The sequence below is a fragment of the Mobula birostris genome, chromosome 28 (assembly GCF_030028105.1).
Source record: "Mobula birostris isolate sMobBir1 chromosome 28, sMobBir1.hap1, whole genome shotgun sequence".
NCBI lineage: Eukaryota > Metazoa > Chordata > Chondrichthyes > Myliobatiformes > Myliobatidae > Mobula > Mobula birostris.
Window position 1 is genome coordinate 2517070 of NC_092397.1, and position 72089 is coordinate 2589158.

General features: G+C 45.3%; 1 protein-coding gene across 1 annotated transcript; it reads right to left on the minus strand.

The window, feature by feature from the left end:
• Positions 1-18200: 18200 nt before the first annotated feature.
• Positions 18201-44870, minus strand: LOC140188915 (probable G-protein coupled receptor 139). Its single transcript, XM_072245568.1, has 3 exons — positions 44787-44870; positions 22418-22553; positions 18201-19102 (listed from the first exon to the last, which is right to left on the minus strand). Exons 1-3 carry the CDS (start codon positions 44868-44870, stop codon positions 18201-18203), a joined length of 1122 nt encoding a protein of 373 aa, XP_072101669.1.
• Between the last annotated feature and the right edge of the window lie 27219 nt (positions 44871-72089).

Below are 72089 nucleotides of genomic sequence, written 5' to 3' on the forward strand. Positions count from 1 at the left end.
ACGTCCTTGCTTTTATATTCCAGTCCTCTCGAAATGAATGGCAACATTGCATTTGACTGTTTCCATTGACACAACCTACAAATTAACCTTTCAGCCAATCCTGAACGAGGCTCGCGCGTTCCTTTGCAGCTCCGTTTTTATTTTGTTTGTGAAAAGTCTGCCCATGAATAAAATAGTTTACGCTTTTATTTCGTAATCCAAAGTGCATGTCAGGCACTTCTAGACTTCCAGACAATGTCATCTAACACTAATTTTCCATTCTCCTAATCTCTCTAAGACCTGCTGATGGCCGCACTAGATCCTCAATACGAGCAGCTCGTCCATCTATCTTCGTATATTCCTCAATGCCGGTACAAAAACATCTATTACGTAACGTAAGAAGAAATAGTTCTCAGGCAGACCGTTGTGAAAACCCTCTAATCCCCACAATCAAATCAGGAAAGGCTCTCTTTATTCACCTCGTTACCTCCGGCGAATCATCCAATGTTGAATAAATACTTGGATATTTTCCACAATACTGTGGGCACTTAACTTGTGAAATGGCCTCATATGTGGCACCATGTCAAAGGCTTTCTGATAACGGAAGCTTACAATATCCACCCATTCTCTTTTGTCTATCCAATTGTTTGGCTAGGCACGATTTTGCCTTAAGGAAGCCATGTTGATATAGGCATATTTAATCGAGTACCTGAAAGTACCGAAAAGTCACATCGTTTGCTATAAACTTCAACATCTTTCCAGCTACTGCCGTCAGAGTAACTGGCCGAGAATTTTCTTTATTCTGCCTCTCTCCCTTCTTGTAGAGTGGAGTGATATTTACAATCTTTTTATTCCTCTGAGACCGTACCTGAATATTTCGCTTCTTGAAAGATCACAACTAATATGTCCAGAATGTCTGAAATGATGACATTGAGAACGCCATGGAATCATTGCTGAAGCAGGTGAATGTGGTTCAGTCTCGCAGAGCATTCTGACGTTCTCCTGCAGCAATACTACGGGAGTGGGATGGCTGTGCGTGATATGGTGTCTTACGTGTCCTTTCCATTGACCGCTATTTTATCTACACTGTTGATGTCACACTCTGTCAGGGGCTGGATGCATTGCTTCGGCAGTGAGTTTTAAGCTTCAACCGTAGGAAGTCAAGCTGGAACAAGTTACCGTGGGTTGTGGGTGCATGGAATGAATTGCCAGGGATGGTGGTGGAGGCTAAAATATTAGGGGTATTTAAGACCCTCTTGGACAGGAACGTGGATGAAAGAAAAATACAGCTTTACGGGGTAGTGTGGGTTTAGAATGTTTTTTAAGGAATATATGAGTCGACAAAACATCGAGGGTCGAAGGTCCTGTACTGTGCTGTAGTATACTAGTGTCTAGTGTCTAGATTAAAAGCAAAAGAGGACAGATATTATAACCTAAATGAATGGAAAAGTAAAGGATTGGAACTCTTCTAAAACCAACAGAAGAGAGCTAAAGAGCCATAAGCAAAGAAAATATGAAATGTGAACGGAAGCGAGCCGATCACGTAAAAACGAGGATACAAAAAAGGTTTTTCAGATGTAATCAGGGGTAAAAGAGAGACGAGACTGGATATCGTTGCAGAATGACGCTGGTGAGGTCGTGATGAGTGACAAAGAAACGGTAGACGAATTTAATCAGTATTTTGCGTCAGCCTTCACTATCGAACACATTAGCAGAATGCCGGAGTGTCAGGGGTGCAGGAGTGAGTTTACCTGTTATTCTTAAGGAGAAGATGCTCGGGAAGCTGACGTCACTTGGACCAGAACGATAACACTCCAGGATGCTGAACGAGCTAACCGAAGAGATTTTGCAGTGATCAACTATGATCTTCCAAGAATCATTGGATTCTGAAATGGCACCTGAGGACTGGAAAACTGCAAATGGCACTCTAAGACTTTAAGTAGAAATGGAGGGAGAAGAAAGAAATTCAAGGTCAGTTTGCCTGTCTTCAGTAGTTGGAAGGATGTTGGAGTCCATTATAAAGGGTTAGGTTTCAGGGTACTTAGAGGCACATGAAAATTGGGTCAAAGTCAGCATGATTTTATAAAGCGAAAATCCGGCCTGACAAATCGGCTGGAATGCTTTGAGGGAGTGTCTGACTTTAGATCAAAGGAGTATTCAGCTTGGAAAAGGCGTTGCTTCTGGTTAGGTTGTCCGGGTAAATTGCTGTTAAGTTTACCTTTTTTTTTCCTTCTCTGTCAGGGGCACTTACTGTAGTTTAAGTAACCGGTGCGTGTTCTTCAAATCGAATATTGGAGTCCTGGGAGACCCGCAGTCCCCCAGGGAACTTCACCTGCGTGAAGTTCAGCACGCCGCAGCTCCATGAAGACTGTGTTAGGGATCAGGATCAGCAACTAGATGACATTCGACTTTTATGGGAGAGTGAAGAGATCATCGATCGGAGTCACAGGGAAGTAGTAACCCCTAAGGTGCAGGCGGCGTGCAGCTGGGTAATTGATCGGAGTACGAATGGGAAGGTGAATAAGCATCTAGCGTAGAGAACCCTCCCTTCCGTAATAAGTATACTGGTTCAGATATCGTTGTGGGGGATGCCTTCCCAGGGGAATGCCACGGAGACCAGGATACTGGCACTGAGTATGTCTCCGTGGTGCAGAAGCGAAAGATGTGTGAGGCCTCACTCCGAGCATTGTGAACAGTTATCGGCTCCTTATCGGACAAACGATGTGCTGGCTTGGGAGAGGGTTCGGAGGGGGGGGGTCACAAGGATGATTCCAGTAATGGAAAGTCTATCATATGAGGACACGCAGGAATTTAGAAGGATGAGAGTGAAAACCTTTTCAGAGTTGAAAGGCCTAGACTGAGTAGATGTGGCAAGGATGTTTCCCAAGTGTGGGAAACTTGAATAATAATAGGGCACAGTATCAGACAGAGGAGCCTCCATATAAAACAGAGATATGCAAAACTTCCTTCAGCCAGGGAGTGGTAATTTTCTGGAATTTGTTACCACAGCCAGCTGTGGAGGCCAGTTCGCTGAGTATATTTGAGGCGGAAACTGATATGTTCTCGTTTAGCCACAGAATCAAAGTTTAAGGGGAGAACACTTGTGAGTGGTTCTGAGGGGGGGGGGGGGGGCGGGAGAGACATCAGCGGTGACGGCGCGCACTCAAAGGACCGAATGGTTTAATTCTACTCTAATGTCGTATGGTCTTATGGTCTTATAAAAACAACTGACCCTCAAGAACAGATGGATGGCGGACGACACAAACACGAGGAAATCTGCAGATGCTGGAAATTCAAGCAACACACATCAAAGTTGCTGGTGAACGCAGCAGGCCAGGCAGCATCTCTAAGAAGAGGTACAGTCGACGTTTCAGGATTGAGACCCTTCGTCAGGACTAACTGAAGGAAGAGTTAGTAACAGATTTGAAAGTGGGAAGGGGAGGGGGAGATCCAAAATGATAGGAGAAGACAGGAGGGGGAGGGATGGAGCCAAGAGCTGGACAGGTGATTGGCAAAAGGGGATATGAGAAGATCATGGGACAGGAGGCCCAGGGAGAAAGACAAGGTGGGGGGGAAACCCAGAGGATGGGCAAGTGGTATAGTCAGAGGGACAGAGGGAGAAAAAGGAGAGTGAGAGAAAGAATGTGTGTATAAAAATAAATAACGGGGGTACGAGGGGGAGGTGGGGCATTAGCGGAAGTTAGAGAAGTCGATGTTCATGCCATCAGGTTGGAGGCTACCCAGACAGAATATAAGGTGTTGTTCCTCCAACCTGAGTGTGGCTTCATCTTTACAGTAGAGGAGGCCGTGGATAGACATATCAGAATGGGAATGGGACGTGGAATTAAAATGTGTGGCCACTGGGAGATCCTGCTTTCTGTGGCGGACACAGCCCACCCCTTTGTCTTTCAAATTACTGGTTTTTCCACTGAAGCTACAAACATTCTTCAAATCCTTCCCCATCTTTCATTCTGTAGTCCTGATGAAGGGCTCCGGCCTGAAACGTCGACTCATCGTTTCTAACTGATGCTGCCCGACCTGCAGAGTTCATCCGGCGTACTGAAAGCAATGTTATTTTGATGTTACCGTTCGATGCTGGCATTCAGTGAAAATAATCTAAAACAATTGTGACGTAAAACAGTGGCAGATGATGATAACTTTCGAATTATATGAGGACTTATTTTTATTATCTATGCTTCGAATACCATGCGCAGACTTTTTCAACAGTGTGATCACTGAACGAATCGGATTAATTCCTGTACAAATACTTAGATACCTTGGAATCAAAAATTCTGGACTGGAATTCATAATATCTGAGTCCATGATCTTCCCGTGGAATTAATAATCGTTTTATACCTGCTGCTTCATCGCCGCTGCTCGTTTGTACAGTGATATCGGGAAACAACATGGCCTGGAGCTCAAATCCAATGCACTTCTAAACAATTGTTCTGAAGTTGCAAGAATGAATAATTGTGTGAGCATTTTATTTGCAAATCTCCCCCGTAGTGACAAACAGGTACTTCACTGCAATCTTCAACTCCTCCCTGAATTTTCTTTGTGTTAGTCCATAGATTACCGTGTTGGTGCAGGTACTGAGGGAAGACAACGTAAACCCACATACCTGCAGAATATAGGTCGGTTTCCTGAAATATTTGTCTGTGTAGGAATAGTTTTCCACTTGCCAGTTCATGGTAAATACGACATAGAGCATCCAAAATAATATAAAATTGGCTGAAAGAGCGAACAACAGAATCATTGACTTTCTCTGATTTGACCCCTCTGGATCATTGCGATTTTCGCTGCTTTTTCGAAGTACCCGGCGAACTCTATTTGCCGCTATAATCTGGTTGACAGTTAAAACATTAAAGAGCAGGATTAAACAGATTGGTAGTAACGGTGTTGTGATGCTGTCAAATACCTCGTAGGCTTTCCACAGGGGTGAAGTGAAGTATTCAGCTGCGGCGACACAGTGCATCGATCCACTGCGAAGTAAGACGGAATGGCCTTGACACAACACGCTGCGCTCACCGTTGCTATCACCACCGTCGCTGTTCTCTCGGTGCAATATCGGTTCCGCAGTGTCTGACAGCAAATGGCGACGCAACGATCGAAAGTGAAAACGACCGTCAACCAAACGGAACAGTCCCATGTTGCGAGACTCAGGACAGGTAGCAGAGAACACAGCGGTGTTACGCGCAAAAAATTAGCAAACAAATAGATATAATTTATCTGCTCTAATATAATAACAACGATGGCCACTATCAGATCGGCTGCCGCCATGGCCACAAGGTAGAGAGTGATGCATTTGGAGAGACCGCATTTCCCGCGGGTGAGGATCACAATCGCCGTTAAATTAACTGAAATAAGTCATAAAAAAATATACTATAAGTTACCACAGAACTTTAATTGTGTTGTGGTAGCAATGGTCGATCGAGCCATTAGCTGGACTCAGGGTAACAGCTGACCGACATGAAGATGTGGATAGCCCGATCAAGCTGATTCTACTTTAAGATGCACAATTTAGATCTCGCCAGTTTCATAATCAGAAGTTAACAACCCGGAGAGCCGGTGGCTGATAGCAGAGCGCCCTCGTGTGGCTCTGTTAATTAGTGAATAAGATGCCAGATACCAGTCCCGTAAACCGAGGTTATTAATAACTATCCCGAATAGGATAGCGGCACAGGTAACGGAGAGATTGGTTTTATTTTCAGACAGTATGAGGTAATTACACTTTTTAAAGAGTTTATTTAATTGGCTTCCATTCAAAATGAAATTGTTTCGTAATTATATCGACAAAACGGTCTAGAATGACTTTCATTGAAAATCGGGAGATACTCCGAGATGGCATTGTAACTTCACAAGATCTGAAACGACTCTCGGGCTAACTGATCACAGACTGACAGATCATCAAGGTTAAACTCAGCAATCATACTCTACGCACTCAATCACAAAGACCAGTGAGGCGTCCTGACTGTCGGTGCGCCACGAAGGGGAAGACACCAAACTTGCGAATGGGTGCCGCGTGCCAGCTACAAAGAGCTTTGCCGAGATGATCGTAATCAGTGAAACAATCGTGGGAAATTCACGTGCACATAGAAAATCAATATGAATTTGAAAGTAATGCCCGAACATTAAGATCTGCAGATTCAGGAAATAATCGATTAGATGGGTAAAAGGAAAATGAGAAAGCAGCAGCTAATGACTGGGAAGGTTACTAAAATAGGTCGCATATTATCCCCGTCTCTTCAGCAGATGGTCACGCTGGAAAGGACAGAGTAATGGAGTAATGCCCACGGACGCTGGTTTGAAGACAAACGTATTCGTGTTTGGTGTCACGGGTGAATAATTGACAGAGTACCCTTAAAATCATATTTCATGTTGTATGACAGTTTTTTCTCCGCTCTCTGGGAGGGCCCATGACAAAGAATAATGATTGTTGTCTGAACTTCATTCAGCCACATTTTATGCAATTTAATTCCAATTATAAAACGGTCTGAAACGGTATTTCCACGTATTTATTTCACTGAATAACACTACATAACGTACGTAATCCTTTTATTTTTCATTCTCTCAGTTTGTGTAGACTGCAGAATAAGAAACTTTTTAACCTGGAAAGAGAGAGAGAGAGAGAGAGAGAGAGAGAGAAAAGTGGGGAATAGCTGATGGTACTTTGGAAATCAATCAATACCTGTGGGTTATCAAGTCTCTTCGTCCTTACAGTAAACTTTCACGGTATCATGAGTGAATTTGCCCCGCGACTGCCGAAGATCACAGAGAAATAACACGGCTCAGAGCGGACACAGCGGTGAGCGGACTTGGTGAGTCATTGCTGTCACTGACAGCATTTTACGTGAAGCAGCATCGTAGCCACCTCTGCTGACGAAGTCCTCGTGAAGGGTCTCCACACGAAACGTCCAATATTTATTCCCCTCCATTGCTGCTGCCTGACCCACTGAGTTCCACCAACGTTGCGTATGGTATTTTTTCTGTCTGCGCGTTTTGTAAGCATATTTAAATATTTCTGTCATGGAAGTGTGTTGGCAATAGTACAACTGCCTGCGCGTTTCCTTTCATCATCCAATCACAGAAAAATAAACTGGACCGCATCTGCACCTTGGCCATCAAGATACGATCCCCGAGCGTAATACGAAGATTTCACCTGGAACACTGAGGGCTGCAAGCAGCCGGTAGTAAATTGCGGAATATCCCATCTTCTACTTGAAACAGCGATCAGTTGTACAGATTGTCCCAAATACCTGCATGCACCGACTCGAGGAGTTCTTATACACCTGTCACAACCACAATTAAATGAGTCAGCGTTCCCATTGGTCACATCAGACACAATCCAATGAAAAACACGAAGGTGAACTATTTTTAACCGTTCCGTCATTGTCTGCCATATTTCGTCTTCAAGGAGAATTAGGGCATTCATTTGATGTTTTTACCAATCATTTTCAGTGGAGAGGGTCAGCACAATTCTGTTTCGCAATGCTTGAATCGCTAAACATAGTTTTATCATTATAATCTTTTTTTTTTGGAAAGCACGCAATCTCCTTCAGAAACCAATTGATATAACATAGTTATTAAAAGGTGGAACAGTAAGATTAGATTAGTTTACATTATGAGGGCGCTCAATCCTCGTTTGTAATTCCATGGCTGCTGTCTTGCTACGCAGCCTCATGTGCGGCACCTTGTCAAAGGCCTTCTTAAAATCCAGGTATTCTTTCTTGATGCACTTAACTCCCTTTATGATGTTTCCTTTACCGCTAAATTATTGACAAATTCTGTTGGGGTGAATTGAATGTCAGCAATACCCTTCTCAGTCTGAACTTCCATCTTGACTGTAGCTCTCATATTTTCATATGCATTACGGTTAACATGATTACTATAGTTTGTGAATTCATGCAGGTTTTTTTCCAATAAATTTGATCCCTGTCTTTATTCAACCATATGGTTGATCTATTGTTTTTGTTACTTCTCCCGAGCTTGGGTATGACCATTTCCTGCACTGCGTATATTACCTCTTTATATCGACCTCATTGTCCCACAACTAACTTAAAATCAAGCAGTTCCTTCCAGTTTGCTTTCTGAAGCCTTTTCCGCATCTACACAATTTGCCTTTCTGAAATTCAATTTAATGGCTCTGGTTTTACTGATATAATCTCCAAAATAATTCTAGACTGACAGTGCTGTGGTCACGTGATTCGAAAGTCTCAATAAATTCCGCACTGAAAATTCTATCCTGATTGTTACAGAATATGAAATCTAGTCAGGCCTCCCACACTGCTGCTGTATAAACGTAATCGAGTGTATTTTGGAAGTAGAAGTTAAAACGATAAGAAACTGCAGAATAAAGTATTACAGCTCCAGAGAAAGGTAAATCATAAGGGGAAAGATCATTTGGTGGTAGATTGTCAGGCCTATAGTCCATCATAGAGTATTAGTCTTAAAACAGTGGGATAATTCTTGCTATTGAATTGACTTTATTTCTTACATACTTCACAAACATGAGTAAAAATCTTTACATTACGTTTCATCTAAATGTGCAATGTACAATATTAGCAATTTATAATAAATAGAACAGTCAATGTAACATAGGACTACACTGAAATCAGCGTGAGTTAAGCGGCCTGATGGTCCGGTGGGAAAAGCTGTCGCCGATCTTGTCTTTTATGCTGCGGTACCGTTCCCCGGGTGGTAGCAGCTGGAATCGATTGTGTTTCGGGTGACTCTGGTCCCCAATGATCCATCGGGCCCTTTTCTCACACTTGCGTTAGTAAATGTCCTGAATCATGGGAAGTTCACAACCACAGATGCGCTGAGCTGTCCGCACCACTCTCTGCAGAATTCTGCGATTAAGGGAGGCACAGCTCCTATACCAGGCAGTGAGGATGCTCCAGACAGAAAGTTCATAGGATCTGGGAGCCAAAACCAAACTTTCTTAACTGTCTGAGGTGAAGGGGACGCTTTTGTGCCTCTTCAACCACGCAGCTGGTGTGTACAGACCACATGACATCCTCAGCGATGTTAAAGCTCTTTATCTCAAGCCAAGATCCATTGATATCAATATGACCTCTTCCCTGCAGAACAACACGTCATTGTTTGAGATTAGCCCAGTCAAAGTAGTGTCGTCGGAAAATTTAATTATCAGATTCGAGCTGTGGGTGGCGACATAGTCATGGGTATACAGGGTGTAAGGGAGGGGACTTCATACACAGCCCTGAGAGGCTGGAGTCAGAGGGGTGGGGGCGTGGGGTGGGGTAGGCTTCACCTGATAGATAGCTGCCTTCGGGGCGATTTCTCAATTACTCCTATCTCTTTGCAACTTTTTATCCTTATAAGGTAGATGGGAGCGAGTTTTTAATATCTTTCAGACAGCCGTTGGCGGATAACTGACAAATAAATTGTGAACGTTTACCATGGGTATATGGGGATATGGAGTTGGAGTGGCATACAGTTTCGCCGAGGTCAGGATGTAAGCAAGGGCTGTGTTGTCCGTCATCACCTCAAATTGGTCCCATAGAGATAGTCATTCAGCTAATCCTCCACCGCCCACTTCAGCGCCAGAAATTCCAACTTGTGCGTGGGATAGTATTTGTCGGAGGGCGCCAGGATCTGGCTGAGAAACGCAACGGGTCTCAACCCGGTGTCTGATCCTTATACAGGACGCCCTCTCAACGCTGTCGGCTGGCATCCGTGTGTATTACATACGGCAATGGGGGTCCTCAAGAGACATCAGCGGCGCCTGGGTCAGCAGCTCCTGTGCCGATTGAAAGGCCTCCTCACATTTTGCATCCCACCATGGTCCACAGGGCTCTGACGGGCTAAGATACTCGCCACCCTCATGACTTTTCTTCCCCAAAGGAGGGTAACTGCTCAGATGTTGATTCAATGGGTGGCTCACTTTCGTGTAGCCCTACACGAACCTCCGATAGTAACCAGAGAACCAGAGAACGATCTGGGGTCTTGGCCAAATGGTCACCGCTTCCATCATAGCCGGATCTGTAACTACTCCATCCCGTCAGTGTATGTGCCTATCATAGCTAACAGACGTTTTGCAGAACTACCACTTGCCCAAGGAAAGTTTTAACCCTTCAGTTTTCAGGCGGCACAGCACCTTCAGTAACCTCACTTCATGTTCTTCCAAGCTGGAGCCAAACACTATGAGGTCATCCAGGTACACCAATACCTCAAGCAAGTTCATATCCCCCACAGTCGTCTCCATGACCGGCTGGAAGATTGCAGGGGTTCCCGATATGCCCTGGGACATCGTTTCGAACTGGAAGAATCCCAGTGGACATATAAATGCTGTCTTCTCTTTGTCAGCCTTACTCATGGGGATCTGGTTATATCCAAACATCAAGCCCAGCACACTGAACCACTTCGCACCACTCAGACAGGTCAGCACGTCTTCCATCATCGGGACCGTATACTGGTCGGGAATGGTACGCTTGTTCAGTGTCCTATAGTCCACACACATCCGTACCTTCTCATTCTTCTTCCTGGCCACTACTATTGGGGATGCACAGGGGCTTCGAGACTCAGTGATGATCACAGCTTCCTTCAACTTACACAAATGCTGCCAAGCATTTTCCACCTCTGCAGGGGCCAGTCTCCGCGACCTCTCTAATCGGGGTGTCCTCAATCACCCAGATAGTGCGACGTGTGCTCTTGGAACAACCCGTATCAAACTCGTCCGAGGAAAAGACAGCTTGCAGCTTCGACATCTCCTCTACCAGCCTCCTGCTCCAACCCGCAGGAACCGGGGAGTCCCCGAAGTTGAATGACTCGGCGGTCAACTATCCTCCTTTTTCCAATAGTTTGCCTGGCTTTTCTCGCATGAACATTGGACATTACCGTCACCGGGAACAGATGCGCCGGGGCATCACCGGCTTGAAGATAGCCTCCCTCTTCGTAGTGTTTCTGACAATCACTACCAACATGCTTTCCTGTACAAACGAGGTTTTGCAGTTCGGGCTTCACCGGTACTCCAGCAGGAAAGCCCGACTCCCCCTCATGGTCTTCAGGAACGTCCACTAAGAGGGTCTCGCCCTCGGGCACTCCGGGAAATTTGGGGGTCCTCATCACTCTCTTTACTTCCCCGGGCCGTAACAGGATTGGCTTCGACTGGCTGAACCACGCAGCCCCTCGTCTCAATTCGGTATCCGGCCCAATGCAGCCACACAGTTCCTGAAAAGCAGCTCGAAAGACCGGGTACACGGACAGTGTCCCCAGAAAGCTCTCGCCAGCCTTCTCCCTGCAGGCCCCCAAGAGCTTCCTCACAAGAGGGGTGTTGGTCCCCACCAGAATTGGAAACGCCGCCCTTCTAAACGGAGTCCGGATAATCCAGCACTAAGGTACCCAGCACCTCCGACACTGCCACATCGGCCGCCAAAAACTCCAGCTTCACTGACAGATAACTATCGTATGGATAATCACCAACTCTCAGACCCCGGATCTCCAGTGCACTGGTTGATGTCAATTGTAAATGCTTCAGATACCGGTTATAAAACGAACGGTATAACAACGTGACCTGCGACCCGGTGTCGAATGGCTTCAGCAGAAGTACCCGTTATCCGTAGCGATGCACTGGAGCATAGTCGCACTGAGACTCAGAAGTAGGTTCTTTCGCTTTGGGAGGGTTCCTTGGTATATTGCTGGGAACGTATCCCCCCCCCCCCCCCCCGCCCGAGACACCAGGCCGTTCCCTCACTGGGACGTCGCCTAAGTTTCCCGGCGTCTCTCTCTGCCCAGTCTCCGAGGGGCTCCCGCTGTTCACACTCCTGTATGAGGTGTTCCTTTCCGCCACAGTTATATCAGACAATACCGTCTGCCCCTCTTCTCGCGGAAACCCGGCCACCGGCAGCCCTCTGCGGAGCCCGTCCCCTTAGGGGGTCCGCCTCTCCATCAGTCCTAGCGCTCGATGCCTCCCGAGCTCGTCCCATTTGCCGGCATTTGGCCCATACCCCTCTGAACCAGTCCGACCCATAATTCTGTCCAAATGTCCTTTATACCCAGTAACTGAAACCACCACACCCTCTTTCTCTAGTCACACCTTCCACATCCTCACTACAGTCTGTGGAGAAAATGTTGTTCCACGGGTCCCCTTTCAATCCACATATATCTATGTCCTCTACTTGTGCACACATCTGGGCTTGAAAAGCCTGTATCCATTCACACCATCGATGCATGTCATGATTTTTCGTCCTTATAAGTTCATCCCGCAGCCTCATATGCTCCAGGGAAAAAAAGTTCCAGCCAGCGCAACCTCTCCTTGGAACCCAGCCTCTCCCATAATGTCCAGGTAAATGTCCTCTTCAGCGCAATTTCACCCTTTCTGTCGTGTGGCACAATTAATGTTTTAGAAAGTAATTCTAAGATCTTTGTTCAGTGCCCACCTTCATTCTATTGACCTGTGCCCACACCTTCAGGGATCTCTGTAAGTCAATACTGAAACTTCCGGGAGCAATTCAGACGGCACAGAATAGATACATCCCAATGAAGAAGAATTTTAAAGGAAAGATTAGGCAAAGTAAAAGAGGGGAAATTTAATATAACTAAAAATATTGGGAAGGGAGAAGATTAGGAAGCTTTTCAAAACCAACATTATCAAAGTTCAGAAGTTCAAATTACATTTATTATCAAAGTATATATACTATGTGGGCACGTGGCCAAGTGGTTAAGGCTTTGGACTAGCGATTTGAAGGTCGCTAGTTCGAGCCTCAGCCGAGGCAATGTGTTGTGTCCTTGAGCAAGGCACTTAAGCACACATTGCTCTGCGATGACACCGGTGCCAAGCTGTATGGGTCCTAATGCCCTTCCCTTGGACAACATCGGTGGCGTGGAGAGGGGAGACTTGCAGCATGGGCAACTGCTGGTCTCCCATACAACCTTGCCCAGGCCTGCGCCCTGGAGAGTGAAGACTTTCCAGGCGCAGATCCATGGTCTCGCAAGACTAACGGATGCCTTTATTTTATTATATAATATATACAACCTTGAGATTCCTCTCCCTACAGGCAGCCACAAAACAAAAAAGACAACAGATCCAATTAAAGAATGAAAACCGTCAAACACCCAATGTGTATATAAAAAAACAGATCATGCAAACAATAAAATTTAGCAAATAACATTGAGAACTGAATTTCTAGATGGTGAGTCCACGAGCATGAAACCAGTCACCGCTGCAGCCGATGCAGGAGCCCGTTAGTTGCCGGCCAGCACAGAGACGAGTAAACCACAGAGATCAGTGTTGGCCTCTCCGGTGAAATGATATCGTATTTGTGAAATAGGCTGCCGTGCACAATCCTGATTTGGTGGAGACGGACGTGAGAAGCTCGGAGGAACATCTGGAGAAGCTTCTGAAATGCCCGGTTTCGTTGCCACTGCTACTGTGCGACCGAGAATCTCTGGAGGGGAAGGCCCCAAATCCTCGGCTTTGACTGTTGCTGGCGGCCAGGGCTGGGGTCGAAGTGCTCCGCAGAGATGGTGCTCGGTGCTCGGTGTCGGAAGGCTGGTCGGAGGCTCGAAGTTTTCGGACGTACTGAGAGTCGGACCGTGGTTGGGTGCTTCCAGGATGCTACATCGGCAAGTTTGTGGCGCTGGTAGCTCATGGCAGGGAGAGTTTCTCCCTTCTACGGTCGGCGTTATATGATGGGACTTTCGAGAGACTTTGAGACTTTTTGTTTTTACCGTGCCTGTGGTCTGTTCGTCTATAAAATTATGGTATTGCTTTGCACTGTTGTATCTATATGCTATGATTATGTAGTTTTGTCAGTTTTTCATTCTTGGTCTGTCCTGTGTTTCTGCGATATCACACTGGAGCAACATTGTATCATTTCTTAATGCATGCATTACTAAATGACAATAAAAGAGGACTGCGTGTCCTCATAATCTAATTGAACTGTCCCGTCCCAGGTCTCCAGCCACAACTCCATGACCTTTTCAATCTGGCCCGGTTCTTAAACTTTCCAAATCTTGGGTCGTTCCAATTCTTTCCAAATCTTTTGTTTCTGGTCTTTGCCACTTCAAAATGTTCTCAGCCATTTTCGTCGGGTATGCAACTAAGAGAAAACAATAAGGACGGAAAAAAGTCATATCAGGATCAGTTAGCCAGTAACGTAAGAGAGGAGTCCAAACTTTCAGGTCTGCAGTCCAAGGAGTACGACAGAGGCAGGCGCGGATCAGACCGCTGTAAAATGACTTTGGAAAGAGACAACAAAATGACGATGAACTCAGTAACTACTTTGCGGAAGTCTTCACAGAATGTCTCTAAGTCAAAATTGTCAGAGGGCAGAATGTGTGAGTTGCTATTACTACTGAGAACCTCCTTGGAAAGACAAAACGTCTGCTGGATAAGTCACCTGTTGGCTGAAGAGAATGAAGAGGCTTAGATAACGACCGTCCTAGAATCACTAAACTCTGAAATATTTCCAGGGGACTGGAACGTGGCAAATGTTCCTCCACTCTTTGAGAAGGGAGGGAAGCAAACGACAGGAAATTATAGGTTAGTTAGCCTGGCATCAGTCATTGTAAGTGTAGGGTTCTCACTAATACTAGACGGACTGTTAACTGTTAATCGCTTATTACCAAAATGGCTCCTCTGAAGTGTTATATTAAAATGGCTTCTCGTAATATTAACTGCTGAGCAAGGGGTTCTCTGTAACAGCAATGTTTGGGTTATACAATATGGTAATAGAAACTGTATTCATTTGTTAGCCAATGGAAGTCATGTTCCGTTATCTTGTATATGTGTGCTGAGTTGAGGAGCGCCGGCTTTTTTCGGGAGGCGAGCAGAGAGGATGGACGTGTGAGGAACGGACAGCCGTTCCAGGGCGGCAGATACCGGACTTCGGGGGTTCGGATGGCGTGGCTGGAGTCTCGGAAGGACGTTGTGGATGGAATCGGAGGCGTGAGCTCCAACATATTAAAATATTATGTGCACAAGGCTGATAAGTTACTTATCTGACGCGTTTTATTTTAGTTGTTGCTACTAAATTTGCTATAAACTATCATTCTTTACTCGCACTTTGTATATTGTTTCACATTTGTGTCGAGACTGATCATTGGGTGACTCACACCGTGCCCGCACCAAAGCATTTGCACTGTTTGGCGGGGTCGGCGACTAATCATCCGAGGCAACGGGAGTCAGTTGGGGCAAAGGCCGTTGCATAAGTGTTGGAGTCCATGATTAAAGATGAGGCTTCTGTCTCACAGGTATTACTAAATTCGATGTGACCACTGGTGATTTAAATATCTCTGGGTCTTTACAATATCCTTCACTTTCACCCAGGCAGCCTGAGATACATTTCATGAGGTGTTGCGATTTATCCATTTTCATCCCTCCTAACACATTTAACACGTTATTTTAAATCTTAAAGTGCTGTTCTTAAACTGAAATCTCCAATCACAATGCCTTTCTTCGCGCTGAGTACAGATGAGACCCTACCTACCTCATCTGGCCCCATATATAGATTGTCACTTAGATAACTACTCATTCCCGGGTTGGGCCCCACTCATTCCCCGGTTATCCTGTTGTTTATATATATGAAACACTTATTTATATATCTATGATATTAATACTGATCATTCACTTAATCCCTTAAGTACTGGTACGCTTCCTTCATGTGAAGTTACCGGGGACACTGACTGACTCCCTTATCTCCTGAATCCTGAGGCATTACTGCCATACTCCAATACGGAGAACAATTCTGAAGGAAACTTCTGAAATTTGAATTTGCAGAGGACCAAACTTTGTTTGCTATTTCTCTGCCCACATTTCCAGTTGGTCTATGTCCTGCTGAATCATTTGGCAACCCTCTTCGCGATCCACAATTTTTGTGTCAATGGTATGGCTTCCATTCCTGGTGATTTATCCAGCTCAGCGCTCTTTGAGAGTACCAACACCAGCAGCAGCTGGTTATCAACGTGCCGTGGAATTTTAGCGTATCCATCCTGATCTTTCTATCCTCCATGACCTTCTTTTTGATTAATATTACGTGAAATATTCATTTTGGTGCTTTTCCTACTTCCGCTGGCCCCAGGCATACGTTCCCTTCTCTGCTATTGAGCTCTCCTCCGTTCCTACCTTCTCTGCGGGGCCCTCGTTGTTTCTAATGAATGTACAAAACGCTTTGGTATTCTCTCTAGTCTTGCTCTGCAAAGTGAATCCTCCTGCTCTACTATCATTCAGCATTGCTGATTCTCTGTTTAATCTGCATATTGCTGAATAGTTATCAAGGCCCTTCTCATATTCTGACTTCCGAGACTTCTCATATGGTCCCTTTTTCTTTCTGACTGCATTTGCAACATCTCTGATCATTCACGGTTCTCAGAATTTGCATCCTTGTCTTTCCACCTCACAGAGACAGAATTTTAAACCACATGTTTTTGAATAACTCTCACATGTGAGATAGGAGTTCACCTACTCACAGCTGCTACCGGTCTCAGCTCTTCCCAGGTCCTGCCCAACATAGTTGTCATGAGCTTGGACCATGCGCACAATACTGGAGAGACTCAGCAGGACAATCGACATCTATGGCAAAGAGCAAACAGCGAACATTTCCCTCCAGGTCCCTTCATCCGCAGTGGAAAAAATAGATGAGCGGTCAGGACAAGAAGATGGGGGGGGGGTGAAGGGAGGGGGGTGGAGGAAGAAGTACAATGTGGTAGGTGATCTTTAACTTGCCATCAGTTTAGCAAATCCCCCCAAGTTTGTGTCATTCTTTGGGGATGACTGTTATCAAGATGGTCTCATTTTGAAATCAATCAATAAATCAAATTCCCCGATGCAAGTTCTCTTAAATGTACCTAACACATCTGCCTTTACCACCACCCCAGCGGTGAATTCCACACATTTTCTGCGTTTAAAAATTAACCTCCGACATTTCCCCTTTTCTTTCCTCTAAGCACCTTAAAATTTTATCCCCTTGCTTTAGCCAATTCCACCCTGAAAAAAAACATACCTGGCTCTCCACTCAGTTTATGCCTCCTATAATCTTGTATAGCTCTTTCAAGACACCTGACATCATGCCGTCCTCCAAAGAGAAAAGTCCTACCTTACGCCACTGTCCGCACAAAACATGTTCTGTGTTTAAAGTAAACTTATTGTCAAAGTGCACATGTGTCACCATATACTACCCTGGGATTTATTTTCTTAAGGACATATATATTAAACAGAAAGAAATACATTGGATCAATGTAAAATTGCACGCAACTAAGACGGACAAAATTGCAATGTACCAAAGACAACAAATTGTGTAATTTTCAAAAATAGTTGTAAATGCGAAATAAATATCGAGAACATGAGTTGTGGGGAACCTGAATCTGAGTTCACTGTCCTGGCGAGTGAAAATATCCACTCTGCTTCAAGGCATGACGGTTGAAGGGTGGATAGCTATTCCCGAAGCTGGTCGAATGGGACCTGAGGCAGTATCGAGAAGTGTCTCGGTGGTTCTCACTATCTCTCTCTCTCTCTCTCTGTCTCTCTCTATCTCTCTCTCTCTCTCTCTCTCTCTCTCTCTCTCTCTCTCTCTCTCTCTCTCTCTCTCTCTCTCTCCCCCCTCTCCCCATCCCCTTCCTTTTCACTCTCTCAGAGCTACGAATGTAGGTAATTGCATTTTGTCTCCAACTGTGATAAGCGTTAAAATCACAGAATGATATTTCAAGGTGGCACAGAGCAGGAGGACCGACAAGTAGGAGAAAGAGAGGGTGAAGGAAAGGATGGGGTATGACGGGAGCAGGCGTGCTTGATATACTCACGATCAGGGAGATTTGTCAGAACCGGGAAACAGGGCTAACAGGTTCGGCTCAAGCTGCAGGCTAACAGGTTAACAGATTTTGTCTGTCTGGGACGGTGAGGTCAGTGATGCCGTCGGCGTCAGCTGTAAACAGCAGTTTTGTAACTCCAAGGCAACACGGAAACGAGTAAACAGTTGACAGGACTCTGATGAATGTTCGGCCCCAAAACGTCGACAGTTGACTCTTTTCCACACATGCTGCCTGGACTGCTAAGTTCCTCCGGTATCCCGTGTGTGGAAAAGTGTAAGCAGTCGACTTTTCGGGGCGTGACACTTCCTCGGGATCTGAATTTGTGTATGTTGTTTTTTCCAGCATCTGCACATTTTCTCGTGTTTGCTTTGAAACTCTGTTCATCATATTGTTTCCACAAGTAGGGATAAAGAATGGGAAGGCAGCTGAAATGTACCACTTTAGAGCATTTATTTCTAACGTTTCATGAGTTTCAAAATCCGATTCAGTGGGTATTTCACCGCATTCTTCAGTTCCTCTCGGAATTTGCTCTGACTCAGGGCGTAAATACACGTGTTGGTGCAAGAACTTAGAATCTGCAGCATTACCGAAGTCTGTTGTATGATGAAACGGGGATCCGTGACAAAATCAATTAATCTCATTGAAATCCGTCTATAGATAGAAAATACCACTGTTGTTCCCCACAACAATATGAAGCTACCGGTTATGCTGAAGAGCAAAACGATGGATTTGCGTCGGTTCTCCATCTCCCGGTCCTTGTCATTCTCTCCATCCTTTCGTCCCCGGAGCCCCCTGCGGGCTCGACTGGCCGCGAGAATCCGCCTGACAGTCAGAGTATTGAGCAGTAACATCAGAATGAATGGGACACAAGGGTTTAAAATGCGGTGAAACAGCTCAAATGCAGCCCATGAGGGGGAGTTTGTGAAGCTCGATGTGGGATCACAATACCAGGGAACACCATCAATTATTTCCCGAGGTCCGAATACAAAGCCCCAGGGGACAGTCTCCAAACAGGCCAGCACACTCACTGTCCCGATAACCACAGCCGCCGTTCTCTCGGTGCAATATTTTGTTTTCAGCCTCTCACAGCAAATAGCCACAAATCGATCGACGGTGAAAGCGACAGTCAGCCAGACTGAGGCCGCAGTGCTCGCAAAAACCAACCATAGACTGACTTTGCACACATGAGTGATTTGCAGGAATGATCCGGGAAAATAAATCCCAGCAGTCATCCTTAGCAGCGGATTCATGATAACGACCAGAAGATCGGCCGCGGCCATTCCCACCAGGTAGCGGGTGACACATTTGGAGACACCGCACTTTCCCCGGGACAGGATCACAATCGCCACCACGTTCGCTGGAAGGGAGACAGGGAACATCAAGTTGACAAAATACTGAGCAGAAGCCCATACAGCAGTTTGAGGGGATCCTGTAATATTACATTTTATTTTTGTATTTAGCGGTGCAAAGGCTGAGAGAGGCCGCGGAACTGGTGGAGAGAGACAGGAGGTTACACAGTAAAATAAATTCAACATGATCTGAATAAGGATTCCTCGCTGATGACCGAAAAGTGAAGAGTCAGCGGAAAGCTAAAACTGAGTAACTACCATCTCAGAATCAATACTGGATGGAACATTTTCTGCCAACGTTTTCTGCGTCAGGACTTGATGAAATGAACAAACCAGGATGCTGATAGTGGGAGACTTCCAATAGACTATTATCAGATTGCATGCGGCTCCCTGTCAGGCACAGAACAGCCGAAGAACGGAACAAGACAGGCAATGTTGGAAACACTCATCCAGGCAAAACAGAATATGTGGAAAAACAGTTAAAATATCTCTCCTCAGAACTGTTCTCAGAGAGACCCCTGACACGAGTGTTAATTGGTTTCTCTTTCCATGCAAACTGTTTGGGGCTGAGTGATTCCAGCATTCCCCGTTTTTTTTTTCTATTCCGGTATTTACCTCCTATATATAACCCCATATAACCATATATCAATTACAGCACGGAAACAAGCCGTCTCGGCCCTTCTAGTCCGAGCCGAACTCTTATTCTCACCTAGTCCCACCGACCTGCACTCAGCCCATAATCCTCCATTCCTTTCCTGTCCATATATCTATCCAATTTAACTTTAAACGACAACATCGAACCTGCCTCAACCACTTCTGCTGGGAGCTCGTTCCACACAGCCACCACTCTCTGAGTAAAGAAGTTCCCCCTCATGTTACCCCTAAACTTTTGCCCTTTAACTGTCAACTCATGTCCTCTTGTTTGAATCTCCCCCACTCTCAATGGAAAAAGCCTATCCACGTCAACTCTATCTATCCCCCTCATAATTTTAAATACCTCTATCAAGTCCCCACTCAACCTTCTACGTTCCAAAGAATAAAGACCCAATTTGTTCAACCTTTCTCTGTAACTTAGGTGCTGAAACACAGGTAACATTCTAGTAAATCTTCTCTGTACTCTCTCTATTTTGTTGACATCTTTCCTATAATTCGGTGACCAAAACTGTACACAATACTCCAATGTCTTGTACAATTTCAACATTACGTCCCAACTCCTACGCTCAATGCTCTGATTTATAAAGGCCAGCGTACCAAAAGCTTTCTTCACCACCCTATCCACATGAGATTCCACCTTCAGGGAACTATGCACCATTATTCCTAGATCCCTCTGTTCTACAGCATTCTTCAATGCCTTACCATTTACCATGTATGTCCTATTTTGATTAGACCTACCAAAATGTAGCACCTCATATTTATCAGCATTAAACGCCATCTGCCATCTTTCATCCCACTCTTCTAAATGGCCTAAATCTCTCTGCAAGCTTTGAAAACCTACTTCATTATCCAGAACTCCACCTATTTTAGTATCATCTGCATACTTACTCATCCAATTTACCACCCCATCATCCAGATCATTAATGTATATGACAAACAACATTGGACCCAGTACAGATCCCTGAGGCACACCACTAGTCACCCGCTTCCAATCTGACACACAGCTATCCACCACTACTCTCTGGCGTCTCCCATCCAGCCACTGCTGAATCCATTTTACTACTTCTATATTAATAGCTAACGATTGAACCTTCCTAACCAACCTTCCGTGTGGAACCTTGTCAAAAGCCTTACTGAAGTCCATATAGACAACATCAACCGCTTTACCCTCATCAACTTTCCGAGTAACCTCTTCAAAAAATTCAATAAGATTCGTCAAACATGACCTTCCACGCACAAATCCATGTTGACTGTTCCTAATCAGACCCTGTCTATCCAGATAATTATATATACTATCTCTCAGAATACTTTCCATTAACTTACCCACCACTGACGTCAAACTCACAGGCCGATAATTGCTAGGTTTACTCTTAGAACCCTTTTTAAACAAAGGAACAACATGAGCAATACGCCAATCCTCCAGCACCATCCCCGTTTCTCATGACATTTGAAATATTTCTGTCAGAGCCCCTGCTATTTCCACACTAACTTCCCTCAAGGTCCTAGAGAATATTCTGTCAGGACCTGGAGACGTATCCACTTTTATATTCCTTAAAAGCGCCAGTACCTCCTCTTCTTTAATCATCATAGTTTGCATAACTTCCCTACCTGTTTCCCTTATCTTACACAATTGAATATCCTTCTCCTTAGTGAATACCGAAGAAAAGAAATTGCTCAGAATCTCCCCCATCTCTTTTGGCTCCACACATAGCTGTCCACTCTGATTCTCTGATTCTCTGAGGGACCAATTTTATCCCCCACTATCCTTTTGCTATTAATATAATTTCACCTCAGTAACAATAGAACTTCGACTGATCCAACAGATGCAGCGCAGTCTGACACAACGTCACAGACCGAAATGACGCCTCGCACTGAATCCATCACCGGGAAGCAGGGGAGAGGCATTCAAAGTCCAGCGCAAGCTCGGTGCCGTAGTCAGATGTTTGTGACGGTGCCAGATGTAGGTATAATAGAATACATTTCACAGTATTGATAACTGTAAAGCATCATGTTGGTCCTGTGAATCGACTCGCCATCGAGTTCAGTGTGTTCTCCATCAACTGCTTTATATTCAGTCATAACGCACACATTTACTAAATATCACCACCATTTCCGCACCACCACACGGAACTCCTGACATTTGCTAAAGTGTGACTACCAGTCGATGGCTTGATTCTTGCACCTAAATCAAACAATCGCTCACGTACAAATTCACACAATCAACTGGTATAACAACAGGAATTCTGCAGATGCTGGAAATTCAAGCAACAAACATAAAAGTTGCTGGTGAACGCAGCAGGCCAGGCAGCATCTCTAGGAAGAGATCAACTGGTATAATCTGCGAGGGCTGTATAAACACAATATTTGCAAATGCAGTGCAGCTGCAACAAGACCAAAAACACAGAGACCCGAACTTCCTATTATTGATCACAAATCGCTTTAACAATGCCGCCTGGCCTTCTCAGTCCCACCGATGTTGGCGGATTTGCTAAATTCCTGCAGCGGTTTGTTTTCTCAGATCCAGAGTCCAGAGTCCCGGTGTTTCCATTGCAATCCTGCAATGCCAAATACTCGGATTGTGACAGCGACAGAAACAATCACAACATTGGAATTAAATATCATTCCCCCCGCTCCCCCCCCCCCCAATGGTAGCTGACTCCGCGGCATACCGAGCATTCCAAAGGCTGAAATAAAAGGATAGTAAACTTCTCGGATCCGCCAGATAGCTGGATACACCATTTCAGTGAGAATCTGTGAGTTCTGTTGCTCCTGCAGACACTTTGAGCTGATGCATTCAAAGCGGCCCTATTTAACACAGAGGATCAGTCTCGAGAGATACTGTTATACCGTTGACTAACTTTCCCAGTGAGTTACTTGAACAAACACTTTTATTCAACACCATTGTCTCTGATATAAACATATGTTCCATTGAAGACAAACGCATCAAAATTCCTGGACAATACATCAGCAGTGCCTCTGGTGGCAATGAGGTCGGTAATTACAAAGATTGAGCTTCGCCCCTGTGTAGCTACATTTACAGATTACATTGCTGTTGACCAATTATCCATCTATTAACGGAGGCCAGACTGATGTAATTTGCCTTTTGCAAATTTGCATTCGGCCTCCTTTATGTCCGGTCTTATCCTTATCAATAACTATCTGAAAACCTCCGAACTTATAATCGTTATTTTTTTTTCCCAAGGAGAATCCAATCGTCTCAGACGACTCAGTCCCCAAGACTAAGTCAAGGATGTCCCACTTCCTGGAGGACCATCTACATACTCTTTCTGGAAACATTCGCGAAGGCACCTAACAAATAATGTCCCATTCAAGCCTCAGGCTTTAATAGAATCCCAGTCATTCTGGGCAGATTATTCACCCACTACAGCTACTCTATTATTTTACATCACTCCATAACTTGTCGACATATCCGTTGATCTCTCTCACTGGCTATTGGGAGTCCGACACTATAATCCCATCACAATGATTGCACCTTTCTTATTCCTGAGTTCTACCCACGTTGTATTACTGGATGAGCCGCCGGGTATGCTTTGCCCCTGCGCGTTGTCTGACACTAAGATTTATTAGCATTCAACCTTTTCAGCTGAAGCAAGACCTCACTTTGTAAGATCTCTGAGTCATTTTAAGCAACTATATTTTTCTCTACATTTACTGGCATATTGTTAACATCATTGCAGGTGAACACTTCGGCAAAATAAGAGTTAAGAGGGTCCGCAATATTCTCCTCTGCATAATATAATACCCCACTGTTATTACTAATACACTTAACTTCCTACTTCCTTTAAGACTGAAGTATTGACAAAATCTCTTGGGGTCATTCTTGGCATTACCAGCAATATCTTTCTCAACCTGCCTTTGACAATCGGAATTTCGCACTGGACTATAACTTTCGTATTTTCATATGTCCTATGGTTAAAATACATTACATATTTTCTGTATTCCTTATATAAGTCTTTTCTTCAATATATTTTTATGTATTTTTGTTCATCAATATGGTTGATCTATTGTTTTTTGGCTTCTGCTGACCTTGCGTATGAACATTTCCTATACTGTGTGTATTTCCTGTTAAATCGATGCCATTGTTCCTCAACTGACTCAACGTCAAGTAGTTTCTTTCAGTTTGCCTTCTGAGGTCTTTGCTGCATCTGCACAAACCTTGTCTTACTGAAATTAAATTTAATGACTTTGGTTTTTACTGATATACTCCGCCACAGTACTTCGAGATTAACTATGTTATGATCACTTGTTCTTGAAGTCTCAACAACTTCCTTACTCAAAATTCTCCCTCGGATGTTGCAGAATCAGAATATCAGATCTGGACAGGCCTCCCCTCCTGTTGGTGTGTTAGCATACTAAGTTAAAAAACTAATACAGTGTATTGTGGTGGTACAAGTTGAAACAGTAACAAATAAAGTACAACAGCTGCAGAGAAAGGTAAATTGTAAGGTGCAAGATCTTTAGGTAACAGATTGTGAGGCCAGTAGTTCATCGTATAGTGCTAGTCTCATAACAATGTGATGAATGTTGTCATTAATGGATAGGTAGGTAGATAGATAGATAGATATACTTTATTGATCCCGAAGGAAATTAGGGTTTGTTACAGCCGCACCAACCAAGAATAGAGCATAAATATAGCAATACAAAAACCACAAACAATCAAACAACAAAATGCAAACTATGCCAGATGGAAATAAGTCCAGGACCAGTCTATTGGCTCAGGGTGTCTGACCCTCCACTGGAGGAGCTGCAAGTTCGATGGCCACAGGCAGGAACGACCTCCCGCTCCGTCCAGTGTTGTCTCTCGGTGGAATGTGGCCGAAGTCCAACAGTAAAAAGTTCAATATCCGGTCTGCAAACACGTTCCTCGATCGTAATATGACCCGGATTGCACTATCCGTTGTTAACCAGAACAGCAAGCACCCAACTCCTTCACGCTTACCGCTCTCAGTGCACTTCCGGTCAGCCCGAACGGTCTGGGAGCCGTCCATGGAGAAGTTTTGATCGGGTATGTCCTCGTGCAGCCCCGTTCCAATAAAACACATAACACTGCACTCCCGAAATGTTCCCTGACGCCTGGCTAGCGCCGTGAACTCGTCCATTTTATTACCCACCGAACTCCTCTTCTCCATAAGTCTCTGTTGTCTCGACCCGGTCCTCTTTCCTCGCCTTTGTGATCCCCCTCTGCATCCTCTGTGTGTTTTCCTCCAGATTTCAGCAGGGGTGTCCGCCGCTCTGCTCGCTAAACCAGCCGGCATAAGCGCAAGCAGCTGGTCCCTGGAATAAACAATGCGACCATGCTTCTGTCCCGCTAACGAGACGTGTCGGGATGTAACCATTTCCAGCGCTAAAAACCCAAATAAAACTCCCTCTACCAGCATGTTAGAGAGGGTGCAGTTTCGGCGTGTTACCGTGAAAAAAATACAAAAAAATAACGTAAGTTAAAAAGTAAGAAGAAAAAAGTACGAATACTGATCGGAAAGGCGGTAACAGGCGGCATGCAAGACCGGCGCATGCGCACAAGTTTGACCCGTGGTACGTAATTTCAGGGTGATTTCTTAATGATTCCTGTGTCTTTGCAACTTATTTCCCTTCAGGGAGATGGGAGCATAGATTTGAATATCTTTCCGACAGCGGTTTGTGGGTACTTGACAAATAAAGGGGTGAACGTTTACCATGGGTTGGGGATATGTAGTTGAGGTTCTAATGAATTCTTGTCTATTATTGAATGGAGAATTGTGCTTGCACATCAGAGAGGGGAGTCCTTCTCCTAATTTTAATGTTGTGGTGTCGGTATGTCCCTGTGGTGTAATGACCGGGACTGTACACAGCACTTTATGTGTGGTCCTAGTGGTTCTTCTAGAGTTCCAGCAGAGCTGCCTGCGCTGGTATTCAGTACCTTCACCGAACAAAGGCCCGTGTCCATCCATATGTGAGATGACCAACTGAACTAAGGCTCTATCTTCGGAGATCTGTCCACATGCTTTCCAGGGTTGCTCTGGCCTTCCGTGTTTCTTCAGTTTCCACGTATTTTATCTATCCCTGGCTTGAATTGCCTCATTTCGGTAGGGATGTGAAACCTCCATATATAAATGGAAAAAATTCCTATTATTCAACCACCTGTGACCTTCACGACTTTTTGAAATCTCAAACATCACTCTTGCCATCCTCTGCTCCAAGGAAAGCAAAGTGACACAAGACGGATAACACCATAAGACAAATGAGCAGAAGTCGGCCGTTCGGCCCATCGAATCTGCTCTGCCATTTTATCATGAGCTGATCCATTCTCCCATTTAGTCCCACTCCCCCGCCTTCTCATCATAACTTTGATGCCCTGGCTACTCAGATACCTATCAATCTCTGCCTTAAATACACCCAATGACTTGGCTTCCACTGCCGCCCGTGGCAACAAATTCCACAGATTCACCACCCTCTGGCTACTATTAGTATATTCATTCATATTGGGCTTTCAGCCGGGTATAGGTATCATTTCTTCAAATTTGGTCTTCTTCCAGTTTAGAACCTCAACCCTAGGACCAGATCTATCTTTATCCATGATCAAGTTGAAACTATTGGTGTTACGATCACTGGAACCGAAGTGCTGCCCTACACACACTTCCGTCACTTGTCCTAACTCGTTTCCTAATAGGAGATCTAATATTGCATCCTCTCTAGTTGGTACCTCTATATATTGATTTAGAAAACTTTCCTGAACACATTTTACAAACTCTAAACCGTCTAGACCTCTAACAGTATGGGAGTCCCAATCAATGTATGGAAAATTAAAATCACCTACCACTACAACTTTATGTTTCCTGCAGTTGCCTGCTATCTCTCTGCAGATTTGCTCCTCCAGTTCTCGCTGACTATTGGGTGGTCTATAATACAACCCAACTAATGTGGCCATACCTTTCCTGTTTCTCAGCTCCACCCATAAGGACTCAGTAGACAAGCCCCCTAATCTGTCCTGCCTGAGCACTGCTGTAACATTTTCCCTGACAAGCAATGCTACTCCCCCACCTCTCATTCCTCTGCCTCTATCACGTCTGAAATATCGGAACCCTGGACTATTAAGCTGTCAGCCCTGACCCTCCTGTAGCCAAGTTTGACTAGTTGCTATAACGTCATAACTCCACGTGTCAATCCACGCCATCAACTCATTTGCCTTCCCCGCAATACTCCTACCTTCTTGTCTACCTTCTGCTTCATAAACTTTCCATATAGTTCCTTTTCCTTTTTGACTGCGTTTGCAACATCTCTCATCACCCAATGTTCTCAGATCATGCATCTTTTTCTTTCCCCCTCACAGAAACAGATCGAATTCTGAACCACTTGTCTTTAAATAACACTCACAGGTGACATGTGTCCCAAGCTCATAGTCGTTCTCATGGGCTTCGAGCACACACAGAATGCCGCATAAACTCAGCAAGCCAGTCAGCATCTATGGTAAAGAATAAACCGTCGAGGTCCTTTCATCTGTAGTGGAAACAGTAGTTAATTTCAGAGTAATAAGCTGGGGGAGCGGAGGAAAAAGTACAAGGCGTTAGATGATCTTTAGCTTGTGCTTAGTTCAGGAAATTCCCCCAAGATCATGTCCTTTTTTGGGGATAACTGTTATCAAAATGGTCTTCCACTGAAATAAATCAATTGCAAGCTGCATTCTTGACGCAAGGTCTCTAAAATGTCCCTAATGCAGCTGCCTCTACCGGCACCACAGCTGCGAATTCCACACATCTTCTGTGTTTAAAAATTAACCGCAGACATCTCCCCTGTGCTTTCTTCCAAACACCTTAAAATTATGTCGTCCCCCCCCCACCCCCCGTTATAGCCACATCCACCTTGGGAAAAATTTTCTGGCTGTCCACTCGATTTATGCCTCCTGTAATCGTGTACATCTCTTTCATGACACCTGTTATCCCGCTTCCATCCAAAGAGAAATATCCTATCTTACACCACATGTTCTCACAAGACATGTTCTGTGAAGTGCAGTGTTTAAAGTAAATTCATTGTCAAAGTACATATGAGTCACCGTCTACCACACTGAGGTACATTTTCTTGAGGGAAAACACAGTAAATACAAAGAAACTCAACGGATCAATGAAAAACAACTGAGACGGAAAAAACACCCATGTACAAAGACAGCAAAGGCAACATATTGTGTAAATTAAAAAAAAACAAAACGATAATAAATGCGAAGTAAATATCAAGAACATGAGTTGTTCAGTCCCTGAACGTAAGTTCATTGTTGCGGTGGGTGAAATTATCCCCTCTGCTTCAAAAACCTGAGCGTTGAGGGATAACCGCTATTCCGGACCTGGTGCTGTGGGACCTGAGGCTCCTGTAACTCACTGAACATTGAACATTGAATAGTACAGCACAGTGCAGGCCCTTCGGCCCACAATGTTGTGCCGACCCTCAAACCCTGCCTCCCATATAAGCCCCCAAATTAAATTCCTCCATATACCTGTCCAGTAAACTTCACGAGTGTATCTGCCTCCACCACTGACTCAGGCAGTGCATTCCACGCACCAACCACTCTCTGAGTAGAAAACCTTCCTCTAATATCCCCCTTGAACTTCCCACCCCTTACCTTAAAGCCATGTCCTCTTGTATTGAGCAGTGGTGCCCTGGGGAAGAGGCACTGGCTATCCACTCTATCTATTCCTCTTATTATCTTGTACACCTCTATTATGTCTCCTCTCATCCTCCTTCTCTCCAAAGAGTAAAGCCATAATGCATACTCTCTAAACCAGGCAGCACCCTGGTAAATCTCCTCTGTACCTTTTCCAATGCTTCCTCATCCTTCCTATAGTGAGACGACCAGAACTGGACACAGTACTCCAAGTGTGGCCTAACCAGAGTTTTATAAAGCTGCATCATTACATCGCGACTCTTAAACTCTATCGCTCGACTTATGAAAGCTAACACCTCATAAGCTTTCTTCACTACCCTATCCACCTGTGAGGCAACTTTCAGGGATCCGTGGACTTGTACCCCCAGATCCCTCTGCTCCTCCACACTACCAAGTATCCTGCCATTTCCTTTGTACTCTGTCTTGGAGTTTGTCCTTCCAAAATGTACCATCTCACACTTCTCCGGGTTGAACTCCATTTGCCACTTCTCAGCCCACTTCTGCATCCTATCAATGTCTCTCTGCAATCTTTGACAATGCCCTACACTATCTACAACACAACCAACCTTTGTGTTGTCTGCAAACTTGCCAACCCACCCCTCTACCCCAACATCCAGGTCGTTAATAAAAAACACGAAAAGTAGAGGTCCCAGAACAGATCCTTATGGGAGACCACTAGTCACAATCCTCCAATCTGAATGTACTCCCTCCACCACCACTCTCTGCCTTCTGCAGGCAAGCCAGTTCTGAATCCACCTGGCCAAACTTCCCTGGATCCCATTCGTTCTGACTTTCTGAATAAGCCTACCGTGTGGAACCTTGTCAAATGCCTTACTAAAATCCATGTAGATCACATCCACTGCACTACCCTCATCTATATGCCTGGTCACCTTCTCAAAGAACTCTATCAGGCTTGTTAGACACGATCTGCCCTTCACAAAGCCATGCTGACTGTCCCTGATCAGACCATGATTCTCTAAATGCCCAGAGATCCTATCTCTAAGAATCTTTTCCAACAGCTTTCCTTCTTGAAGACAGTATCGAGAAGCGAGCATCACCTAGATGATGGTGTCCTTGGTGATGGATGCTGCTTTCCTGTGACAGTACTCAGTGGTGCGGCCGACTTTACCTGTGATGGACTGGCTGCATCCAAACCTTGTCACTAGCTATTCCATTCGATGGCATTGATGTTTCCATACCAGACCATAATGCAACCAGTCAGGATATTCTCCACTGTACATCTACGGAAGTTTGTCAAACTTTTAGAAGATACTTTAAATCTGCTACAAACCTACATAGTACAGGATGTAAATGTTGGTAAAGTTTTCCAGTATCCAGCCTCTACAGGAAGTATCCCTGTCAATTTTGGGGAAATGGTTTTCACAACTTTCCATAACCTGCCTACCTTTCTGTTCGTCTTTCTCCTGCTGTCATTACAAAACCCTTTGGAAATTGAAGCACACAACATCTCAAGTTTTTCCTTTATTTACACTCCGTTACATCCGGAAAGATGTCCAGTGGGAGGGAAGTGATTGATGGCGTCCATGAATTACAGACTAGACTGAGTTTTGATGTCATTGGTGGGCACAGGATCACTGTAAAATGGGGTACACCATTTAAACCATCAAGTCTGTCATAGCTCCTGGTACAATATTCCCACTGTCCCATTCCCCACTCTCTTCCCACAGCTCGGCAGATTAGTTCCTCTGCAGTGCCTGTCCGGTTCTTTGAACCCTCTGATACCCTCAGTTAGAGTAGAAGTTAAATCCCATGCCCCTTTGACCCTTCGCCCACTTGGGCCTCAAATCATTGACTAATGAACAGTGAACAGTACAGTGCAGGAACAGTTCCCCTCAGCTCACTGTGTGTGTATCTGTTATCCATGATATCGGTTTAAACAGCATGTTTACCTGTATGTGGTCTGTGCTCCCCAATGGACTAAATCCACCAAGGGATTGACCAGTTTATTACTCTTTGAAAATCCAAACAGCACCTTCTCCTTAGTATCAAAACGTCTCGGAATATCACCATACCCCCTTCCTTGATCTCGCTTTCCTCTATCTCCTTCTCCTTATCGAATACCAATGAATGTAAAGTGTTCATTCTGTATCTTCATTCTATCTCTGGTTCCCATATGTCAGACATGGGCTTAACCAGTAAGATCGGCTCTGGACTGTCTAAATCATCTGGATCCTGGAATGTTTAGCTACTAGTCTTGCTCTATTCTCAGCTAGGTCTCTGTAATGGCTGACTCACCGTGCCATGTGCAAATCCAGGTCCTAAGTACGTCTGCCTTATCTCTTCTACATCCTTCCTGAAATAAACACACATCTGCCCTTAGGTGCCAGTGTGCTCGTTAACGAGGCCCCACCTTGACTTTCTTTTGGCTTTCCTCGGCCTCGTCTCTACCTTCCGCTCAGTGCGACTTGTGGACCTGTAGCTCCTGTTCCCGAAGCCTTCCCCACCCTCCAACTCCGCATGCCACTTTTTAGCTCTTCAGGGCAACACCAGCAAAATTCCCTGTCGGAATATCAGCTCCGCTTCAGTACGGGTGTAACCCGTCCTTCCTGCACCAGCCCCTCGTACCCTGGAAGAGATCCCAATGATCTATCTAGCTGATGCCCTCCCTCCTGCCCCAGGTTGTTAGCCGCCAATTGAACTGTACAACCTTACCATCTCTTTCCTCACAAGCATTGAACACCGGAATTAATACGGACATCACCACCCAAATGTTCCTACTTCTTAAATTTCTGCCCAACGCCCTAAATTCTCTTTGCAGAAACTTGTCTGTCTGTTGTGAGTTCTAATAAGGACCACGACTTCTGGCTGCTCACCCTGCCCATTCAGAATGTCCTGTACCTTCTCAGAGACATCCTTGGTCCGGGAATGATGGTGCTAAAGCACCATCCTGCTATCGCACTCATTTCCACATGTACTCCTGACTGTGTCCCCCTCGACTAAAGTTTCTTCCTGCATTTGATTCACATTCATCCATTTCCTGTATATTTTATGAGCTTATCTGATGGCCTCTTTGTAAAGAAAATTATTTTAAATTTCATTCAGTGTTCTTGTTTGATTCCGCCTAGGGTTTTAATATATGAATTTGCAAACAAAGGAGACTGCACACGTGTTTAAAACGCGTTATAGAACTCGTACGACTTAATACAGAAATATAAAAAAATTGTCTGCAGGAGTAGCTGTACAGAAATCAAAATAATACTTATCATCCACTAAACAAGCCGATCTCACTGTTGGAGGAGAACCACAAATTCGGCAATGTCACCCTCGATCGGACCCTCTGCCTCACGCCTTCTCCCATGCGCCCACTCTAGTGTCACCTCCATGGCACCCTCTCCCTCGCGTCCTTGCCCTCACGTGCTCTCCCTCACGCAAGCTTTCTCTTCCACCTCCTATTCTGTCTCTCCTTCGCGCCCTCAGCCCTGGCCTGTCTCCTGATCGCGCTCGCTTTCTCTATCTCTATACCTCTCACAGAGATACTAGTGCACTAATGTACTTTGTCTTCAATTGTAAAAGTAAAATTCTCTTACAGGAAGACGGTTCAAGGAGGCGGTATGAAGGAGAACCTACAGGTAGAGAAGGAGGAGAAAAAAGAGGTTGAAGGAAAGGATGTGTTATGAGGGCAGCAAGAGTGGCTGATACAGACTAAAATATACTCCAAGGTGGGGCAGCTTTGTCAGAACCGGGAAGCAGGGTAACAGGCTCGCCCTAAGCTTCAATTTCTTTCTTTTCAAATCTTTTTATTGTTATATTATACAAAAGAAATAACACGAGTACATTGAAGTAACAACACTTACAATGTCTCAAAAAGACATTATCTTAGAGATTGAAAAAAAAAATTGTGATAACAAAAAAGTGAGAAAAAAAACCCATTAGGTGTACAACCCCGGAGTCATGCGTCATACAAAAAGCTTCTAAAAATAAACATCAAACCGCCAGCAAGAAAAGAAAATATACCGCATAATTTACAATTAGATCGTGGAAGAAAATCTATCAATTAGCTCAAATGATAATAACGAGCAAATGAGCCCCATCTTTTCTCAAAATCAAATAAAGGTTCAAAGGTTCGGCTTCTAATTTTTTCCAAACTAAGACATAGCATCACTTGAGAGAACCATTGTGACAAAGTGGGAGCCGATGTATCCTTCCACTTCAACAAAATGCCCCTGCTAGCTATCAATGTAACAAATGGAATAACATGCTGGTCAGACACAGAAATACCATGAATATTTTGAAGAATTATTCCAAAAAGCACATCTAATTTATTAGGTTGTAGGTTAATTTTAAGTGCTTTAGAAATTGTTGAAAAAACTGACTTCCAGAACTGTTCCAATATAGAACAAGACCAAAAGGTATGCGTGAGTGCAGCTATCTCAGTTTTACATTTATCACAATAATTGTCAACATTAGAAAAGATTTTAGGAAGTCTCTCCTTCGTCAAATGATAACGATGTACAATTTAAAATTGAATCAATGAATGGCTAGCACAAATTGAAGAAGAGGTAACCAACTTCAAAATCCGCATCCAATTCTCCGTCATAAAAGTCAAATTGAGTTCCTTTTCCCAATCCTGTCTAATCTTAGATAAAGGACGCTTATCCCATTGTAATAACTAAGCTTCAATTTAGCATGGCGGGACATGAGGTGCAACGGGGATTGCTCTAGGATCCCAGTGATGCCATCAGAATCAGCGGGAAACAGCCGTTTTGCAACTCTAACGGAACACACACAGAATGAAAAAGAGTAAACAGTTGACAGGACTCTGATGAAGGGTCTCGGCCTGAAGCGTCGACAGTTTCCTCAGTTCCATAGATGCTGCTTAGTCGGCTGAGTTGCTCCAGCATTTTGTGTGCGGATAGGAGTAAATAGTCGACGTTTCGGGCCGAGACCCTTCATCAAGAACTGATTTTCTTTGTGTTGTTTTGCATTTCAAGCATGTGCAGATTTTCTCTGTACATCACATTGCTTCCATTTACCCACAAGTGGGGTATAGAACAGGGAGGATGAAAGCGTATGAATTGTAATACTTAACAATACTTATTTCTAACGTTTCATGAATTTCAAAATCGGATTCAGTGGGTATGTCACCGCATTCTTTAGTTCCTCTCGGAATTTGCTCTGAGTCAGGGCGTAAATACACGTGTTGGTGCAGGAACTGAGAATCTGCAGCATTTCCGATGTGTGGTCTGTGATGTAACGGGGATCCGTGAGAGAATTGACAAAACTTATTGAAATTCGTCTATAGATAAAGAATACCACGTATGTGAGCCACAACAGTATGAAACTGGCGGTTAGGCTGAAGAGTAAAACGATGGATTTACGTCGGTTCTCCATCTCCCAGTCCTTGTCATTCTCGCCACTCTTTTGTCCTCGGAGACCCCTGCGGGCTCGACTGGCCTCTAGAATCCGCCTGACAGTCAGAATGTTGAACAGCAACATCAGAATGAATGGGAGACAAGGAACTAAAATGCGATGAGCTATCGCAAATATCAACCATGCGGGAAAGGTTTTGTAGATCGGTGTATAAACACAATCCCAGGCAACACCATCAATTATTTCTCCAGGCCCGAATACAAAGCCCCAGGGGACAGTCTCCAAACAGGCCAGCACACTCACTGTCCCGATAACCACAGCCGCCGTTCTCTCGGTGCAATATTTTGTTTTCAGCCTCTCACAGCAAATAGCCACAAATCGATCGACGGTGAAGGCGACAGTCAGCCAGACTGAGGTCGCAGTGCTCGCAAAAACCAGCCATAGACCGAATCTGCACACAGGAGTGATTCGGAGGAATGATCGGGGAAAATAAATCCGAACAGTCCACCTCAGCAGCGGATCCGAGATAACGACCCAAAGATCGGCCGCTGCCATTCCCACTAGGTAGCGAGTGACACAGTTGGAGAGACCGCAATTTCCCCGGGACAGGATCACAATCGCCACCAAGTTCGCTGGAAGAGAGACGGAGCAGCAAGCTGAGAAAATAAATTACTGAGCAGAAGCCAATGCAGTAGTTAGAGGGGATCTCATAATATTTCCAATTTATTGTTGGATTTAGGGTTGGAAAGGTCGAGAGAGGGCGCAGAACTGGCAGAGACAGATAAAGAGTTTACACAGTAAAATAAAGTCAATATGATTTCAATACTGATTCCTCACTGTTGACCAAAATGTAATGGCAGCGGAAACCTAAAACTGGGCAACTCCCTCATCAGAGTCAATACTGGATGGAACATTTCTACCGGCGTCTGGATGAAATGAATAAACGTGAACGCTGATGGCGGGATTCTTCCATTAAACAATCAACAACTTCCATGGCGATCCCTGCCAGCGACAGAACAGTCGAAGGACGGAACAAAACCAGGAAAAGCTGGAAACACTCATCCAGGCGAAACGGAATTAGTGGAACAATAGTTAAAATATCTCTCCTCAGAACTGTTCTTAGAGAGACCCCTGACACGAGTGTTAACTGGTTTCTCTTTCCAGACAAGCTGCTTGGGGCTCAGTGATTCCAGTATTCCCCGAGTTTGTTTCCTATTCCAGCATTTGCCACCTCTCTGACTTTACAGCAGAGCAATGACTGATTCCAACAGATACAGCCCAGACTGACACAATCTCAGAGACAGACATAACACCTCCCACTGAATCTTCACAGTGAAGCACATGGAGAGGAACTCAACGTCCAGCAGCAAACTCGGTGTCGTAGTCAGATATCTGTAACGGTGTCAGGTTGGATTAGATCGGATTATGAGGACGCGCAGTCCTCTTTTATTGTCATTTAGTAATGCAGGCATTAAGAAATGATACAATATCTTCCTCCAGAATGATATCACGGAAACACAAGACAAACCAAAACTAAAAACACTGACAAAAAGCCACGTAATTATAACATATAGTTACAACAGTGCAAAGCAATACCATAATTTGATGAAGAACAGACGATGGGCACGTAAGAAATGTCTCAAAGTCTCTCAAAAGTGCCATCATCTCACGCAGACGGTAGAAGGGAGAAACTCTCCCTGCCATGAACTACCAGTGCCGCAAATTTGCCGGTGCAGCATCCTGGAAGCACCGGACCACAGTCCGACTATCAGTCCGTCTGAAAACTTCGAGCCTCCAACTAGCCCTCCGACACCGAGCACCGAGCACCATCTCTGCCGAACGCTCTGACCCCGACCCCGGCAACAGGCAATAGGCAAAGCCGAGGATTTGGGGCCTTCCCCTCTGGAGATTCTCGATCGCACAGTAGCAGCAGCAGCGAACCGGGCATTTCAGAAGTTTCTCCAGATGTTCCTCCGAGCTTCTCACGCCCGTCTCCATCAAATCAGGATTGTGCACGGCAGCCTACGTCGCAAATGCGATATAATTCGGAGCGGCCGCGCGCACTGCGTCGCGCCGCCATCTTCTACTCCTCCTCCAGATGTCGATATACTTTATACTTTATTGCCGCCAAACAATTGATACTAGAACGTACAATCATCACAACGATATTTGATTCTGCGCTTCCCGCTCCCTGGATTACAAATATTAAATATTAAAAATATTTAACATAGCAAAAGTTAGTAAATATTAAAATTTAAATTATAAATCATAAATAGAAAATAGAAAAAAAAAGGAAAGTAAGGTAGTGCAAAAAAACCGAGAGGCAGGTCCGGATATTTGGAGGGTACGGCCCAGATCCGGGTCAGGATCCGTTCAGCAGTCTTATCACAGTTGGAAAGAAGCTGTTCCCAAATCTGGCCGTATGGATCTTCAAGCTCCTGAGCCTTCTCCCGGAGGGAAGAGGGACAAGAGGTGTGTTGGCTGGGTGGATTGTGTCCTTGATTATCCTGGCAGCACTGCTCCGACAGCGTGCGGTGTAAAGTGAGTCCAAGGACGGAAGACTGGTTTGTGTGATGTGCTGCGCCGTGTCCACGATCTCCTGCAGCTTCTTCCGGTCTTGGACAGGACAACTTCCATACCAGGCTGTGATGCACCCTAGAAGAATGCTTTCTACAGTGCATCTATAAAAATTAGTGAGGGTTTTAGGGGGCAGGCAAAATTTCTTTAGTTTTCTCAGGAAGTAAAGGCGTTGGCGGGCCTTCTTGGCAGTGAACTCTGCTTGGTTTGACCAAGTCAGGTCATTTGTGATATTGACCCCGAGGACTTAAAGCTTTTGACCTGTTCCACTTGCGCACCACCGATGTAAATTGGGTCGTGAGGTCCGCTACTCCTTCTGAAGTCAACAACCAGTTCCTTCGTCTTGCTGACGTTGAAGGATAGGTTATTGTCTTCGCACCATGCCACCAGGTTCTTAATTTGCTCTCTGTACTCAAACTCATAATAAAATACATTTCACAGTATTGATAACTATGAAGCATCAGGTCGTTTGCTTTAATTCGCTCAGCAAAAAGTTCATTGTGTTGTCCATCGACAGCTTTATATTCAGTCATAATGCACCCATTGAATAAAAATCCACAACAGTTTCATGTTAAAACACAGAACCCCTCGCATTTGCCAAAGTGTTGCTTCCAGTCATTGGTTTGATTGTTGCACCTATCTCGGAAAATCGCTCGCACACAAATGCAGACAATCAATTGGTATAATCTCCGCGGGCTGTATAAAGACAAAATTTACAAATGCAGTGCAGCTGCAACAAGACCAAAAGCACAGAGATCCAAACATCCCAGAATCGACAGCCCCTGTGTTTACACTCCATTCCTGAAATGCGGAACGCCGAGACTGCACAGATGACAGTGGAAAGCAACGACAGAACAATCACAACATTGGAATCCCATTTCAACTCCCGCCAACGGCACCTGGCCCTGTGGCTTACCAGGAATGCCAAAGGCTGAAATAAAAGGATAGTAAACGTCTTCTATCCGCCAGATGACTGGATACACCATTTCAGCGTGAATCTGTGAATTCTGAAGCTCCTGAATTCACAGCCCCGGCAGGCACGTTGAGCTGATGCATTCAAAGCGGCCCTTATTTATACAGAGGATCGGTCTCCAGAGATACTCTTATACCACTGACTAACTTTCTTTGTTAGTCACTTGAACAAACGCTTTAATTTAATGCCAGTCTCTGATATAAATCACAAACAAGAGAAAAACTGCCGACGCAGGAAATCCAAGCAACACACACACACAAAATGCTGGAGGAACACGGTAGAAGGAATACTGTGCTCTTTTCGTTAGATGCTGCCTGACATCCTGAGCTCCTCCAGCACATCGTGTCTGTTTTTCTGTTGTAAATATTGGGTCGAATGCAGACTAATATATTAAAACTCTTCGGCATTACCTCAGCAGTGACTTATCAGGTAGAACTGGGCTTCAATTACAATGACTGAGCTTTGTTCCGGAGCACCTACATTTATAGATTTTACATTTATGTTAGCGAATTATTCGTCATTAAACAGATTCGGCCAACTCTAGCCGAACCTAATTTCTGTTCCAGCAGTTTCTAATTTTGAACTGCCCTTGAGTTTTACAACTCCTTACTAGCGGTGCACGCAAACAGGCACACACACACACACACACACACACACACACACACACACACACACACACACACACACACGGCGGGGGATAGGGAGAGGGGGAGGGAGAAGGAGAAGGGGATAGTTCATTCCATACCTTCCGATCTTAAAATGTCTAGTACAGTGCGAGGGTGTGGGGCTTAATCTGTACCTGTCAGTCTCTGCTACAATGTGAGCGTGTCGGTTTCATTCTGTCCCTGTCAGTCTCTGGTACGGTGCGAGGGTGTGGGGTTAATTCTGTCCCTGCCAAACTCTGGTACAGTGCGAGGGTGTGGGGTTCATTCTCTACCTGTCAGTCTCTGGTACGGTGCGACGGTGTGGGGTTCATTCTGTACCTGTCAGTCTCCGGTACAGTGTGAGAGTGTGGGGTTCATTCTGTACCTGTCAGTCTCTGGTACAGTGCGAGGATGTGGGGTTCATTCTGTACCTATCAGTCTCTGGTACAGTGTGAGAGTCTGGGGTTCACTCTGTCTCTGTCAGTCTCTGGTACATTGTGAGTGTGTGGGGTTCACTCTGTCCCTGTCAGTCTCTGGTACAGTGCGAGGATGTGGGATTCATTCTGTACCTATCAGTCTCTGGTGCAGTGTGAGTGGGGATTCATTCTGTACCGGTCAGTCTCTGGTAGAGTGTGAAAGTGTGGGTTTCATTCTGTATTTGTCAGTCTCAAGTACAGTGTGAGAGTGTGGGATTCATTCTGTCCGTGTCAGTCTCTGGTACAGTGTGAGAGTGTGGGGTTCATTCTGTATTTGTCAGTCTCTGGTACATTGTGAGTGTGTGAGATTCATTCTGTCCCTGTCTGTCTCTGGTACAGTGTGAGAGTCTGGGGTTCATTCGGTCCGTGTCAGTCTCTGGTACAGTGTGAGAGTGTGGGGTTCATTCTGTATTTGTCAGTCTCTGGTACATTGTGAGTGTGTGAGATTCATTCTGTCCCTGTCTGTCTCTGGTACAGTGTGAGAGTCTGGGGTTCATTCGGTCCCTGTCAGTCTCTGGTACATTGTGAGTGTGTGGGGTTCATTCTGCCCCTGTCAGTCTCTGGTACATTGTGAGTGTATGGGGTTCACTCTGTCCCTGTCAGTCCCTGGTACAGCGCGAGGATGTGGGGTTCATTCTGTACCTGTCAGTCTCTGGTAGAATGTGAGAGTGTGGGGTTCATTCTGTACCTGTCAGTCTCTGGTACAGTGTGAGAGTGTGGGGTTCATTCTGTACCTGTCAGTCTCTGGTAGAGTGTGAAAGTGTGGGGCTCATTCTGTATTTGTCAATTTCTAGTACAGTGTGAGTGGGGGTTCATTCTGTACCCGTCAGTCTCAAGTACAGCGTGAGTGTGTGGGGTTCATTTTGTATTTGTCAGTCCCTGGTACATTGTGAGTGTGTGAGATTCATTCTGTCCCTGTCTGTCTCTGGTACAGTGTGAGAGTCTGGGGTTCATTCGGTCCCTGTCAGTCTCTGGTACATTGTGAGTGTGTGGCGTTCATTCGTCCCTATTAGTCTCTGGTACATTGTGAGTGTGTGGAGTTCACTCTGTACCTGTCAGTCTCTCGTACAGTGTGAGAGTGTGGTTTCATTCTGTATTTGTCAGTTTCTGCTACATTGTAACTGTGTAGGGTTCACTCTGTACCTATCAGTCTCTGGTACAGTGTGAGAGTGTGGGGTTCACTCTGACTCTGTCAGTGTCTGGTACAGTGTGGAAGTGTGGGGTTCATTCAGTACCTGTCAGTCTCTGGTACAGTGTGAGAGTGCGGGGTTCATTCTGTCCCTGTCAGTCTCTGGTACAGTTTGAGTGGGGGTTCATTCTGTCCCTGTCAGTCTCTGGTACATTGTGAGTGTGTGGGGTTCATTCTGTCCCTTTCAGTCTCTGGTACAGTGTGAGAGTGTGGGGTTCATTCTGTATTTGTCAGTCTCTGGTACATTGTGAGTGTGTGGGGTTCATTCTGTCCCTGTCAGTCTCTGGTACATTGTGAGTGTGTGGGGTTCATTCTGTACCCGTCAGTCTCTGGTACAGTGTGAGAGTGTGGGGTTCATTCTGTACCTGTCAGTCTCTGGTACAGTGTGAGAGTGTGGGGTTCACTCTGTACCTGTCAGTCTCTGGTACAGTGTGAGAGTCTGGGGTTCATTCTGTCCCTGTCAGTCTCTGGTACAGTGCGAGGATGTGGGGTTCATTCTATCCCTGTCATTCTCTGGTACAATGTTAGAGTGTTGGGTTCATTCTGTACCAGTCAGTCTCTGGTACAGCGTGAGAGTGTGGGGTTCATTCTGTATTTGTCAGTCTCTAGTACAGTGTGAGGGTGTGAGATTCACTCTAGCCGTGTCAGTCTCTGGTACAGTGTGAGAGTGTGGGATTCATTCTGTCCCTGTCTGTCTCTGGTACAGTGTGAGAGTCTGGGGTTCATTCTGTCCCTGTCAGTCTCTGGTACAGTGTGAGAGTGTGGGTTCATTCTGTATTTGTCAGTCTCTGGTACATTGTAAGTGTATGGGGTTCACTCTGTACCTATCAGTCTCTGGTACACTGTGAAAGTGTGGGGTTCATTCTGTACCTGTCCGTCCCTGGTACAGTATGGGAGTGTGGGGTTCATTCTGTCCCTGTCAGTCTCTGGTACAGTGTGAGTGGGGGTTCACTCTGTCCCTGTCAGTCTCTGGTACAGTGTGAGTGGGGGTTCATTCTGTCCCTGTCAGTCTCTGGTACAGTGTGAGTGGGGGTTCATTCTGTCCCTGTCAGTCTCTGGTACAGTGTGAGAGTGTGGGGTTCATTCTGTCCCTGTCAGTCTCTGGTACAGTGTGAGAGTGTGGGGTTCATTCTGTCCCTGTCAGTCTCTGGTACAGTGTGAGAGTGTGGGGTTCATTCTGTCCCTGTCAGTCTCTGGTACAGTGTGAGTGTGTGGGGTTCATTCTGTCCCTGTCAGTCTCTGGTACAGTGTGAGAGTGTGGGGTTCATTCTGTCCCTGTCAGTCTCTGGTACAGTGCGAGAGTGTGGGGTTCATTCTGTCCCTGTCAGTCTCTGGTACAGTGTGAGAGTGTGGGGTTCAATCTGTCCCTGTCAGTCTCTGGTACAGTGTGAGAGTGTGGGGTTCATTCTGTCCCTGTCAGTCTCTGGTACAGTGTGAGAGTGTGGGGTTCATTCTGTCCCTGTCAGTCTCTGGTACATTGTGAGTATGTGGGGTTCATTCTGTCCCTGTCAGTCTCTGGTACAGTGTGAGAGTGTGGGGTTCATTCTGTCCCTGTCAGTCTCTGGTACAGTGTGAGAGTGTGGGGTTCATTCTGTCACTGTCAGTCTCTGGTACAGTGTGAAAGTGTGGGTTTCATTCTGTATTTGTCAGTCTCAAGTACAGTGTGAGTGTGTGGGGTTCATTCTGTCCCTGTCAGTCTCTGATACAGTGTGAGAGTGTGAGGTTCATTCTGTCCCTGTCAATCTCTGGTACAGTGTGAGAGTGTGGGGTTCATTCTGTCCCTGTCAGTCTCTGGTACAGTGTGAGTGTGTGGGGTTCATTCTGTCCCTGTCAGTCTCTGGTACGGTGTGAGAGTGTGGGGTTCATTCTGTCCCTGTCAGTCTCTGGTACAGTGTGAGAGTGTGGGGTTCATTCTGTCCCTGTCAGTCTCTGGTACAGTGTGAGAGTGTGGGGTTCATTCTGTCCCTGTCAGTCTCTGGTACAGTGTGAGAGTGTGGGGTTCATTCTGTCCCTGTCAGTCTCTGGTACAGTGTGAGAGTGTGGGGTTCATTCTGTCCCTGTCAGTCTCTGGTACAGTGTGAGAGTGTGGGGTTCATTCTGTACCTGTCAGTCTCTGGTACAGTGTGAGAGTGTGGGGTTCATTCTGTCCCTGTCAGTCTCTGGTACAGTGTGAGAGTGTGGGGTTCAATCTGTCCCTGTCAGTCTCTGGTACAGTGTGAGAGTGTGGGGTTCAATCTGTTCCTGTCAGTCTCTGGTACAGTCTGAGAGTGTGGGGTTCATTCTGTACCTGTCAGTCTCTGGTACAGTGTGAGAGTGTGGGGTTCATTCTGTCCCTGTCAGTCTCTGGTACAGTGTGAGAGTGTGGGGTTCATTCTGTCCCTGTCAGTCTCTGGTACAGTGTGAAAGTGTGGGTTTCATTCTGTATTTGTCAGTCTCAAGTACAGTGTGAGTGTGTGGGGTTCATTCTGTCCCTGTCAGTCTCTGATACAGTGTGAGAGTGTGAGGTTCATTCTGTCCCTGTCAGTCTCTGGTACAGTGTGAGAGTGTGGGGTTTATTCTGTCCCTGTCAGTCTCTGGTACAGTGTGAGTGTGTGGGGTTCATTCTGTCCCTGTCAGTCTCTGGTACAGTGTGAGAGTGTGGGGTTCATTCTGTCCCTGTCAGTCTCTGGTACAGTGTGAGAGTGTGGGGTTCAATCTGTCCCTGTCAGTCTCTGGTACAGTGTGAGAGTGTGGGGTTCATTCTGTCCCTGTCAGTCTCAAGTACAGTGTGAGTGTGTGGGGTTCATTCTGTCCCTGTCAGTCTCTGATACAGTGTGAGAGTGTGAGGTTCATTCTGTGCCTGTCAGTCTCTGGTAGAGTGTGAGAGTGTGGGGTTCATTCTGTCCCTGTCAGTCTCTGGTACAGTGTGAGAGTGTGGGGTTCATTCTGTCCCTGTCAGTCTCTGGTACAGTGTGAGAGTGTGGGGTTCATTCTGTCCCTGTCAGTCTCTGATACAGTGTGAGAGTGTGGGGTTCAATCTGTCCCTGTCAGTCTCTGGTACAGTGTTTGAGTGGGTGTTCATTCTGTCCCTGTCAGTCTCTGGTACAGTGTGAGAGTGTGGGGTTCATTCTGTCCCTGTCAGTCTCTGGTACAGTGTGAGAGTATGAGGTCCATGCATTTTTTTTTTTTTTTGTTGCATTTCGTTCCCTAACTCTGGCATTGATTTTTCGGATATACTTACCTGCCGTTTTGTTGAAACTACATTTTTCACAACTGTATTAAACTACCTGCAGCTCATACTTATTTATTCTACAGAGTGACAGTTTGATTGAAGCTGGTTAGATGGATTAGTACTTCAAAATCATTGAGTCCGAAACTGGACCATCGGCCCACAATACATTTGCATACAACCGATTATTAATTTACATTATTGGAGTCTATTTGTGTCTTCCAGTGACCACGGGTAAAGACATACTATACTGAGGTACAATCTATAAATACAAATCAATTCCATACCCCGTGCAACAATAGAATACAGAATAAAGTGGAGATTCCTCCTCCTAATTTTCATGTCGATGTGTCTGTATCTCCATAGGTTTTAATGACCAAGACTGCACACAATGCTTCAGATTTGGCCAGACCTGTGTCTCAATAGTTCTGAGTTTCCCGCTCTGGCATTTAGTACCTTCACCCAATAACGTTAAGTGTCCATCGATTCTTAATTGACCGACCGAAATAAGTCCTTATCTTCTGAGATTAGTCCTCGTTCTTTCCAGGATCCCTCTGGCCTTCTGTACTTCTTTACATTCCACCGTTTGTTATGTATCCGCTGGCCTTGCTTAGACTCTCCACCTGCATCGCCTGACCTGTGCCCTCTAGATTCAAAAAGAACAGTTTTCCATTATCCATCTATAACCTCCGTGAATCTTTAAAATCTCAAAAATCACTTTTACCTTCCTGAGCTCCAAGAAAATGAATTTACTCAAGTACCATTGCAATTATATTTCACATCTTAGCGGGAATGATCTGTCAATATTGATCAATATTTGAGAATGCCATTCAGACCCTGCATCACGCTGTATAAGATGACGGTTGCACAGGAGCTCAATTGTGACCTTCTGCATGATGAGTAGGCGGAAGCTGTGCGTTCCAGTGTTGGTGGGTAAAGGGACCAATATCTACTGCCAAAGTAACATAATCCCTCAGGACTCTCCACGACCAGGGTGCTGTTCCCCCAGTGGACTGATCAGGAATGAAGCATAATTCCAGTTCCACCGAAAGCTCCTTCCCAGCCCCAGGACAGGACACAATGGCAGAACCACACTCTGTGTGTGTAATCGCGTTTCCTGTTAACCATTCTCACCCAGCTGCAGTGGAGCCACTGCACCGATTCCAGGACTGATGAGTGATACTCCTGGAATATGGGAAAGACTCTGGCATGCTCCTCATCCAAGAACAAAATTTGCATTCTAACCGTGCATTCGGGGTCAGTTTCAGAAGAACATAACTGTCGTGGATATAGCCCTGATCCTGACCACGGTAACGTCCCTGTCTCACATCGCCTCTTTCCTACTGTCGTCACCCAAGTTTACAAACGACAGGATCCAGTGGCCAATGTAGGCATCATCCAGCTTGCCTTTGGTGTATCGAAGGCAATCAGTGCCGTCATCTTTTATTCCCACCAACCAACCCTAAGCCTGTGACCTGCTATCTGAATTCTTCGAAGTCAGAGCATCACAGTTTTAAACAAGATCTTCAAAGAGTCAACTAGAGTCCACTGACACTATTGGTGATTTTTGCCTGTAACCGATGCAACAAAAATCTTTAAGTTGAAAAGAAGGCTAAGAAGTTATGGTGGCCATTCCACTCTGCAACGAGTATATCTCTTTTAGTGGGTTTGATGACCCATCAGGGCACAAAAGCAGCGCTGGTACTGTGGCTAGCTCCGAAGCGCAGGAGAAGGGAAATTTCAGGCTGTGTGGTAGTGAACGGGGAGTCAGTTGTTAGTGGGGTCCGACAGGAGATTCTGTGGCGGCAAAAGAGAAACCAGGATGGTGTGTTGCCTCCCGGCTGCTAGGGTCCACCGTGTATAGGTGCAGCTCCAGGATATTGTCAAGGTTAAGGGTGAACAGCCAGAGGTGCCAATCGGCGTCACTGACATTGTCAAACAACGGGAAGAGATCCCACGCTGAGTGTACAGAGTTCGGAAAAGGGCGTACCTTAGGAGAATCAATTTCGCCCAACGGCGACTGCTTAGCTTGTATCTCAGAAAACAGCTCTATTTTTATCTTTAACATCTCCATTTTCCCCTTTCGATGTTCTTTTGAATACCTCGACCTGGAGTTGCACGCTGACTTCGGTTCTTTAATGGAATGGGAAGCGCTCTCTACGTTTCACGACTGGCCGTTATTCAGCACGCCAAGGGCGCGGCCGAAGAGCATCGCTTGCCTTCGGAGGTCCGTGGTTTCGTGGCTCTGGAGAAGGTGGGGATCGAAGGTCGGTGTCTGGGCAGGATATCTGTGTGTCCTGGGAGTCGGTAGATCTAAAGTTGTCAGCCCGGAGACCTGAGATATCTGGGCACAGAGCTCGGAAGGAAAACGACGCAACGGACATTTAACATCGCAAACTCGTGAGTTGGTTGTTATTTTCTCCTCTCGCTGTGAAATGGGTATACTTCTTTCTCCCTTATCAATGGAGCCTGTGGTACGTCGGATACCGGGTAAATGAGTAGTCTGTGGAGTACTGCACGTCTGTGTCTTTGCTGTTGCTTTGCTGCACGCTTGAGTGCTCAATAGTGGGTTCCAATGCCCTTTTCTTATTGCTGGTGGAGTTAGAAGGGTCGTGGCTTGTGCCTCTTATGCGCGGGTGCGAGGAGAACTGGGGGGAAATTTGAGTTTCTAACATTTAACTGTCATTCATTCCTTGGGGCACTCCTCTGTTTTTGTGGATGTTTGCGAAGAATAAGCATTTCAGGATCTATATTGTATACATTTCTCTGGCATTAAGAAGATGGCGGCGCGACCTAGCGTGCGCGGCCGTTCCGAATGAATGTCGATATGTGTAACTAGGGGTGCCGTACACAATCCGGATTTGACGGGGACAGCCGTGAGAAAGCGCAGAGGAACATCTGGTGAAACTTCTGAAATGCCTGCTTCGCTGTCGCTGCTACTGTGCGATCGAGAATCTCCGGAGACGAGGGCCTGTTGCCGAGGTCGGGGTCGAAACGCTCGGCAGAGATAGTGCTCGGTGCTCGGTGTCGAATAGGTGGTCGGAGGCTCGGAGTTTTCAGACGGACTCAGAGTCGGACTGTGGTCGGATGCTTCCGGGACGCTGCATCGTCAAGTTGGCGGCGCTGGAGGTTTACTGTTTGCGTGAGATGATGGGACTTTCGAGTGACTCTGAGACTTTTATTGTGCCATGGTCTGTTCTTATCAAATTATGGTATTGCTTTGCACTGTTGTAACTATATGTTATAATTATGTGGTTTTTCTTAGTTTTTAAGTGGGTTTGTCATGTGTTTTCGTGATATCATTCTGGAAAAACATTTTTATGATTTCTTAATGCATGCATTACTAAATGACAATAAAAGGGGACTGCGTGTCCTCATAATCATCATCATACCTTTGGAACTTTTGAAACCTTTAAAAGAGGATGAAGAAAAGGACTCCCAAGGAAGTAATCTGCAGATTACTCAAGTTGCCACAGGTTAGTGCAGGTACGAATGGTATGATAACACAGATAAATGAGTGGCTGAGGAGAAGGTGCAGCTTTCGAGAATTTCAAGTTTTTGAATCGTCTTCTGGAGAATGAATGACTTGTGCAGGTGGAACGTGTTGTACCTGAACTGGAAGAGATCCGATATCTCGGCTGGAAGGTTTGCGAATGCTACTAGACGGTGGGGCTGGGCGTGTGAGGGTGGTTTTAAGGTTGCGATGCAGATGGCCGGAACTGGATCACCAGATCAGTATGTGAAGGCTTGGACAGGAAGGTTGATGTCAGGGAGGGTATTGATGGAGAAAGTTGGATTAACAGGCATGATGAGACTGAGAGTTGGAAGTGAGTGCATTTTAATGCTAGGTTATTACGGGTAAACAGAGCATGGATCAGTACATGGAACTACAATGCTGTGGCCATTACAGAGACTTGGTTGAGAGATGGGCAGAATGGGTGATTAATGTAACAGATTTTAGAAGTCTTTGAAAAGTTAGGAAGGAGGCAAAAGGGAAGGGTGTTACACAGATAATCATGGAAAATGTCACAGCTGCATTCAGCGGAGACATAAAAGAGAGGTCAGACACTGAGTCGATTTGGATGGAAATCAGGAATAAGAATCATATTCGCAAACACGAGGAATTCTTGCAGATGCTGGAAATTCAAGCAACACACATCAAAGTTGCTGGTCCTGACGAAGAGTCTCGGCCTGAAACGTCGACTGTACCTCTTCCTAGAGATGCTGTCTGACCTGCTGCGTTCACCAGCAACTTTGATGTGTGTTATAAGAATCATATTGATAGGATTGTACTACAGACCCCAAATAGCCACCGTGATATTTAGGAACAGATATGTAATCAGATTAACAAAATGCGTAAGAATAATAGGGTTATTTCAATGGTGGGGATGGGGTGGTTTCAGTTTCCCTATTATGATGCATAGGCTCTGTGGCTAATTGACTGCTTGGATTCAGAACTGGCTTGAGCAGAGAAGGCAGAGGGTAGAGGTTGAACGGACTTATTCGAGCTAGAGGTCTGTAATTAGTGGTGTTTCGCAGGGATCTGTGCTGGGACCTCTGTTGTTTGCAATGTATGTAAATGACCGGGATAAAAATTTAGATGCTCCGGTTAGTATATTTATCGATGATACCAAGAATAGTGGAGTTGAGTGTACTATAGCATACTGGCGATGAGTACAGCATGATATAGGTCAGTTATGGTTCAGTTCCAGATATGGGCTGAGAAATGCCTGATAGAGTGTGTTACATGCTCAAGGAGATCTGTTTTTTTTAGTGAGAATGATGTAATGGTCTTTTGGAGGTCACCTAATGTGATTTCCCCGCCGATGTGAGGTCACGTGATGACATGTGCCCCCGTGACTATATAAGGGTCGACTCAGGTGACGCAGTGGGTGTTTTTAAGTTTGTAGATTTCCAGGTAGAACGTGCTGTGCCTCCGTTTCTGTTGCGTGTGTTTTTGTGACGCAGTTTCATTTTTATTGTTATTTCTGCACTGATCACAGTTTCTATCAAGTTGTCAACAGCAGATGTGAAATGAACAGGTTGACAGATAACTGATTTTTGTCTTCCTGTCCTGAAAAATGAAGTGACATTTGAGATTTTCCACCGCTCTGGGTCCTGACCTGAACATGCAAAATTATGTCAAAGTTCAACATCTTCACTTTTATTCCAGCCAGTTCCTTTCAACAACGCATTCCCCACGACCTCTCCCACGGACTTCAGTATGCTGCGACCCGACGATGCTTGCTTTTGGTCCCATTTCATTTTCTCTTGTGATGGTGTCTACAGTACCGTCTGGGAACAGGCCCTTCAGCCCACAATGCTGTGCTGAAGAAATTAAGCTGCTACGTAAAAGCCAAATTAAGCTAATTTCTTTTGCCTACATAATGTCCATATCCCTGCTATCTCCGCACATTCATGTGACTACCTAAAAGCTTCTTTCCTGCCTCTATTATGATTGGATCTACCATCACGGGTGGCAGCATATTCCAATCATTCAGCACTCATCTTTACCCTGAATCACGTTGTTTAAATGGGATAAATTTCTTCTCAGTGTTATGATTCAGCTGTTTAAACATCTGCCACTGCGCATCCACTGACCTGCTCCCGAGCCTGTTTACACTCAACTCCAGGCAACTCCACCATCACACCTGTTTAACTGCCTTTATTTAGGCTGAAGACTTTGCTTCTCGATCTGGATGTTCACTATCAAACTGCGTCTGGACTTCTCCCATGCTGTGTTCGCTTCCTCCTCGAGATCCTTCGCCACACGTTATCTTATTAACTGCACAAACTGATTGGAAAAAACACATCTCAAACAGCCTGTTCTTGGATCGTTTCTGTAACACGCCACCTGAAGACACAGTCCCTGACCTCTCCAGAAATTCCTCTTCTACTGAATCTTGCCACTTTGATTAATTTAATCAATGAACAGATTAAATCACTGATGACGAACAGAGATCCCCTCTCACCTCCATTTGATATTTTCTCAGTTGTGTTTTGCCCCATTGAGAGGGAACTCCTAGGGGACTAGCCAGCACTCTCACCTAGGTCTCCTTTTCCTTGGCTTTCATTATTTCCACACAGCCTCATTCCCCAACACCGTCCCTGTATCTGTATCCACCCCTCTCCACTACGCTTGAACAAGGACTCCCTCCTCCTTTCCCTTTTGCCGAACATTGAATATCCCAGACTACTGTGCTCCCCTCCCGGTCACTCTGCAATCTTCTCTCTGCAGTAACTGTTAGATCAAACACAGTTGTTACTATTTGTGCTGACTACTCCGTTATCCTGTTACAAATCCTCAATGTGTTCGGATAAGGACCCCCAAGCTTTGATATACGTACACTTTTTGTTCACCCATATCACATTCTGACATCAAATTTGCTGATAATCTGCACCTTCCTACTACTTTGATTTTTTTTTCGTGTCAGTTACTGGTGGAGCACAGGGCAACACAGGAACAAGCCGTTCAGCAGGATTTCTGTACTGACCATGAAGTCAAGGGGCGCCCAGTCCCATGACCTGATTACGTGGGGTCTCCGACAGTCTCGTAAGACGCGCCCCCCTCCACCTTTTTTGAGCTGATCGGAGGGGTACAGGAAAAGGAGAACGCGGTGGAGGCGCGGGAGGACTCAGTCAGCTGGGTACAGTCCTAGGTAGTAGAGTTTGCTTCCAGAATTTGCTGTTATTTAATTGAATTCATTCTTCCGTCTACCAGTGAAATGTTCCCCGGGCCATAGCTGCAACACAAGCCCAAAGCAGAATCGATCCACCCCCATGCTTAACAGTTGGTGAGGTGTTCTTTTCATGAAATTCTGCACTCTTTTTTCTCCAAATATACCTTTGCTCATTGCGGCCAAGAAATTCCATTTCAACTTTATCAGTCCAAAGGACTTGTTTCCAAAACGCATCAGGCTTGTTTAGATGTTCCTTTGCAAACTTCTGACCCTGAATTTTGTGGTGAGGATGCAGGAAAGGTTTTCTTCTGACAACTTTTCCATGAAGGTCATATTTGTGCGAACAGTGCACCACCACTTCAGAGTCTGATAAATCTTCCTGAAGCTCTTTTGCAGTCAAACGGGGGTTTTGATTTGCCTTTCTAGCAACCCTATGAGCAGTTCTCTCGGAAAGTTTCTTGGTCTTCCAAACCTCAACTTAACCTCCACCGTTCCTGTTAACTGCCATTTCTAAATTACATTACGAACTAAGGAAACGGCTACCTGAAAAAGCATTGCTATCTTCTTATAGCCTTCTCCTGCTTTGTGGGCATCATTTATTTTAAATTTCAGAGTGCTAGGCAGCTGCTTGGAGGAGCCCATGGCTACTGATTGTTGGGACAAGGTTTGAGGAGTCAGGGTATTGATAAAGCTTTGAAATTTGCATCACCTGGCCTTTCCTAACGATGACTGGGAACAAACCATAGCCCTAACAAGCTAATTAAGGTCTGAGACCTTGGTAAAAGTTATCTGAGGGCTCAAATCTCTTGGGGTGCCCAAACTTTTGCATGGTGCTCCTTTCCTTTTTTTATCACTTTAAAATTGTACAAAACAAAAATAATACACTAATCTTGCTTCAAATGTTGAAATGCAAACCCCACACGCAGATTGGAGGAACAACACCTTATATTCCGTCTGGGTAGCCTCCAACCTGTTGGCATGAACACTGACTTCTCAAACTTCTGCTAATGCCCCACCTCCCCCTTGTACCCCATCCGTTATTTATTTATATACACACATTCTTTCTCTCTCTCTCTCCTTTTTCTCCCTCTGTCCCTCTCGCTATACCCCTTGCCCATCCTCTGTGCTTCTCCCCTCCCCTTTTCTTTCTCCCTAGGCCTCCTGTCCCATGATCCTCTCATGTCTCTTTTGCCAATCAACTGTCCAGCTCTTGGCTCCATCCCTCCCCCTCCTGTCTTCTCCTCTGATTTTGGATCTCCCTCTCCCACTCCTACTTTCAAATCTTTTACTAGTTCTTCCTTCAGTTAGTCCTGACGAAGGGTCTCGGCCCGAAACGTCGACTGTACCTCTTCCTAGAGATGCTGCCTGGCCTGCTGCGTTCACCAGCAACTTTTATGTGTGTTGCTTCAAATGTTGAAAAGAACGTTTTATCTTTAACTTTATGGCTTTTGGAGATCAGTTCATGTTCTACTCACTTAACTATTCAAAATAACAGAAATTTTGACCAGGGGTGCCCAAACTTCTGACTGCTCTGAAGACAAATCAGCTGCCGGAATTGAGTTCAGGGTAAGTGGCAGCTGCTCAGCGAGATGATCCGGGCTTTTGCATTATTTGGTTCGCGATCGACAAGGGAGACATGACTCAGGCCGAGAAGACGAAACACGCTTCGGTGCCTCCGTTACTGAAAGAATGGCCTCGGTCAGAGTTAAAGAAGCAGATCTTATACTGGGTCACGTCACCTCTCGGACCGTCCCCGGCGTTGCCAGCTGGTTCTGCCCGAGAAGTATTAGAGGATTGCGTTGAAGTCACTTCGTGATGATTCTGGACATTTGGGGTTGGATAGGACCACTGGATTGCTCAGAGACCGGCTTTACTGGCCCCGAATGAAGTCGGAGGTCGAAGAATACTGCAAGTCGTGCATTCGCTGCATACGGCGGAAGGCACTGCCTACGCGGGCAGCTCCTTAGTCCCACTTACAGAGTGCAGGGTCCCTGGACCTGGTGTGTGTGGATTTCCTGTCCATAGAACCCGATGCCAGCAACACGGCGAATGTCTTAGTCATCACGGACCACTACACCAGATATGCTCAGGCTTTTCCTACCAAGGACCAGAGGGCGACTACGGTGGCAAAAGTGTTATGGGAGAAATATTTCGTTTATTGTGGCCTTCCCAGGAGGATACATGGTGACCAGGGACGGGACTTCCAGAGCAGAATTATCTATGAGTTACTGGGCATGTTTGGAGTTGAGAAGTCGAGGATAATGCCCTATCACCCGCAGGGCAATCCCCAGCCTAAGAGGTTTAATCGGACCTTGCTAGACATGCTCAGGAACCTGGAGATCAGCAAGAAGAACAGATGGAGTGAACATATTGGGCATCTAACTCACTGTTACAACTGCACTCGAAATGAAGCTACTGGGTACTGGCCATATTATGTGATGTTTGGGCGCTAGGCGAAGTTACCCATTGACCTTTGTTTTGGGACTGACGAGGGTGACTTACCACCCAAGCCTTATCTGAAGTTTGTGTCTGATATAGGAGAGAGCTGAAAAGGGTTTTTGAATTGGCTGGGGTCTCGGCCGCCAAGCAGAATCGAGGAAATAAGAGGAGGTATGATCAAAAAGTGAGGTTCCCCCAACTTCTGCCGGGACATCGAGTCCTCATAAGGTATTTGGGGCTACCGGGAAAGCACAAGTTGGCTGACCGCTGGGCTGCCTCAACCTAAGTGGTGGAGAGTCAGGTGCCAAACCTACCAGTTTTCCGGATGAGACCAGAGGATGGGAATGGGCCTGTCAAGATTCTCCATCGGAACCACCTGCTGCCCCTGGGACAAGAGGTGCAGGTGGACCCAGAGTCCGACTTGGAACCTACACCTGGTAAGAGGATTCTGCGGAAACGCGGGGCGACTGCAGCGCCCACAGCAAGAGAGGCTGGGCCGGGCCCCGCCCATGAGAAGCGTACTGATTCGGAGGATGATGATCTGGATGTGTGGTACATGCTCTCATTCGCTAACCCCCTATTGATTAAGGCAGAGGCTCCTGGCCCTTCTCCCACTGAGTCAGTTGAAGTGGGGAGGGTGCTACCTGTGGGCAGCCTGGGTTACAGCAGGACCCTGAAGGAGAGGAAGCGGGGCCTGGACACGGGACAGAGGGCTACAAGTTGCAGGGGGACACGAGTGATAGATCGGGGGAGGACTCAGCAAGTAGACCCGGAGTATCCCTAGTAGCGTATGAGCCTGAAGAGTAAGGTGAGGAGGTACAGAGGTCTCAGAGAATTAGGAGACCACTGGATAGGATGGCCTATGTAGCGCCTGGGGAACAGGGTGTGATCTCTACTGTTTTGGGGAGCTATGTCACTGACTTTTGCACCTGGACTGGGCTTTGTGATTTGCATGATGGGTTGGCGAATTATCTCAACGTCATGGGGACATGAAAAAAGTTGTTGGGGGGGGGGGAGAATGTAACGCGCTGTAAGGGTTCACTGCTAATGTAATGGTGTCTTTGTCATGTTCACTGCTGAAGTAACGGTTTTTCTTTAGATATAGTTCCTTCTGTCCAGCAATATTTAGAGTAGATTTTCTTTTTTGTTTGTATATTTAAAGTTAATAATAATATACTTGTTGCTGATTTTGTGTGATTCCCTGACTTTGTTAGTATATGTTCAGTATTTTTGTGTCTATGTTCAATAAAAAAATAAAATAAGAACACCCTATATCCAGCGGGCAGCGTTCGGAGCGGGCAGCAGAGTGATAGGGCTTTGGCTCAACGGGCTTATGTGGTGACGCGACGAGGCTACTTTAACTATTGTTAATTGCGGAAAGGAAGTATGTATGTGAGGACGGTGTTCTGTGCTCGGTGACAGATATGGGAAGTCCTGGAATCGCCCAGCCTCCCGGTTGGCCATATCTGCACCCGGTGTGTCGAGCTGCAGCTCTTAAGGGACCGCATTAGGGAACTGGAGATGCAGCTCAATGACCTTCGTCTGGTCAGGGAGAGCGAGGAGGTGATAGAAAGGAGTTATAGGCAGGTGGTCACACCGGAGCCACAGGAAACAGACAAGTGGGTAACAGTCAGGAGAGGGAAGGGGAAGAGTCAGGTACTAGAGAGTACCCCTGTGGCCGTACCCCTTGACAATAAGTACTCCTGTTTGAGTACTTTTGAGGGGGACAGCCTACCTGTGGAAGCAACAGTGGCCGTGGCTCTGTCACAGAGTCTGGCCCTGTGGCTCAGAAGGGTAGGGAAAGGGAGAGGAAGGCAGCAGTGATAGGGGACTCAGCAGTTAGGGGGTCAGACAGGCGAATCTATGGATGCAGGAAAGAAACACGGATGGTAGTTTCAGGGTAAGAACTACCATGAACTTTCTTAGTAACCTCACCCTCATGTTGGTCATGCCTTAACCAAAATATTAAAGGATATCACTGATAGATTTCATATGATGAGAGGTTATAAAGTTCATTTTACACCAGGATGGGATCGTCACGGGTTACCTACTGAGCTTGAGCTCAAAACTCTTGCTACTTCGCTATTCTCGGCAATTCTGGCATGGGACATGTTACCATGATGGGTATAGCAACCAAGTCATTCTATAATTATGATATTGATGATACAGCGCGATACTTAGAATCGTATATAGTAAAATGAAACGAAAATGTCATAATATTTGTGCAAAAATGATCATTTTCGGCTTATACAAGTTTTTAAAAAATATATATTGGATGTTTTAATACCATGCAGAGATTTTGTCAACAGTGTGTTTGCTGAACGATTCAGAATAATTCATGCTCATAGGCTTGGATATCTTGTACACAGTGGAATGAAATTACATGATTTCCAAGTTAATAATCCTTCTGTGAAGATAGTAATACACTAATCCCTGTTGCTTAATCGCCACGAATCCTTTGTACAGTGCAATTCTGAGACAGCGGTCGCTTGAGGCTCAAATAAAATACTCTTCCAATTTATTGTTTTTAATTTGCAAAAAGCAATAACTGTGTTTGCATTTATTTGAACATCGCCCTCGTTCCCACAAACAAGTACTTCATTCCATTCTTCAGTTCCTCCCTGAATTTTCTCTGCGTCAGTCCATAGATACACGTGTTGGTGCACGTGCTGAGAAAAGACAGCATAAACCCAGATTGTTGTAGGATGTAGGGTGGTTTGCTGAAATATCTGTCAGTGTAGAAATAGTTCTCAAGTTGCCAGTTCATCGAATGTACGACATAGGGCATCCAAAACAATATAAAATTAGCTGAAAGTGCGAACAGAAGAATCATTGATTTCCTACGATTTGCAACCTCTGGATCTTTCTGACATTCACTGTTCTTCCGAAGTACCCGGCGAACTCTATTCGTCGCCATGATCCGTTTGATGGTTGAAATATTAAAGAGCAAAATTAAACTGATTGGTAATAACGGTGTTCTGATGCTGTCAAATACCTCATAGGCTCTCCAAATGGGTGAGGTAAAGTAGTCGACTACAAGGACACAACGCCATCGATCCACTGCAAAGTAACACGGTAGGGCCATGACAAAACACGCTGCACTCACTGTTGTTACCACCACAGTCGCTGTTCTCTCCGTGCAATACCGGTTCCGCAGCTTCTCACAGCAGATGGCCACGCAGCGATCGAAAGTGAAAGCGACCGTCATCCAAACGGAACAGTCCCTGGTTGCGACACCCAGAGCAAGTACCAGAGTACACGCCGGAGTTACGAGCAAGAAGTTAGCAAACAAATAGATATAGTTCATCTTCTGTAATATAATAACAACGATGACCACCATCAGATCGGCTGCCGCCATGGCCACAAGGTAGAGAGTGATGCATTTGGAGAGACCGCATTTCCCTCGGGAGAGGATTACAATCGCTGTTAAATTAACTGAAATAAGGTATTAAAAAAATTACTATCAGTTACCGCAGAATAATTATTGTGACATTTTTGCTTCGTGTGTATAGTAGTCGATTGGGCCACTGGCTGGAGTCTCCGCCGGGTTAGCAGTTCACTTTCGCTGATTGACACAGAATGTGGATGACCGGATCAGCTTGATCCTATGCAATGATGCACAATTTAGATTTCGCCAGCTTCACATCTTGAAGTGAATAATCAGTCGGAAAGACGGAAGCTGACAGCACAGCGCCCCCAGGCGGCTCTTCAAAGTAGTGAACAAAGAGCCGGATACCAGTCCCTAAAGCTGAGGTTATCAACAACTGCCCCGAAAAGGTGGTGTCTTGCGGAGAGCCGCACAGGTGATTGGTTTTAATTTCATACATGAGGACGTGATTATACTTCTTTAAATATGTTTATTGGATTGGCTTCTATGAAAAATGAAATTACTTTATTATTATATCAACAATAAAGTCATGAAAATTAATATGAAAACAATTCCCGCATATTAAGATCCTGACAATCAATAAATTGTTGGTTAGATAGTTATACATCTCTGTGTTAGTTATGCGTCTCTCTCCAGCTGCAGTCCATGAAGACCGTGTTAGAGATCTGGAGCAGCAGCTGGATGACCTTTGGCTTCTACGATGAGAAAAGAAATAATCGATCAGAGTTGCAGGAAAATAGACACCCCTGAATTGCAATAGGCGAGTAAATGGATGGCTGTTAGGAGAAATGGAAATGTGAATAGCCAGTTAGCCCAGACACGCCTGTGGAAATTCCCCTCTATAATAAATATACCATTTTGTACACAATTATGGGGTCTGACCTCCCATGCGAATGCCACGGAAACCAAGTTACCGACACTGAGCATTGGTCCGTGATACAGAAGGAAAAGAAGGAGAACAGGAATGCGAAAGTGTTAGGGGACTTAACAGTTAGAGGATCGGGCAGGAGTTTCTATGGGCGTGAACGGGACACATAATGGTTTGTTTTCTCCTAGGTGCCAAATCAGGGATTTCTCGGATCGCGTCCACAGCAGTTTGAAAGGGAAAGGGAAACAGCCAGCTTTCTTGGTACAGGATGGTAGCAAAGGCACAGGAAGGAAAATCAAAGAGGTCCCGAAGAGACAATTTATGGAGCCAGGCAGAAAGCTGAGAAGCAGGATCTTCAGGACCGTAATTTCTCGATTTCTACCTGTCATACGCCAGTGAGGGTAGGAGGAGGATGATATGGCAGATATATGCCTGGCCGAGAAGCTAGTGCAGGAGGCAAAGTCTCGTGTCCTTGGATCACTGTGATCTGTTCCGAGAGATGTATGACCTGTAAAAAAGCAAGGTGTTGCACAGCAACCCGAGGAGGATCAATGTTCTCGTGCGCTGGTTGCGAGAGCTGTTGGGGAGTGTTTAAACTAACTTGCCATGGGGGTGGATACCAGAGTGAGGGTCTCAATAATGGACGGATTGCAGAACAAACAAAGATAGCCTGCATTCAGACTGTCAGGAATGGCAGGCAGATGACTGGACAGCCAGCCAGGTGAGTATCAGTGCATTAGGGATGCAGAATCAAAAAGGGTAGCACAAACAGTATTCAAACTACTTTATCTCAATGAAAGTTGTAATAATATGGATGATCTGTTTGCACTTTTATAGAATGTCAGGTACGGTGTTATGGACATCGCTTAAACGTGGCTGAAGGGTGGTTGTAATTGGGAGCTGAATGTCCAAGTTACATGGTGAATCTGTGGATAGGGGAGTATCAGAGTGTTAGAGTGGCTCTGAGAGTGAAAAGTAGGAAATCTATAGAAAGATGGAACACAGGATTGGAAAATGTTGAAACCTTGTGTGTTAGGTTAAGGAACTGCAACGGCAAAATGACTCAGATGGCAGTAATGTAGAACAAAGGCTGGGATGTGGACAACAGGAAATAGAAAAGGCTTGTGAAAAGGACAATGTTATGATAGTCATGGGAGATTTCAACATGCAGTTCGATTGGGGAAATGAGTTTGGTAATGGATCTCAAGAGAATGAGTTTGTTGAACGTTTGCGCGAAGGATTTTAAGAGCAATTTGGTGTTGAGCCTAACGGGTTTCAACTATACTGGATTGGGTGTTATGTAATGAACCGGAGGCAATTAGGTATCTTAAAATAAAAGAACGCTCAGAAGACAGGAACCAAAATATGATTGACATCAGCTTGAAATTTGATACGGAGAAAGTAGCGTTTGAAGGAGCGGAATTTCAATGCAATAAAATGCGCTCGGAGAGATTCGGCGGGAGGCGGGCGCCCGGCGCTCGGCCGGGGGCCGTGGTCTAGTGGTCGGCGACTTGGGCCGGCTCCCCCACCGGACGTAGTCTGGTGAGGAGGGTGTGAGGACACCCAGCAGGACTAAATAAACAAGACCTGACAAAGGGCGGATGAGCTCCTTGTGAGCCAAAGGCCTTCTTCCGTGGAAGAGATTAAAGCCTCACCATGTATCTACGAATCGTAAGCTATGCGCCTAGTTAGAAGAGATATGATGAACTTGGCCGCTGCACCGTGTGCCTGGACCTGCCCAAGGCCTCCGCCTGAGGAAGGGCCGAGCTCGAAGAAGCGGCCGCGGCTGGAGGCCGACACGGCCTCGGGCTCGAGTTCGGCTGGGGCGGCGGCAGGCGGTGCCAAGGCGGCCAGCGAGAACAAACTGGAGGAGAGACTGCACTCGGTGCTGTCGCAAGATCGAAGAAGATGGAGGTGCGTAGCCGCCAACCCCGGATTCGGGACGGCACCCACTGACTGACTGACTAACTGAAAGGAAATTAAAGATGCTTAAGTCATCAGAACCAAATGAACTACACCTTCAGCTTCTGAAAGAGGTAGCGGTAGATATTGTGGAGGCATTCGTGATGATCTTTCAAACATCATTGTACTTTGGCATGGTGCCGGTGGGCTGGGAAATTGCAAATGTCACTGCACGATTCAAGAAAGGAGGGGTGTGGCAGGAAAGAAGTAACCGGACCTCATTGGTTGGGAAGGTGTTGGAGTCACGTGTTAAGTGTGAGGATATGGAGTACTTAATGATACAGCTAAAGACAGGACATATTCAATATGGTTTCCTTGTGGATTTTGTCAGATGCACTTGTTGGAATCTTTGATCTTTGAGGAGATCACATAAAAGCGATGCAGAGAGTGGGAATAAAAGGATCCTTTTCTGGTTACCTGCTTGTGACTTGTGATATTCCGCAGGGGTTGGTGTTGGGACCGCTTCTTTTTATGTTGTATGTCTATGAGTTAGATAACAAGCAAAGGGGCATCTGCGGATGTTGGTAATATAGGCAACACACACAGTATGTGTTGGCCGTACTCTTTTCCATAGATGCTGCCTGACCAACTGAGTTCCTCCGGCATTTAGTATGTGTTGTTTCAATGATTCAGATGATGGGATAGATGGCTTTGTTGTCAGGTTTGCAGATAATACGAAGATTATTGGAGGAACGGCTAGTGTTGAGGAAATAAGTAGGGTGCAGAAGGACTTAAACAGATTATAGGAATGAGCAAGGAAGTGGCAAAGGGAATACAATGTTGGAAAATGGATGGGCATGCACTTTGGTAGTAGAAATAAACGCGCAGACTGTTTTTAAATAGGAGTGATATCCATAAACGTGAGATGCAAAGGAAACTGAGAGACCTTGTGCAGCACACCCTGAAGATTAACTTGCAAGTTGAGTCTGTGGTGAGAAAGCAAATGCAATGTTAGCATTCCTTTCAAGACGGCTAGAATACAAGAGCAGGGAGGTGATGCTCAGGCTCTGTTAGGCACTCGTGAGGCTTCTTCTTGAGTATTAAGAACCGTTTTGGGCTTCCCATCTTTGAACAGATGGGTTCGGTGGAGGTGTACAATTTGATTACGTTTTATTATACGAGGAACGATTGATAGCTCTGCGTCTATTCCCGCTGGAATGTGCCCTCTTTCTAGAAGGATCGGGGGGATCTCATTGTTAACGTCCCAATATTAAAAGGCCTACACACAGTAGATGTGAAAACAATATTTCCCATAGTGGGATACGGCAAGAGGGAAGAGCCTAAGTATAGAAGGGCGTTCCTTTAAAACAGAGATACAAAGGAATATCTTTAGCCAGAGGTTTGTGAATTTGTGAAACATGTTAGGTGAATTTAAGGAAGGTTATTTTCTGAATTGGACACTACATCAAAAGTTACGACGTGAAGGACAGGGAGTGGGACTGAGGAGGGAAAAAGGATCAGCCATGAATGAATATCCCAGCAGACTCGATAAGTAGCATTTCTTAGTGCATGCATTACTAAATGACAATAGAAGAGGACTGCGTTTCCTCATAATCTAATCTAATCTAAAATGGCCTAAGTCGGCTCCTATGTCTTACCGCCCTATAAGAAAAATGGGGGGGGGGGGAGCGCAAGGAAGAGTCTGACGAATGGGAAGGTTATTGTAAGGGACAATAAGACCGTAATACATCGGAGCAGAATTGGTTCCTTTGACCCAACGAGTCTCCACTGACATTTCATCATGGCTCATCCACCTTTCCTCTTTGCCCCAATCTCTTGCCTTCCCCTCGTATCCGTACATACCCGGAGCAATGCAAAATCTGTCCACCTCTGCCTGAAATATCCACAAAGACTTCGCCTCCGCGGCTGCCTGTGGCAACACTGTCCACATATTCAGCGCTCTTGGACTGACAAAATTCCTCCTTCTATCCGTTTTAAAAGGACTTCCCTTATTCTGAGGCTGTGTTCTCTAGTCTTAGATGCTCCCATCATTGGAGACATCCTGTCAGCATCCCCTCTGTCACAGCCTATCACCATTCGATAGGTGTCAACTAGGTCACCCTTCATTCTTCTGAATTCGAGTGAAAACAGTCCCAGTATCATCAAACGCTCTTCATATTGCAACCCCTTCAAATATGGATTCCTTTTCCCCAAACTCCTTTGAGCCCTCTCAAGTTTCAGCACATCCTTTCTAAGACAAGGAGCCAGGTGAGTACTCACCAGTCCTTAATAAAGTCTCAATATTAAATCGCTGTTTTTATACTGCTAGTATCTTTGCTAGCATCGTTTTTGCCTTCCTTTGCTCTGACACAGCCTGTAATCGACTTTTTAGGGAATCTTGCACAAGTACTCCCAACCCTTTTGCGCATCATAATTTGTACTTTCTCTCCATTTAGAAAATAGTCAACCCTTTCATTTTCTCCACCAATTTGTGTGACCATACACGTCCCGACATTATATCCCATCTGTCACTTCTTTGCCCATTCACCACATCTCTCTGAGTCCCTCTGTGGCCACTCTACTTCCTCAATACGACTTACCTTTCCATCTACCTCCGTCTCGTCAGAAATCTTTCCAACAAAACCATCAATTCCATCAGGCAATTAATTGACATATAATGTAAAATGAATCTGATCCAATACAGACCCCTGTGGAGCTCCATTAGTCACCGATAGCCAAACATTAAAGGCTACTTTTACTTCCACTTTTTGCCTCCTGCCAATCAGCCACGGGTTTCTCCATGCTAGAGTCTGTCCTGGAGCACCATGTGCTCGTAACTTGTTAAGCAGCTTCATGTGTCGCACCTTGTTAAAGGCCTTCTGAAAATGCAAGAACACCACATCAACCGATTCTTCTTTTTCTCTGCTGCTCGTTATACCTTCTCAGCATTTCAACAGATTTGCTAGTCAAGAGCTTCCCTTGAGAAAACCATGCTAAACACGGCCTATTATAACATCTGTCTCCAACTACATTGGAACCAGAACCTTAACAATCGCTTTAAATATCTTCCCTGCAACTGAGGTCAGAATAACTGTCCTAAAATGTCTTTTCTTGAAGAGTGTTGTGACATTTGCAATTTTCCCCTCTTCAGGAACTAATTCAGCATCTCGTGATTCTTGAAAGAAAATGAGTATTTCTTCCACAATCCCTTCATCCCCCTCTTTCAGAACACTGGGTGCACACCGTCCGGTCCAGGTGAATTATCCACCTTACATGTCCCAAGGACCTTCTCCCTAGCGACAGTAACTTCACAAACTTCTTGACCCCTGACACTCTGGAACTTGAAGCATAGAGTGAAGACGGACGCAAAATGCATATTCAGTTCATCCATTATTTCCTCCCCACCCCACCCCACCCCACCCCCCATTACTAACTCTCCAGCTTTGTTTTACAGTGGTTCTATATCCACTCTCACCTCTCTTTTACACTTTATTTATCTGAAGAAACTTCTGGCATGCTATCGTACTTTATTATTCCATTTTTACTTTCATGATTTTTGTAGCTGTTTTCTGTTGTTATTTAAAAGATCCCCAATCCTCCGACTTCCCACTAATTTTCGCTCTTTTCTATGTCAACTCGTTGATTTCTATACTGGCTTTGACTTCTCTTGTTAGATACTGATGAGTCATATTGCCCTTTACAATATTTATTTGTCTAGGGGATTTGTCTACCCTGTGTCTTCCGAATTAGCATCAGAAATTCCAGCCAATGCTGCTCTGTTAGTAGCCCAGCCAGTGTTCTTTCCAATCAATTTAGTCCAATTCCTTTCTCATGCCTCTATAATTCTATTTACTGCACTGATACATGTCTTTAGCTTCTCCTTCCCAAATTTTAGGATGAATTGGCCGATGTTATAATCACTTGCCCCATGGGTTATTTTACCATCAACTCAATAATCAATTCCGGTTCATTTCATAACGCCCAAGCCAGGATGGTTGATCCCCAGGTAGGCTCAAACACGAGCACCCTCAAAAAGCATCCTGTAGGCATTCTAGAAACTCTCCCTCTTGGAAACCAACGCCAGCCTGATTTTCCCAATCCACCTGCATATTAGAAATCCACCATGACTTTTGTAACATTGTAATTTGTGGAGCACATCCATCCTGCTGCTTAGGGGTCGGTATACAATCCCATCAGGGTCCTTTTAATCTCGCTGTCCCTCTGCTGCGCCCACTATGATTCACACCATCCGGACCTATGTCTCATCCTTCTAATAATTTGCTTCCATTTTCACCTTCAGAGCAATGCCACCTGCTCTGCCAAGCTACGTGTCCTTTGGATACAATGTGTCTCTTTGGACATTAAACTCCCAGCTATGAACTTTCTTCAGGCATGATTTAGTGATGACTACAACATCATACAAGCCAATCTCACTGCATATTGCCTCTCTTTGTAAACGATCTGCCGCATCTTCAATCTTCACTCATTTTCTCAACCCCTTGCCAAATTATGTTAAACCCAGCTGAACATCTCTAGCCAAAGTGCCAGCAAGCATATTGGATGCCTGTTGGTTCCGGTGTAACACATCCATTTTGTACAGGTCGGAGAGACCACAGAAGAGAACCTAATGATGCATAAATCTGAACACTTCACCCCTGCAACAGTTCCTCAGTCACATATTCACCTACCAACTTATCCTATTTTTACCCCCACTGGTCCGTGGCACAGGCACAAATTCAGAGATTACTGCTCCAGAAGAATTGTCTCTCAAACTTCCACCTTGCTCCCTAAAATATCTTTTCTTGCCTCCTCACCTTGTCCACATGTTATTGGTTCCAGTATGTAGCAGGATTTCTAACTGTTCACCCTTGCATTATGAATGCAATGAAACAGATATAGGACATTCTTAGTCATGGCACCAGGGAGGCAACATGTGGTGTATCTATGGCGCTAACAGAATTGATTTTTGAGAGGAACCACCACAGGTGTACTCTGCACTGACTGTGCTTTTTCCTCCTTCTCCTGACAGTCACCCAGTTATCTAGTTATCTGTCTCCTGCAATCTAGGAGTGACTACCTCCTTGTAGCTCCTGTCTATCGTCTCCTCATTCTTCCGTATCAGTCGCAGGTCAGAGCAGAATAGAACACACATTATTTCCCTCCCTTCAGCAGACGGTTGCGCTCTAAAGGTCAAAGTAATGGAGTAATGGTCGCAACCACTGATTTGAGAACAAACATTTTCTTATTTGGAGAAACACAGGTAGATAATTGACAGACAGACTCCTCTTAAAAAGTCATATATCGTTTACATGACCGAGATTTCGCCGCTAGCGGAGAAGGTCCATGAGGAAATATCATGTTTATTGATTGAAAATCAAATGACAGATACCAAGGTAACTTTTCCGAAATATTCATTTTCGAGGCACGCAGGAAGGTTGGCCATATTTTTAAGCAATTCAACGATAACAAGACGGAGTGAAACGATGTTACCATTTATTAATTTTACTGAATAATACTGCAGAAAATTATTTTGCACGTTAAATATAAACGCATATGTCACATACAGGAGATATTTTAATTCCCTCAGTTTTTGATTACACCTGAGGAAGAATCAATTTTACATGGAGTTTGAGGGGTACGGCTGATGAAACTCTGGGACATCACCAGTATCTGAGGGATATCAAGTCTCCTCGTCCTGACAGTAAACTTTCACGGTATTATGAGCGGAATTGTGCCCGGACTGTCGGAGTTCAGAAAGATATATCTCGACATAGAGCGGGCTCGCTGGAGACCGGACCTGCTGAGTCACTGCTTTCACTGTCAGGATGTTACGTGAAGCAGTATCTTTGCGACCTGTCCTGACCAATTCCTCGTGAACGGTCTCGACTCGAAACGTCGGATATAGATTGCCCATAGATTCTGCCTGCCCTATTGAGTTCCGCTCACATTGTAGGTGGGATTTTTTTTTCTGTCCGCGCGTTTTGCTTGAATATTTAATCATTTCTGGCATAGAGCTGAGTTAACAAAATTACAACGTGCTAGTGCATGCTTCGGTTAATACTACATTAATAAATACAATCTTATCAATCAACTCAATTATAACCCCATGTAAAATTAAACCATTAAATTTCCCCGAATTGCATTTAGCACATAAATTAATGACGATTTTTTATCGTCCCGGAAATATGGACTGGACAGCATATGCACCTTAATCTACGATGCCCCGAGCGTATTATAAAGACATGACCATTACCTGAAACACCGAGTGCTGCCAGTACTGGGCAGTAAATTCTGACGACGTTGTAAATTGCGGAATATCCCATTATCTACCTGAAGCAGCGATCAGCTGTACTAATGATAGCAACTGCCTGCATCCGCATATTTGGGTAGTTCTTATACACAAGTCGCAATCACTCATAAATCAGTTAGTACTCCCATTGGCCACATTAGACACAGTCAACTGAACAAACACAAAGTGTCATCTATTTTCGCTCATTGTGTCATTGTCTATCATATTTCGGCTTCAAGGAGAATTAGAAGGCGTTCATCTGATTTTTTCAACTATTTTCAGTGGAGAGGGTCAGTGCAATTCTGTTTCGCAATACTGTACTCGAATAGTTAAATATACTTTTTTAAAAATTATTATTCTCCTATTTTCGTTTTGAAAACAAAAGTAGTCCCTTTCAACTAACGATCAATTGTAACATTGATAGTAACACGTGGGCTAAAAATGAAAGTGAATTCAATGTGGATGAAATGTTCTCTGAGCCTTCCAAGGAGGTGCCAGTTTAGACGCCGACTTGTCGTTCCAGTGCCTTTAGTGCCTCAGACAACAGCATCAAATAGTTAAATTTTCAGATAAATTTGATTGCGTGCCGGAACACCTCATGATTTCAACAGTCCGACAAAACCGAGCACCGAGAAAAATGCTCCACACAAGCGTTTAAGAGCCTTCGGACAAGCAGGACAATATGTTGGAAATGGAGGGACATGGATCACACACAAACAGCAGGGATTTATTTTTATCTGGCGTTGTGTTCAACAGAGATACCGCAAAGCGAGGTGCTATTCAAGTGCTATAACGTTCAGTGTTCGCGGTGAGCAGTAATGACGTCAACCAAGGCCACGTGATCGACTGCAGAATGGTGCGTTACCTGACTGGTGAACATGAGTCGGAGCAGGTACATGCAGGGAGAGCTGCCAGATGCCATGGTTCATTATAACCACAGACACGCAGACACACAGACACAGAGAGAGAGACACAGAAAGAGAGAGAGAGAGAGAGAGAGAGAGAGAGAGAGAGAGAGAGGCGAGGTTTAAGAAGAGAAAATAGCGATTTAACTTGTAAGTTAACAAGCAGGTCCATTGATATGTTGTTCTCAGGGTTACTCCCTGTTCCACGTGCAAGCGGGCGAAGAACTAAGAAGCGAGCGCGGAGAAACTTGCGGCTCAGGAGCTGGTCGGTGGGACAGTTACAGATGTAGGGTTCATTGGGATCTCTTGCAGGGCAGGTCAGACCGTGCGCAATAACGACAAGTTACAGATAGACGCTGGCGAGCAAATCCCCTCACCAGCGGGTTCACGGGCAGCACCTGGGAGAGTTTGTAATTGTGTGGCAAGGTGTGAAAACCAGTGCTGCAGCTCGGCTGGTACCACTCGGCGGACGGTGCAGGCGAACTCCAGTAATGCTGAATAGAAGTCCAGCGGGGCCACGATAATGGAGGGACTGAGATGCTGAAACGTTTATTTACTGACGGAGTGATACAGAATAGAACGGATTTACAACGTCAAACACTCCGCTGTGCTCATAAGATAGGGTGGTGGGCAAGTAGAAACCAAACCTGATCCTATGGGGATACTGACTTCTACCCACATCAGTCAGGCGGGGTTTTGAATGTAAATCCGTGGTATAACCACCAACCCTACCGTCCTCCACACTCACAGTCACACGGTACAGAAAGTCAAGGGTGATCTATAGACAATGAACTATACAAATCAAGTCCTTCACTAATGGGCCACAGACATACTGTATATAATTCAACGTGCTCTGCAGTGAGTACGCTGTTTTGCATGCACACAGCACTGTTCTCCAATTTTACAATCAAGTCCAACCCGAGGACTTCAATGACAGAAATAATTAAAACACTGGACTGCAGTTAATTGATACAAACAATTACTTCCCTCCCACTGTGGATCCTTCTTAATATACAGGAAAGAACTCATAAAGTGGAATCCCTCGACATGACCTCAAATTCAAAAAAGGCACGTGTCAAAGGCTCCACATGAGATGCAGGGCTATAAACAAAAAAAACAAATGGATCGTCGAAGTGTTTAGACCATTATAGCATAAGATAAAGGAGCAGAAGTCGGCCATTCAACCCATCGAGTCTGCTCCGCAATTTTATCATGAGCTGATCCATTCTCCCCCGCCTTCTCACCATAACCTTTGATGCCCTGGCTACTCAGATACCTATCAATCTCTGCCTTAAATACACCCAATGACTTGGCTTCCAGTGCCGCCCGTGGCAACAAATTCCATAGATTCACCACCCTTTGGCTAAAAAGATTTCTTCGCATTTCTGTTCTGAAAGGGAGCCCTTCAATCCTTAAGTCATGCCCTCTCGTACTAGACTCCCCCACCATGGGAAACAACTTTGCCACATCCACTCTGTCCAGGCCTTTCAACATGCGAATAAGCGTGGATGTATGGTGATCCTACTTGCGGAAACAGAGCGTTGGAATAAACTGAGAGATATAACTTGAGCGCAGCAGGTATCATTCATGGCCTCCTGTGTGGCACCGAGGACAGGTTAGAGGGTTCATACATTGTGGCACTGCAAGGCGGACCACTGGAATATGGAAAATAACTCAAACAAAATGTTGGAGGAATTCCGCAGGTTCAGGCAGTATCTCTGGAGAGAAGAGTCGATATTTCTGCCGAAACTCGCGTCGAGGATAATCCAGACCTGGGGCAGGTTCCATACCACTGAATCTCTGGAGTTCAGGGATTGTGAAGGTACAATATTTGTGATCCTCCAAGAGCACCACAATCTTGTCGTGGGGTTTCCGGGCTTGGGTGCTGCATGGTCCCGGAGAAAAATGTTGCCTGGAGTCGGGGACTTGTGCTTTGACTTTCAATATCGTCATCCATGCCAAACAGTCAGACGGTAGAGGCCAGTCTAAGAGGGGTCCACCAGTCCTCCAGGTTTGGGGGTTTCCCTTAAGGGTAACAAACATGACTTCTCAAAGCATGGAGCAATCCTTGTATATCTTTCTGCGGCCAAAGGGTAACAGGCACGAAATACCCCCATTGCTGCTCTAAATGCCAGCCGCGTAATGGGCAGTAAGTCATAACAGCAATGGGGATCTAACAAAGTCCTGCCAAATGCCAACGAGGGACAACGGATCAAGCATGTAGACAGTGTATGGAAAGACATAAAAGCAACAGGGCAGCAGCAGTGGCGACGTTCATTTTTCCTGGGTCTCCATTAGTGCCCCACACATATCCTTTGAACTTACCGCTAGAACATTAATCGCGGTTCTGGCGTCAAGTACAAGCCGGAAGAGACTCGCCATTCTGTTACAGTAGTCGGTTAGTGAGAGGGACATTCGCCAGCAGGATTTACTGCAATTGATGCAGGAAACGATTTTTCGGTCGTGGACATGGGCAGTGTGTTGTTGATACCAGCCTCCCTTCGGATCGGTCATCAAAGAATGGGGGTACACTTCCTCTCCCATTGACGTTGCCCTCACTCGCATCTCCTTAATTTCACGGCCATCCTTTCTCAACACACCTTGCGGCCTCCTTCCTGGCTCTTATCCCTTTAAGCGGAAGAAGTCCTACACCTGCCCATTCAGGTCATTCCTCAGGCCCCGAAACAGTCCTTCCCGTTGACCCGACACTTCACCCGACAATTTATCATTGCCCTCTATTTTAGGCACAGATTGGTGGATCGCCTTGACCCCTCCTTCCCTTTCTCCACTCCTCTCTCTCCTGTTCAGATTCCTTCGTCTTCAAACCTTTAACTTTTCTACGCGTTTTCTCCCAGCTTCACACTTCATTCCACTTTTCAATCCATCCACCTTCTTCCCTCACCTGTCTTCATCCTTCACCTCCTACCTTCACTCCTTCCCCTTCACCCATCTTCATCCTCCGATATCTTCCCCGTCCTTTCCAGTACTAATGAATGGGGAAGACTCGAAAAGTCGACTCTTCACCCCTCTCCGAAGATGCAGCCTGTTCGGCTGAGTCCCTATAGCATTTTTTGTGTATTTCTTTGATCTGTCTGCCCTTCATGAATCTGTCACTTAGGTTTAGTCGGTTTTCTAAGCGCACCAGAACATATGGCAAAGGAGCACAATTAGGCCGTTCGGCACCTTAAATCTGCTCTGCCATTCAGTCATGGCTGATCGCATTTTCTCCCCCCTTTAGCCCCACCTCCAGGCCTCTTCTGAGATAAGAAACCTAAAACTATTCGGAATACTCAAGGGGAGGCTTCAATAGTGCCTTATAAATTGTTACAAGAATCACCTCTTGTTATAACGATCAGAGTGGAACGGAGAATCTGCAGTTACCGACAAGTAACTTCTATTGTTTCAGCTAAAAGCACGTGGGTTCACAAACTGTCTCCGTGTACACTCTACTGGAATTCCTGACCCTTCATAAACAGTCAATGAAGAGAAAAGGAGTCCACGTTGGCCAGGCGTTCTTCGTGGTCCCGATCTCTACGTGTCCGTGGGGTCCTCCTTATCCGTGATGGTTGGCTTCTGGCTGCTGGGGAGTTATCGCCCCGGCGTATTTGCAGCTCCTGGGTCTTACGCGGTTCCTCATCAAATGAGCCATTGGATCTCCACCCCATTGGCTCAAGGTCACCTGACCTACCTGGGTCACCCCATTGGCTCAAGGTCACCTGACCTACCTGGGTCACCTTCTTCTCAAGGTCACCTGATCTACCTGGGTCACCTTCTTCTCAAGGTCACCAGATCTACCTGGCTCACCTTCTTGCTGCTCATTGTACAGGGCTACAGCCAACATTGATTCATGGCTCTGCCCGCCCCAGCCTTGTGTATTTGTGTCTTTACACTCTGACTGGTCCAAACCAGTTAAATGAGGCAACCCAGACAGAGTCTAACGAGATTACCCACTGCAGGTCTCGCATTTTGCATAACAAGTAACTACTCCCCTTTGAATGGTCTCAGGTATATCGCTCTGATTAGATTGTCCCAGAACAAGAATCAGTTCAGAGACCATCTCTTTACCTAACAAATGGCTATTTGTTTGAGAATGGTCTCAGGTTTAGCAGATCATTACCTGAAGCTTCCTGTGTTCACATTGTTGCTCTGATTAGATTATCCAAGAGCAAGAAACTGTTCAGAGTCCACAAAATGGGGTGGGGAGGGGGACAAAGACAACTGGCTTGTCTGCTTTCCCTGTCCTTGGTCAGACTGAAGTTTCTTCTGACCAGCGAAATCCTCAGCATCAGATCCAAGCTCTTATATTCTAGACCTCTTGAAAGGAGTGCTAACATTGCATTTGCCTTCTTCACAACCGACACAACCTACAAGTTAACCTTCAGGGTGTTTTGCACAGGGCCTTCCAAGCCCGTTTGCGTCTCAAATTTTATCCCCATGTATAAAATACTCTGCACATTCATTTATTCCATCAAAGCACACGACCATGTAGTTATCAGCATGGTGTTTCATCTGCCGCTTTCTTGCCCGTTCTCCCAACCTGTCGAAGTACTTCAAAAGCTTTTCTGTTTCCTCAAACTACCTGCCCCTCCACCTATCATCATATCACCTGCAAACCTGGCAACACTATCTATTAAATTATCCAAAGCATTGATATATAGCATGAAATGAAGGGGTCGCATACCGACCCCTGTGCAACGCCACCAGTCATCAGCAGCCGATCAGAAAAGGATCTTTTTATTCCTCCTACCAATCAGCCAATGCTCTAACCATGCTACAGACGTTACTGTAATGTGACGGGCTCTTAACTTGGAAAGCACCCCCTTGTGTGTCACCTTGTCATAGGCCATTTGAAAATACAAATATATAACATCTATTATATTTCCTTTATCTATCCTACTTGTAATCTCTTCAGATAACCCCAATAGGTTCGTCAAGCAAGATGTCCCATCAAAGAAACAATGCTGACTTTATCCTATCTTCATCTGTGTCACCAAGTACAGCATAACCTCATCTTTAACAATTGACTCCAGCGTCTTCCCAACCACTGAGTTCTGGCTTATTGGTCCATAATTTCTTTTACATAGAACATAGAACAGTACAGCACAGTATAGGCCCTTCGGCCCACAAATACCTTCAGCACGTTCGTCAGGCAAGATGTTCCTTGAAGAAGACTATGCTGACTTTGTCATATTTTGTCCTGTGTCCCAAATACACCATAACCTGATCGTTAATAATTACTGATCTTCTGCCCAACCACTGATTTCAAGCTAACTGGTCTGTAATTGCATTTCCACTGCCTCCCTCATTTCTTAAAGAGTGAAATGACATTTGCAATTTTACAGATCTCCAGAACCATGCCGAAGTCCAATGAGTCGTGAAAGATCATTACTAATGCCTCCACAATCACTAGGGTGCAGTTCATCTGGTGCGAGTGACCTATGTACTTTTCGGTCATTCATATTTTTGAGAAGCATCTCCCGTTTAATGGTAACTGTACTCACTTATCTTCAGTCACACCCTTCAACATCGGGCATACTGCTCGTGTCCTCCACAGTGAGGAATGATGCAAAATACTCAATTAGTTCATCTGCCATCTCCTTGTTCCCCGTTATTGTTTCTCTGTCTTCACTTTCTGCGACCGTATATGCACTCCCATCTCTTGTTTTTCAAGCAGGCTTTTTTTTTTCCTTGTCCGCCTTGATATTGTTTGCTAGCTTGCTTTGAATTAATTCGTCAGCTACATTTGCACTATTTCGACGTTTGAGCATTTCTTGTATTTTGGAATCCATCTGTTCTGCACCTTCTTCATTTTTCGCAGTACCCAAAACCTTTCTGCTCTACTATCATCCTTACCAGCACCTTATCCCAGTTTACTTCTGGCAGCGCCTCTCTCCTACTACTGTAATACCTTTATACAGCAACGACAGATTGTACTTTCACCCTGTCAAGTTTCAATTTGAACTCAGTCATACCGTGATTACCAGCTCCTACGGGTTCCTTCACCCTAAGCTCCCCAATCAGCACAGATTTGTTATGTAACACATAATCTGGTATAGATGAGCCCCCACGGACAAACAGATCTAAAAAGAGTGGAGTGACATTTGCAGATCTGTAGACCCAAGGATATAACTCCCATCAAAGGCTTCTTACCCTCGGACTTTCCTATCTCGACCTATGAAGACTCCATATTTTCCAATGCTATGTCACATTTTTCAGATGATTTGATTTCATTTTTTTACTAAGAGAGATACACCACTCCCTCTGCCTACCTACCTATCTTTAGATGTTAAGCTCCAAACGGTGACCATACCTACAAACCTCTGACAGCTACACACGATCTCCTACCTCATTCTGCATACTGTGTGCATTCCAATTCCAGGGCCTTCATCGTCCTGAGTGATTTTAGGACCTGTGACACTTTCACAGATCGCACCGTCTGCAATTCTCAAAGAATCAAAGATTCATTTATCATGTAAACCTGAATCCATTAACAACTCTGAAATTTTTCATCTCCAGACCGCCATGAAACTAAATAAAACCTCAAAATATTGTAGAGAGAAACTTCAAACCCACCTAACTGCACAAAACCCAAAAGCAATCCGATCATCAACTACCAACAGCTTACCCCAAACGTACAAATCAGCACAAGAGAATCGATAGCAAAAACAACCCCGCCCAGGCAGAATTAAAGAAGAAGAAGAAGAAGAAGAATATCTTTATTGTCATTGTTGTGGAGCAATGAAACACAGTTTAGCAGCTCAACGTTTTGCAGCATGACAAAGAATATATACATAAAATAAACTCTAAAACCTCAGGATTGCA

What these genes read in the sequence shown, in the direction of transcription:
- LOC140188915 (XM_072245568.1), bottom strand. Translation starts at nt 44,870, where the DNA reads ATGGAGATGTTAAAGATAAAAATAGAGCTGTTTTCTGAGATACAAGCT. An exon ending in GCGAAATTGATTCTCCTAAG is followed by an intron (nt 22,554 to 44,786) that starts GTACGCCCTTTT and finishes TGTGTTAAATAG; the next exon opens with GGCCGCTTTGAATGCATCAG. An exon ending in TTCAGCCTTTGGAATGCTCG is followed by an intron (nt 19,103 to 22,417) that starts GTATGCCGCGGA and finishes TCTCCCTTCCAG; the next exon opens with CGAACGTGGTGGCGATTGTG.